This window comes from Grampus griseus, assembly GCF_964374135.1.
Source record: "Grampus griseus genome assembly, chromosome: 17".
NCBI lineage: Eukaryota > Metazoa > Chordata > Mammalia > Artiodactyla > Delphinidae > Grampus > Grampus griseus.
This window is the reverse complement of record NC_139011.1, coordinates 71,846,658-71,918,746: the sequence shown is the minus strand read 5'-3', so window position 1 is coordinate 71,918,746 and position 72,089 is coordinate 71,846,658.

Here is a 72,089-nt window from a genome sequence, read left to right as displayed (position 1 = left end):
AGTTGATATGCAAAAAAAGACCGAAATTTCAAAAACGCTATTTGAAAACACACACATATGTGCATGATTTCATGAGTACGGGTCTGAATTCTGCCCCAACCAACACTGAGTTAGTTTAGAACAAGGATTTTATAACTTGCCGTGTGTGTTTTTGTATCTGAACAAACTACTCAGAAGAAGACCCACTGATAAGGAAAGTACTTATTATTGTTTGGTTTGGGTTTTGTTTAGTTTTGTCTTGTCTCACTGCCTCTAGGTTATGGACTTCCTATGGGAAGGATCAATGCCACTCATCTTCATACCGGCTATATAGGTCTAGCTCAGTGTTTGTGCCTAATAGGGTAGAATAATTGTTAGCTGAATAAAACTTGAAGCATATTTTAAGTGCTTCAACTTCAGTAAAAACAGTATTTCAGAGTTGTGGAGTGGAAAGGGAAGACGGCAAGGTAAACTAAAAGTGTGCTTAGTCCAATAATAAATTTAATTCCAAATTTTTACCACTTGTTCTCTTAATTTATTATTATTTAGAAGAGAAGAGAGATGAAATCACAAAATAAGCAAAATCAAGCTAGGAAACTAAAAGACTCCTTAAGAAACACAAGGGAACAAGGGTTCTCATCAGGCAAATACTGAAAGAATCAGCATCTTCAAGTGTATAAAGGAGTAGGGGAATTTCTGCTTTACAAGTACAAAAAGAGAAGAGGAAAGAAAATTGATAAACCTCTTGGTCTTATAAGCTTTGGAAATGATACACAGCCCATTTATTTACCTAGCATTTATTTTTCACAACAATAGAAAATCCAGTGACCAAAAGAACAAGAAAAGAAAAAAAAAAACCCACCACAATGAACAAGACGCTGAAAATTAAGGCCTGAGAAGGCGGCACACTGAAGAAATGGGGTAATGACATAGTGAGATGAAAACATACCCTGTGGCCCTTGGCACTGGCTTTACACCCAGTGTGGCTGGCAGAGCTCATTGCCTGCAGAGGCAAGGCCTCCTTAACCTTGACTAAGTGCGTGAAGTGTTGACATATTTTATTAAGGATTCTATGGCAGCGCCTCTGCCTTCGTTCCTAAGTAGTGTTTTCCTTCTTGCTTTCACTTCTGATCTATTCCTTGCCAATCCATGTCTGTGACCGCTTTAAGATATGAATAAAGTCTGCTCAATGTGAAGGGACCCAGTGCAAACTTGTCCATTGAATAGGACGTCAGGTAAATGCTCTGAGCTTTAGTTGCCTTCTCGTTAGCAATTTGATTATGATATGCCTTGATGTAGTTTTCTTCATGTCTTTTATGCTTGGGTCTCAAGAAGCTTCTTGGGACTGTGGGTTTATAATTGTCCTCAAGTTTGGCAAAACTTTGGCCATTATCTCTTCAAATATTTTTTCTGCTCCCTGCTGTCTTTGCTCTCTTTTGAGAACTCCAATTACACATACATGAGGCCATTCAAAAGTGTTCCACAGCTCACTGGTACTCTGTTCATATTTTTGTCAGGCTTTTTTTCTCTGTGTGTCCCATTTTGGGTTGTTTCTATTACTGTGTCTTCAAATTCTTGAAAATATTTTTTCCTCCGTTTTCAAATCTGCTGTTAATCCCACCCATTCCATTCTTTATCTCAGTCACTGTAGTTTCCATCTCTAGAAATTTGACTTGGATCTTTTTCTGTCCATCCCTCTCTATTCCTCTGTAGCTGCTTGAACATACGGAATGCTGTTGTAACTGATTTCGCGTCCTTGTCTGCTATTCTGACATGTGTCAGTTCTGGGTCACTTTAGGTTATTGATTTTTCTCCTCATTATGAGTTCTGTTTTCTGGGTTTTTTTGCATGCCTGTTCAATTCTGATGGGATGTGAATTTTGGCTTTTGGGGGCTCCAGGTCTTTTATTCCTCCACACCCTGAGCTTTGTTCTGGGACACCTTTAAGTTATTTGGATGCAGTTTGATCCTTTCAGGTCTTGCTTTTAAGCTTTGTTAGGTGAGTCCACAGCGGTATTTTGTCTCATTACTGAGGCAAAACCCTTCTGAGTGTTCTACCTGATGTCCTGAGAATCGGGAGGATTTCCAGTCGGACTGGGGGAGGGGGTGGGGAAGGGAGACAGGCACTGTTCTTGGCTCTATTCAAGTTCTGGGTACTTTTCCCTCTAATTTTCTCGACTGGTTCTTTCCCTGGCCTGGAGTAGTTTCCTTACATGCATGAGCTGAGCAGTGCTCTGATGAATAATCAAGGGGACCCTGCCTCTGCAGATCACTGGAATTTTCTCTCTGGGCAACTCTTTCCTCGCCTGTGCTCTGTTCTGCGAATTCTAGCCATTTTGTCCTCTAGACCTTCATCTCCATCTCCTCAACTCAGGGAGTTTGCTGGGTTCTGCCTGATTCCCTTTCCCTTCTCCATGGTCTGGACATTTCTCTCAAGGAAGTAACCTCAAGCAGTGGTGGGGCTCCCCTCATTAATTTCTAGTCTTCCAGGGGTCACTGCCCTTCACTGCCTGATAGCCAATGCCTTAAAGACTGTTGTTTCATATTTTTTCTCCAGTATTTTTGGTGTTTAGGGTAGGAGGCATTTCAAGTAAATCCAGTCCTTGTTAATACCTTTTTGGCCAGAATCACAAGTCCTTAATTTTCTTATCTTTAAAATGATACGTTAATTTCGGATTTACCTACAGAGTTACATAAGAAAGGAAGTTGTATTTTTAAATGTAATTATCTTCTTTATAGCTCATCTCCTTTCAAAGATTTATAGAGATAAAAATACAAACATCAGGTAAGAAAATCATGTTGGAAGGTAAGATGAAACCAAGGCTAATAGCCCCAAAGTTTATTTTGATATTCAACTAAAATTGTCAAGTGCCTGCTTTATGCCAAGTCCCAGGCAAGGTACTGAACAGAGCACGCCAGTAATGTTCTGTACTGTTGACAGAGAGCATGCAGACTTTGTCATGTTCCCAAGATGACGTCACTCAGTAGCTCAGGAGAGGTATAACTGCCTGATGTTAGGGTTGAAATTCTTCCTGAGGATTCTCATAAGGGGCAACCATGTGATGCAGTGACTGGTTCTCTCATCCTTGACCTCTCTCGTCCTCATTTACACCTGTAACAGCCATTTGGTATAACTGCTTTATACTTTTCTAGGATCTGTACTTTCACTCTTCTGGTTCCTTCTGTCTGAGTTTCCTTCCATGCTGCTCTCCCTTCCTCCAGGAAGCCTTCCTTGATCCCCTCATCCAGGCTTGGTGCCTGTCTTAAGAGATGACAGAGTCCTCAGAACTGAAGCCTGGCATAGCTCTTGTGACATTGGGTGATAATACGTTGCTTGTCTGACTTCACGCCAAACTATAAGCTCCTTAAAGGAATGTATGATACTTTAATTCTCCATTCCCAGGGCCTTGGATAAAATGTTTGGCATGTAATCAATGTCAACAATGTCCAATGAATGCATGGAATGAACGAATTAATCCTAAAAGAAATAGAAGAGCCAGATTCAAAGTCCTGTTTCTCGTAAGTTCTCTCAATATTTGTTTATGGAATGATGCTAAAGCACAGTTCAGGTGAGGCGTGTAGTAGTTCAGGTACTCACTTAACTGATGGTCTGGCCAAAGATGATATATTTGAAATGTAAGACATTATTATTCCACTACTTCTAAGTTTTGTTTAGGCCTAACTCTCTTAGTTTATGTGGTCCTTTTATAGTTTCTCATGCTCATTTTATTATGTTACTAATAATACTTTCTGTGAGCTGAATGTTTTTGTCCTCCACAGATTCGTATGTTGAGGCCTAAATCCCCAATGTGATAGTATTTGGAGATGGAGTCTTTAGGAGGTAATTAGGTCATGAGGGTGCAGGCCTCATGAATGAGATTAGTGCCTTTATAAGAAGAGACATGAGAAATGATTGCAGTTTCTCTCTCCACCATGTGAGGATACAATGAGAAGATGACCATCTGCAAACGAGGAGGAATATCCTCACAAGACACTGGATCTGCCAAGGCCTTGTTCTTGGACTTCCAGCCTCCAGAACCATGAGAAAGAAATTTCTACTGTTAAGGCCACCCCATCTATGGTATTCTTTTATGGCAGCCCAAACTAACTAAGACAACACCAATGTATCTCATTTTAGTAATAATAATTATCTCATTAATAATACATTCCCTGAAAGTAGCTCCTCCCTCACTAGCACCCATTCTTTCTAGTATCTGACAATGGTACTGGTTATACAGAAGCCTTCAAGTTGAATAAATGAACATTTTAAACCTTATAGAGCTCTGCGATCTTGCCTTCCTCTTTCATTCTGCCACACTTGTGTGCTTGTATTATCTGATATGATGATAGCAATTCGTCTGACAGGAAAATTTAGGGATTATTTTATTTGAATGACTAATAGCATAATGTTTAAAGAAAATACTTGTGGATGATAGAAAATGATCAATTTTACCTTAAGTTATAGATTAAAGGAATTTTGGTTTGCTGTGAAAGGAGGTGGATGTCTTTTTCCCCATATAATTAAAAGTAATGGGATGAAAGGGTAAACATTAAGAACTCTTCTGGGAAGTGTAATTGTTTCCTCTCTGTTTTAGAGAAAGGAATGAGGGACCTTCCCCCACACTGGCGAATGCGGTGTCATATGCTGGCATAGAATCTGGTGGGCTGGGCCTGGCCAACACCTATTCTCTCTGAATCAAATTCTGGCAATGAGGCGGACATTCAGCAAGTCCTGCATGCAGGACATTCAGGGGCACTCAGGTAAATAAGACATGACCTCTAACCTCAAGGAGAGGGGGGTCGAACCACTGGGTCCCTGAGATGGGGGCCTAGTTTGTCTCATTTAGTGTTTTAACTCCAGTGCCTATAACAGGACCAGATCTAGGGTACAGATTTTAATAAGTATTTACCAAATGAGTGAACGGGTTCTGTTAACAGCCTAGCAGAGCTGTAACTGGAAGGGCGACCAAATTAAGAAATTACAGAGCACGTATGATCAGTTCTGCCTGTGTTGGAATGTGAGGTGGAGGTTTTTGAGCACGAATCCATGGAGGAGGTGACATGTGAGTTGGGACTTGAAGGCTGAGTAGAATTTTTTCAAATGAGAAAAGGGCATTTCAGTGGTTGTCGAGACTGGTGGTGGGAAGATCTGCTAAGGTGCTGGTCTTGTAACCAAGACTAGAGAGAATATAGACCTGGCTGAGGAAAGTGTCGGTGGAATTGAAGAGGAGGGGGTGATTGAGGATTTATAGGAAAGAAACAAGTCAACGGCAGTTTGATGCTGACTGACACACGCAGTGGAGACACGGAGAACTCAGGGAAGGTTCCAAGGAGGCTGTTAGGAGGATGAAGGGCGCTGTGTCACTCCCCGCTCCTTTCAACTCCACCCATTTTTCTCTCCCAACCAGAACATCAGCTTCGCGAGACAGCCTTGTCTTTTTGTTTACTGCCGAGTCTTCAGTACCTAGAACACTTAGTGGCGCATTTAATTTTTGCTGAATGAGTGATTCAGATTTTGCAAAAGTCGTCCTCAAGGACGATGGCACTGTCTTGACTCTACCTGCTTTGGTGAACTCTCCCTGCTTTGTGTGTGGTCTACATTCTGGTAGGGAGGACTTTTATGTCCAAACTTTACTCAGTTCTCTGTACTTGTCCATACTGTTCATGTTAGTGTTTTACTGCAAGCCTAGAGGTCAGAAGGCTATTGTGCCAGAGTAAGACATTAAGAGGTAATAAGTCTCCTTAGACTTTTACAGTAGGGTTTCCATATTGCATCTGAGTAGTCACAGAACGTCGAGACTGGAAGGGGCCTTTAACAATAATGACTAATAACTAATATTTTTTGACAGCCTAGTACATGTCTGCTGAGCACTTTTTGGATTATTCATTTAATCTTCATAATAATTCTGTTTTATATAATCTTTACAGCAACCATTATTTTTATTTTCAATTTACAGATGCAAACACTGATTCTCAGAGGTATTGTACAACCTAAAAAGGTTCCCCAGCTAGGAAACCCACCTGCTGATTTCTAATTACAATGAAAGAGCTGAACATGAATGTAAAGATGTGATGGTCTAAAAGCCAGTACAGGAGATGAAGACCTAAGGAAATCCCTTCTCCTGTGGTACTGTCCTCATTTTCAGGCTCCTGCTTGTACCGGCTCAGTTGCTTGCTGGACACAAAGATAATAGCAGATCTCAATGCATAGGCACAGGGTGAGATTCCTTTGCTTGAGGTTATAAATTCATCAGCCAGAGGGGAAGTGTTTCAATAATCACTCTGAGTTAAAGGTAGGTGATCAGTCATGCAGCTCATGTCTCTTGGCATGAGAAAGTCAACTTCCTTTGACATTCTCGGTTCTCAGGCATGAGCCCAAAATGTTGGTGCCAGAAACATGGATTCCTAGTTGAGATCAAACTCACACTTCCAGAGAGCAGAAGGTCAGAGCACTAAAATGGAAGCGTTAGAATTAAGCTGGCTTCCATCATAAAGCTTCATATAAATATTACACCCAGCTGTATAAGACACTCAGTGTTTGGTTTCTGAACCTATTAATACATAACGAGGCTACAATGTAATTAATATCGTTTGTTTTGATTTTCCGTTAAATCTGCTTTAGTAATAAGAATGCAAGGTAATTATCCAGAAAGCCTTTTCAACAAATGTCAGTTTTCATTGATTAAAAATCATCAGTGCTTCATTTGAAATGATATTTACAAGCATGCTTTAAGCCGAAATGAATAATTATCAGGTTATTGAACTGCGAGTTATCTGCAAAGAATTGTTTACTTTTTCTTTGTTTTGGTTTCGCGCTCAGGCTTGATCTCAAATAATAGAGGACAAAAAAACAGAGGGTGTTGAGAAGAAATGCCATGCTTTTGCTTTGAGGGATTTCATTTTCTTTATTTAATGTTGAAGCCACAGTTTCCCTCCTGTGTTGGCTGTGGAATCTCCAAAGCTGAAGTTTGGGGAGGTGAGAGCCAGACATTGTTGCTTGGGAGGGACTGGAAGCTGTTGTCACCAGCCATCTAGAGTTCCTCTGTTTTCCTGGGATCCTGCTGCACTTAATGGTAGCTGTGCTGAGCAGACTCGGGCGTTCCTTTTCACTCTATGATGGCTTTTTCTCCTACATATTTCTCTTTTATTCTTTCACATAAAACAGTGGGAAAGTAGTCTGTCATATGTTATTCAGAGTCGTGTGAATTCAGAGCCCTTTGGTTTTTTCAGGGCCTAAAGAATGGGCACCACGACAACCCACCAATGTAGACTGCGGTGCATTCACGTTTACAAACAGACACGTGTGTACAAATCAAGTGACCCAAATTATGCACTGCATGGACTTAAAAATAATGTCCTTGTGTGACTAACTCTTATTTGTTGTCCTCCAACAAAATGACAAAAATCCGTGACTATATGCTTTCTCCATTCACTTACCCACTGTCCTTTGCCCCAAACACTCTTGGAGGTGTTTGAGATACTGCAGCAAAAAAGCTGCCCAGGGCCCCTACCTTGTGGACCTCGCCTTTGAGCCCCGGAGACTGACAATAATGAACAACGTGTAAAGTATGGAGGGTGTCAGATGGTGATAGATGCCATCCAGAAGATTGAACAGGGCAGTGGATGGGGGGTGGGCCTGGGCAGGGAAGGAGTTTCGTTTGCTATTAGGTCATCGGAAGAGCCTTGCTGAGACAGTTGAGCAAAGCCTTGTAGAGTGTGAGAGTGAGCCATGTGGGAATCTGGGGGAAGAGCATCTTAGCCCCGGGAACAGGACGTGCGAAGACCCTACTGTGGTGGGAGGCTGGCTGTGGAAGCAGAAGAAGGAGGCCAGTGTAGATGAGACAGGGCGCCAGAGGAGGAGAATAGTAGGAGAGACAGTAGACGGAATTGGAGAGTAAAATGAAACACCCACTTCCTGACAGCTCACATCTGTCATAAAAGATGTACTGTAATGACTTGAGGCTAAGAGACTGTTGATCTGATGGGCAACTTATGGCCTTTTTTCTGAGTCTTTCTGTGTAAGCAGTATAGGAACTAAGCCACTAAATCAGTGACCATCACAACGGGACTACTCTGGGTTCTGGGATCCGGTCAGAATTCATCCCTGGCCGTGGTAATTAGGCAACTTGGTAATTTTTTTTTTTTGCGGTACGCGGGCCTCTCACTGTTGTGGCCTCTCCCGTTGCGGAGCACAGGCTCTGGACGCGCAGGCTCAGAGGCCATGGCTCACGGGCCCAGCCGCTCCGCGGCATGTGGGATCTTCCCGGACCGGGGCACGAACCCGTGTCCCCTGCATCGGCAGGCGGACTCTCAACCGCTGCGCCACCAGGGAAGCCCGATAATTTTTTTTTTAAGAGAGAAGGTAACAAAGAGAAACAATATTAGAGATGAAAAGAATGACCATTTTGTTGTAATTGAAAGCAGTGTTGGACATAGGTACGGGTGTATGCGTTAAAGGTGACAGGGTTTTCAGATGAGATTCTGAGTTTTCTTCTACATTATGGTATTTTGGTAACTGTCTTCATAGGAAAAATGGACCAAATTTTTGAATATCGTATTCTTGATTCCTGACACTCAGGGTGTTCTGTCTCTCCTTTTAGTTTTTCTTGGGTTCTCCTTAAACAGCAGGAGAAAACCGAGTAGCAGGTTTGGTTGAATGATTAGATTAAGGTGGTGGGGAGAGAGGAAGGGAACTCGGATTGTTTTGGGGTTTACTTTGGCTAGGCACTGTACTAGGAATTGCACGTTACCTTCTTTTTTTTTTTTTTTTTTTCCGATATGTGGGCCTCTCACTGTTGTGGCCTCTCCCATTGCGGAGCACAGGCTCTGGACGCGCAGGTTCAGTGGCCATGGCTAACCGGCCCAGCCGCTCCACGGCATGTGGGATCCTCCCGGACCGGGGCACGAACCCGTGTCTCCTGCATCGGCAGGCGGACTCTCAAACACTGCACCACCAGGGAAGCCCACGTTACCTTCTTTTGTCCTCACGACTCTCTGAGGTGGGTGGGCAAACTGCTCAGCCCTCTAAGCAACCCTCTCTGTGCTTCTGACTCCATCACACCTCCATGGAAGGAAGATTCCATTAAGAGATAAGGTAGAGAGTGCGAAGGTGTGAAAAATCAGGATCCACATCTATTAATGGTGGCTACCAGGAAATGAAATGCTAATTCAAGGTACTTTCTTACCTCATTAGAGAGAACACCCTCTCCAGGCGCCTTTAGGGCTTGGAACCTCCCTCCAGCATCAGGGAGCACTGCTTGCTTTGGTTACAGTTGTTGTCTGTCAGAAGCACAAATCTTGAAAATACCCAAGGACCCAACCAGTAAATGATCAAAAAGTTTGCACTTAGGGTGGATGGAAATCTGGGAAATGTGAAGACCCTTAGTAATTCTATGGCATCAGAAAATTAAATTTCTGTAATAACAAATTACGATATAATGAGGTCACATTAGTGGAATAAGAGGCCCAGATGCCTCAATGATTTAATCTCTCTCTTCATATAAGCTTGCACCGAATTTTAATGAGTATTTTGATTGATAACATGTTTAGTTCAAAATAGGTCTTTGAAGACAGCTGTAAGAGTATTAACATTTAAAAGATGCTATGATAGAAATTCATTTCATTAAGTAGCTGATAAGAAAAAAATTACTGTATAAACCTGCTAGTGTCAGACATCCTGTTATGACCCATCTACCCCTACTGAGCAAAGAGGCAGTAATATATCTTTATTGGACTATTTTTGAACACTATAGGAGCTCATTTTCCTGATTTAAGATAAAGCCAAGTGACACCAATGAACCAGGTACAGTAAATGCAGTAAATTCAAGAAAAGAGAATTTCAAGTCAAAGCTGCCTAAATATGAAATGGCTTTGGTGCTTCAGCTCTTGGTAAAATTGCAATGGCTTTGAGGGCTTAGGGATTATCCTGGTGGGGCTGAAAGCTTAGACCAGTGCTATCCAATAGTAACATAACATGGGCCACAAATGCAAGCTATATATATACTGTTAGAAATTCTAGTGGCCAAATTAAAGTAGTAAAAAGACACAGGTGAAAATAATACATGTGATTTAACCCCAGCTGTTTAAAATATTACCATTTCAACATGTAATCAACATAAACATTATTCATGAGATATTCTATATGTATTTTTTGCACTAAGTCTCCAAACCACACCCTAGTCCTTCTTCTGCTCCAGAGAATGTAGAGCAAGTTCAATTCCTCATCCGTATGACAGCCCCTTTCACATTCTGCCAAAGGTCTTTCCTCCCTAAGTCATCTCTGACATACTAAATACCCAAATTCTAATAACTCTTCTTCTTTTTTTTTTTTTAATGCGGTACGCGGGCCTTTCACTGTCGTGGCCTTTCCCGTTGCGGAGCACAGGTTCCGGACGTGCAGGCTCAGCGGCCATGGCTCACGGGCCCAGCCGCTCCGCGGCATGTGGGATCCTCCCGGACCGGGGCACGAACCCGCGTCCCCTGCATCGGCAGGCAGACTCTCAACCACTGCACCACCAGGGAAGCCCTCTTCTTCTTTTGAGTCTTTATATTTTCCTGGTCACTGTCCTTTGGATGTCTTCCAGGTTAAACAAGTAACCTTCAAAAGTTTGATTCTCAGAATTGGTCTTAATGAGTGTAATGGGACTGTCACCCACCTTGAGCTGAATTAATGCCCCTAATAGTGCAACAGGCTATTATACCAAGTTGATAGTTTACTAGATCGGACAGTAGACTCAATTAAAGGGTTCAGAGTGAAACTGTCAATTTCTTCTGCCAAGAGATGCCCTGAAGCCAGGGGTGTGTATATTAAATAAAGCTTTAATTTCAAGGCCCTCTCTTGCATGGGCCCCTCCAAGGCCCTGGGAGGGCCTTAGCAGTATATTCAAATGGTCATATCACGTTGTAATTTTACAAAAGTGAGATATTTTACTGTCTTTTTCCACTTTGACTTAACCTTCGTGTTTCTCCTCATGTTTGGAATGGCTGTGGATGTTTCTGGAACTGAGCTAAGGAGGAACTGAGTTGGGAATGTACTTAGTTTGGATTCAGTGAGACAATTACGTGGTTTAAAGTCATTTCATGCATTACAACTGGACACATAGATGTATAGTTGTTTCAAGCTGACCAATGTAGAAATGTGTTCCAGAAATCGTTCTCCTTTCCCCTGGGCCTACTCAACCTGCATTAAAACACAATTGTAAGGTCAGAGATTGTATATCAATATGACATATACTATAGATCCTAGACCGAGAAGCTACACTGTGGAAGTTTCTTTCAATCATCCATGTATATCTGCAGTAATGATTTTGTTCTTATTGACACAGTTAAAACAGAAACTGTTGGGACTTCCCTGGTGGCACAGTGGTTAAGAATCTGCCTGCCAATGCAGGGGACATGGGTTCGATCCCTGGTTTGGGAAGATCCCACATGCCGCGGAGCAACTAAGCCCGTGTGCCACAACTACTGAGCCTGTGCTCTAGAGCCCGCGAGCTACAAGTACTGAGCCCACGTGCCCAGAGCCCGTGCTCCGTAACAAGAGAAGCCACCGCAGTGAGGAGCCTGTGCACTGCAATGAAGAGTAGCCCCCGGTCGCCGCAACTAGGGAAAGCCCACGTGCAGCAACGGAGACCCAACGCAGCCAAAAACAAATAAATAAATTTATTTAAAAAAAAAAACAGAAACTGTTGTCAGATATATACTTGATAATAGGATATATACAGTTATGACAACATATATATTTTGTCTTTTTTGATGGACTTACGCAAAATAGAATTTATCAGACTTCCTGTGTTTTTAGGATACAAACTTGTAGTTGTACTATAGTGAGTAGGTCTTCCGTAAGAAAATAAGTTGAAAGATATTTCCCCAAGTTTGGCAGTAGTACTGAAAATGTATGTGACATAAAGAGTAATGATGTCAAAGGAATTATGAAATCAAAGGAAACTTTCTACATGAGAAATTATGAAAAACAAATTTCAATCAACGAAATCAATAGAAGATTGAAATATCTTTCTGTTCTCTCTAGAAAAATATTGCAAAATTAGTATCATATGAAGAAGTGATTCAAGAGTACATAGACAAAAACCTGTAGGAAAATCGTATTACACAGCTATGTCAGGTAGTAAATTAATATAAATATTATGTTATTTTTCTGGTTGTTGTGATATTTTTGGTAGTTACCGTTTTTTTTAAGTTTATTGTGATTTCTTTTTTCATTCTTGTTAAATATGTTTACTTAGTAAATAATAATTATTATTTAATGAATAATGAATACGTAATTTTGTGTTGTAACTTTGCACTCTGGAAGAGTCTTTTCTTCTGTTATTTCTAAAGGTTTCAGGTCCCATGAAATCTGGATCCACTCCTATCTGCAGCAATCTTGTTGGTAAAAACCATCCATCACTCAAAACCATCAAATGTCACAAAGAACTTTGACCAGTGTTCCTTTTACTTATTTAATCAAGGAATTAAGTAAAATTTTCAGAAAAAAAGACCAAGGACAAATTTTCCTAAGCCTGTTAAATTATTTGGACAGTGTTGTGAGGATTAAATAAAAGGATATTTAAATAATTTTTGGAATATGGAGGCCCTCAATTAATGTTAGTTTTATAACTGTTATAGATTTTATTTTGATTTTTAATTTTTAAAACTTCTTATTTGGAAACAATTTGAAGCTCACAGAAAAATTACAACAATAGAAATAGTACACAGAATACTAGTATACCCTTTAGTAAGATTGACCTATTTTTACTCTTGTACCCCATTTGCTTTCATTTGCTTTGTTATTTAATCATCAATCCCTCTCTCTCTCTTTCTCTCTGTTTCTTGGACACTATCAATTTTAGTAAAAATAATGTTGATACCATTATTTTACTGTCATTATTCCAGTTTTGTTAAGTGTTCCAATAATGTCCTTTACTGAATTGTTTTTCCTTTTATTAAAGAATCCAATCTAGGATCAGCTATTGTAGTTATATTTCTTTAACCTACTTTAATCTGGAAAAATTTCCACAGATTTTATTTTTTATGACACTGGCGCTTTTAAAAGAATTCTACATCCTTTCCTCTCTTTTAATACAACTGTCTCTTATTTTGGGATTGCCCAAAGTTTCCTCATGATTAAAATTAGGTTACATTTTCCAAGATGGAACAGAAGAGATGTTTGTGTCCTTCTGAGAGTGTTGCTTCTAGACATACACAATGTCCATGTGCCCCTCATTGGTGATGTTAATTTTGATTACTGGGTAAAGGTGTTACTTACTTTGTCACTGTATAGTTACTACTTTTTCTCTTGCAACTACTAGACATCCATAGGGAGGCTGTAAGGTTATGCACGTATTGTGGTTGGTCCTCATCAAAAATTTCCCCTATATTTAGCATCCATTGATAATTCTTGCTTGAAACAGTCTTTATTCCAATGGTGCTAAACTGTAATTTTCTTTCTTTTTTTTTTTTTTAAACTGTAATTTTCTAACTACACCTTTCCAATCACATTTACCTATTGGCTCTTGAAATTGTACTGTAAGCAAGAGCTTTGTCTTCTCCATTATTTATTTGTTTAGATGCTTAGTTATCTATTTGTTATCAATAGACTCATGAATTTCTGTTTTTGCAGTGGTCTATAATTAATTACTGTCCTTAATTATTTTGATGTTTAAATTGTCCAAGATTTGCCAGTGGGCGCTCCTTCATATCCTCATGACCTACAACTACTGTTTTGTTGTTGGTGGTGATTGTTGTTTTTTTTTTTTTTTTTTTTGCGGTACGCGGGCCTCTCACTGTTGTGGCCTCTCCTATTGCGGAGCACAGGCTCCGGACGCGCAGGCTCAGCGGCCATGGCTCATGGACCCAGCCGCTCCACGGCATGTGGGATCTTCCCGGACCAGGGCACGAACCCGGGTCCCCTGCATTGGCAGGCGGACTCTCAACCACTGCACCACCAGGGAAGCCCATGGTGATTGTTTTAACATTTAACATCTGGGGACTCACAGGGTACCCAGGTTGATTTTGTTCCCAGCTTGCAACAGGCCTGGTGTTAGCCATTTCTCTGAAGAGAACTGTTTCCATTTGGTAAAGAATGGTATTAGGGACCAAGATGTTTTTGATTTTTGATAGAGATCAATATCACTTTTCTAAATGAATTATTCCTGGATTCTACCTTTTTTCCTTTTGAAAATCAGAATCTCTCCCTTATTCAAGTCTTCTACAACTTCTTCATAATTACTATCATTCTGCAAGTTTATATTAACAGACCCTTTATTAGTTTAAGATGTATTTTACTTTGACCCAGTGACTTGAATTCATTTTCCATTGTGGGATACTCTTTATTAGCTCATCTTTTTAAAAATTCTGTATCTTCATTGCAGTGTAGTTTTCTGTCTTTCCTGTTTTAAATGCATTGTGTTTAATGGAATAGAAATAAAATATGATTTAATTAGCTATTTATTTTTATCACCCTTTTAAAATGGAACATAACATACACACAATAAAGTGCCCAAATCTTAAGTGTACAGCTCAATGAATTTTTACAAATTAAATACACCTGTGTCTACTATTTATATCACAGTATAAAAACTTACAAACAGCCCAGAAGTTGCCCTAGTGCACTGTATCACTCATTACCTTCCTCAAAATATCCATTTTTTCCAACAATGTTTTGTAGTTTTCATTGTACAAACCTTGTACATCTTTAGTTAAATTTATTCCTGAGTATTTTATTTTTTATATTTTATAAATGGAATTTTCCTTTTTATTTACTTATTTTTAAAACTTATTTATTTATTTTTGGTGGCATTGGGTCTTTGTTGCAGTGCGCGGGCTTCTCATTGCATCAGCTTCTCTTGTTGCGGAGCACGGGCTCTAGGCACGTGGGCTTCAGTAGTTGTGGCTCACGGGCTCTAGAGCACAGGCTCAGTAGCTGTGGCGCACGGGCTTAGTTGCTCTGCGGCATGTGGGATCTTCCCCGACCAGAGCTCGAACCCGTGTCCCTTGCATTGGCAGGTGATTCTTAACCACTGTGCCACCAGAGAAGCCCTAAATGGAATTTTCTTAACATCATTTTAATTGTTTAGTGCTAGAATATAGAAATGCCGTTGATTTTTTTTTGTATATTGATCTTGTATCCTGAAACCTGCTAAACAAATTTATTACTTCTTCTGTTTTCTTTCTTTTTTCTGTAGAATTTTTAGGATATGTACGTATATTTCATCAGCAGGTAGAGAAAATTTTATTTTTTTCTTTCCAATTTGGATGTTTTTATTTCCATTATACTTTTAATTGCCTTGGCTAGAACTAATACAATGATGAATAGATATGGCAAGCTAGCCTTGTCTTGTTTCTGATCTTAGTGGGAAACTTTTTATTCTTTCACTATTAAATATGATGTTATCTGTGGATTTTTTTGTAGATCCCTTTTTATCACATCAAGAAAGTTCTCTTCTAATCCTAGTTTTTTGAGTGTTTTTAGCGTGAAAGGGACTTGGATTTTGTCACATGCTTGCCCTGTGTCTATCAAGATGATCATGTGGTTTTTGTCCATTAATCTGTTAATGTGGTGTATTACATTGCTTGATATTCATATGTTTAAACAGCTTTGCATTCCTGGGATAAATTGCACTTGGTCATGGCATATAATCCTGTTTATAGTTTGCTGGATTTAGATTTTGTTGAGGATTTTTTACATTTATATTTGTAAAGGATATTGTTCTATAGTTCTCTTTTCTTGTGATGTCTTTGTCTGGTTTGAGTGTCAAGGTCATACTGGCCTCATAAAATGAATTAGGAAGTGTTCCCCCCCCATCTGTATTTTGGAGGTTTATTAAAGAATGGTATTAATTCTTTAAATGTTTGGTAGAATTCACCAGTGAAGACTTCTTATCTTGTACTTTTCTTTGTAGGAAGGTTTTTTTGTTGTTGTTTTCTGTTTTTTTGTTTGTGTGTTTTTTTGGTTACTGATTTAATCTCTTTAGTTGTTACAAGTTAATTCAGATTTTCTATTTCTGTTCTCAATTTCAGTAGTTTCCATCTTTCTAGGATTATTAACATTTCATCTAGATTATCTAATTTATTGGCATAGAGTTGTTTATAATAATCTCATATAATCCTTTTTATTTCTGTGGTTGGTAGTAATGTCCCTCTTTCATTCCAGTTTTTGGTTTTTTTCATCCTCTTTCTTTTTTGCTTGATCAACCTTTTTAGTGTTTTATCAAATTTGTTGATAATTTTTAAGAATCAACTTTTGGATTCATTAATTGTCTCAATTGTTTTCATATTATATATTACATCAGTTTTCACAATTTTTTTTCTTTTATTTGATTTGGATTTAATTTGCTCTTCTTTTTCTAATTTCTTTAGGTGAAAATTAGGTTATTGAATTAGGATTTTATCTTTTTTAAATGTGTACATTTAAAGCTATAGATTTTCCTCTGACCACAACTTCACCTGCATATCATGAGTTTCGGCATGTTGTGTTTTTGTTTTCATTCATATCGAAGTATTTTCTAATTTTCCTTGTCATCTCTTCTTTGATCCATTGATTATTTAGGAGTATGCTGTTTAAGTGTCATATATTTGTGGATTTCCCAAATTTTCTACTGTTTTTAATAGTTAATTTCATTCCATTGTGGTCAGAGATGTACTTTGTATAATTTCAATTCTTTTAAATTTATTTAGGCTTGTTTATTGGCCTAAAGTATGTTCTACTCTGGAATATGCTCCATGTGCACTTGAGAAGAATGTGTATTCTGATATTATTGGATGTAATGTTCTATAGAAGTTTATTAGCTCAAACTGGATTGAAGTGTTAAGGTCTTTTATTTCATTATTAATCTTCTGTTTAGTTATTCTGTTCATTATTCAAAGTGGGATATTAAAGTCTTCTACTTTTGTTGTCGAAATGTCTATTTCTCCCTTCAATTCTATTAGTTTTTGTTACATGTGATTTGGGGATATCTCATTAAGTGCATATTCATTTATAATTGTATCTTCTTAATGGGCTGATCTTTTCATCATCATATAATATTCTTCTTTGTCTCATATAATTTTTTGCATAAAATCTATTTTGTCTGATATTAATACAGCCATACCAACTCTCTTTTGGTTTACTGTTTAGATGAAATATCTTTATTTATCCTTTCACTTTCAATCTGTTTGAGTCTTTAAAGTGAGTCTCTTATAGACAGCATATAGTTAGATCATTTTAAAAAATCCATCTTGCCAGTCTCTGCTTTTTGATTGGAGAGTTTAATCCATTTACATTTAAAATAGTTACTGATGAAAAAGAACTTAATTCTGCTGCTTTGCTGTTTGAATTCTATGTCTCATATCTTTTTTCCGTGTCCTTTATTTCCCCATTACTACCTTCTTTTGTGTTAAATATTTTCTAGCCTGTTATAGTATACCTCTTTAATTACCTTGTCATTCATTTACTATACATTTTTGAATTATTTTCTTAGTGGCTGCCCAGGAGATGACAATTAGCATCTTAATTTATAATAATCTAATTTGGATTAATACCATTTAGTTTTAAAAGTATATAAAGAAATTTGTTCTTGTAGAAGTTTGTTCCCACCTTTGTGTTGTTATTGTTACAAGTTCATCTTTGTACATTGTGTGCCTTTCAACACAGATTTATAATATTGCTTTATGCAATAATCTTTTAAGTAAGAAAGGAGAAGAAAAGTGTTAGAATAATAAATTTATACTGACTCCTGTATTTACCTATTTAGATACCTTTATTGGTGTGCTTTATTTCTTCATGTGATTTTGAATTACCTTTAGTCTTTCCATTTCAACCTGAAAACTCCCTTTTAAATTTCTTATATTGGAGATCTTATAGTGATGAATTATTTCACTTTTTATTTATCTGAGTATGTCTAAATTTCTCCTTCATTTTTGAAATATAGATTTGCTAGTTATAAAAGTTTTGGTTGACAGTCCTTTCCTTTTAGCACTTGAGTATGTCATCATCACAGTCCTCTGGCCTCTGTGGTTTCTCATGAGATATCAGCTGTTAAATTTAATGAGAATCCCTTGTGTATGATAAATCACTTCTTTCTTGCTACTTTCAAGATTCTTTCTTTGCCTTCCAGTTGTTTGATTATAATGTGTCTAGGTATGGATTTGTTTGTGTTTATCCTACTTGGGCTTGTTGAGCTTTTTTGATATGTAGATTTATATATTTTTTAATCAAATTTGGGAAGTTTGAGGTTATTATTATCAAGTATTCTTTTTTTTTTTTTTTTTTTTTTTGCGGTACGCGGGCTTCTCACTGTTGTGGCCTCTCCCATCAAGTATTCTTTCTTTCCTTTTTCTCTCTCCTTTCCTCCTGTGACTCCCATTAAGCATATGTTGATATGCTTGATGGTGCACCATAGGTATCTGAGACTATTTATTTTTCTTTCTTCTTTTTTCTTTTTGTTTCCCAGATTTGAAAATCTTAATTGACCTATTTTAAAGTTCAATGATTCTTTCTTTTGCCCACTCAAATCTGTTGTTGAGCCGCTCTAATGAATTTTTCATTTTGGTTATTCCGCTTTTCAACTTCAGAATTTCTATTTGGTTACTTAAAAAATTATTTCTAGCTCCTTACTGATATTCTCCATTTGGTGATATATTATTTGTATACTTTCCTTTTGTTGTTTAGACATGGTTTCCATTAGTTTTTTTGGTTTTTTTTTTTGGCGGTGCGCGGGCCTCTCACTGTTGTGGCCTCTCTCATTGTGGAGCACAGGCTCCAGACGTGCAGGCTCAGTGGCCATGGCTCATGGGCCCAGCTGCTCCGCGGCATGTGGGATCCTCCCGGACCGGGGCACGAACCCGTGTCCCCTGCATCAGCAGGCAGACTCTCAACCACTGTGCCACCAGGGAAGCCCCCATTAGTTTTTTGATAATATTTAAAATGACTGATTTAAAGTCTTAAGTTGTCCAGTAAGTACAACAGCTAGTCTTCTTGGATAAAGTTGCTATTGACAACTTTTTTCCACATATGGACCATATTTTCTTATTTATTTGCATGTCATATAATTATTTCTTTATAACTGGATATTTAAAATGATATAATATGGCAACTCTGGAAATAAGATTCTCTCCCCTCCCCAGGGATTATTGTGGCTATTGGCTGTTCTTGTTGTTGTTGCTATCTGTATATTCATTTGGATATTCTAAATATATAATAATATGTTTTTCAACAATTAGTGTTTTATTACTCCTTTAAAGATTTTTATATGTGTATTTCTTCTTCTTGTATTGCACTAGTTAATTCCTCCATTGAATGTACTGAAGTGACAGAAGATATCATTGTCTCATTTTTGATTGCATAGAGAATGCTTTCGTTTTATCATTATTATGATCTTTGCTTTTTTGGAAATGTACTTTTCACATTATATTATCATATTATAATTAGTTGCTAAGACTTCTTTTGATTTTACTCAATTAAATTTTTAAATTTAATGTAACTGTTGGGAAGTTTAATTTTGTCAAGTGTTTTACACAGGTGTTCAGAAGAGAGATTGGTCTATGATATTTCTTTCTTTTAATGTCTTTGTTAGATTGCAGTATCCAATTTATGCTTGCCTTGTAAAATATAATGAATAAGGTTTTCTCATTTTTACTTCCTAAATCAGTGTAAAACTAGGGCATTTTCCCCCTTATGTTGAAGAATGCACCAGTTAATCCATCTAGTCATGGAATTTTCTTTGTAGAAAGATTTCAAGTTAAAGACTTTTCTTTCCCTTTTTGACTTATTTCACTAATATAATATAATTCACTAGTATAATAATTCACTAATAATTCACTAGTATAATAATAATTCACTAATTATTATTCACTAATAATTATTCACTAATTTTTTTCACTAAAAATTTTTCACTAAAAATTATTCACTAATAATTCACTAGTATAATAATAATTCACTAATAATTCACTAGTATAATATTCTCTAGGTCCATCCATGTTGCTGAAAATGGCAGAATTTTATTCTTTTTTATGACTGAGTAATATTCCAGTGTGTGTGTGTGTGTGTGTGTGTGTGTGTGTGTGACATCTTTTTTATCCATTTGTCTGTTGATGGGCACTTGGGTTGCTTCCATATCTTGGCTATTGTAAATAGTGCTGCTATGAACATTGGGGTGAATGTATCTTTTCAAATTAGTGTTTTCATTTTCTTCAGATGTATGCACAGGAGCAGAATTGCTGGATCATATGGTAGTTCTATTTTTAGTTTTTTGAGGAAACTCTGTACTGTTTTCCATAGTGGCTGCACCAATTTACATTCCCACCAACAGTGTACGAGGGTTTCCTTTTCTCTGCATCCTTGCTGTTATTTGTTGTTTGTTGACTTTTTGATGATAGCCATTTTGACAGGTGTGAGGTGATGTGTCATTATTTTGATTTGCATTTTTCTAATAATTAGCCGTGCTGAGCATCTTTTCATGTGCTTATAAGAAAAATATCTTCTCAAGAAGAGAAGAAAGATATCTTCTCAAGAAAAATATCTCTTGTTTGTTCTTTTTCTAATTCTATTTTAGGTTGGTTATTTGAGATTTTTCTTTTTTCTTAAGGAAGGCATGTATTGCTATAAACTTCCCTCTTAGAACTGTCTTTTTTGTATCCATAGATTTTGGAGTGTTGTGTGTCCATTTTCATTTGTCTCAAGTTATTTTCTGGTTTCCTCTTTGATTTCTTCATTGACCCATTGGTTTTTACTAGCATGTTGTTTAGTTTCCACGTGTTTGCTCTTTTTTCATTTTTCTTTCTGTAATTGATTTCTAGTTTCATACTGTCGTGGTCAGAAAAAATTCTTGATATAATTTCTGTCATCTTAAATTTGTTGAGACTTGTTTTGTAGCCTAGTATGTGATTTATCCTCGAGGATGGTCCATGTGCACTTGTAAAGAATGTGTATTCTGCTGTTTTTGGATGGAATGTCCTATAGATATTTATTAAGTGCAGCTGGTCTGTTGTGTCATTTAAGACCACCATTGCCTTATTGATTTTCTGTCTAGAGGATCTGTCTATAGATGTAAGTGGGGTGCTAAAGTCCCCTACTGTTATTGTATTATTGTCAGTTTCTCCCTTTGTGTCTGTTAGTATTTGCTTTACATATTTACGTACCGCCTTAGTGGGTGCATATATGTTAACAAGTGTAATATCTTTTTCTTATATTGATCCCTTTATTATTATATAATGCCCATCTTTGTCTTTTGTTGTAAAGTCTATTTTGTCTGATATGAGTATTGTTACCCTTGCTTTCTTATGATTTCTGTTTGCATGAACTATCCCTCCCTTAACTTTCAGTCTGTGTCTGTCTTTAGCTCTAAAGTGAGTCTCTTGTAGGCAGATTAGAGACCTGACTCATGGTTATTTAAAGTGTTTAAAATTTTAATTGTTTTTATAATTTTCTAAATATACTTTGTTACTGATTTCTCATGTATATTTCTTCTGTTGTTAGAGGAAACATAGTCTATTTAACTTCAGTTCTTTCAGTTGATGCTTCTCAAATTTATTTCTTAAGCCTTTTACTTCCCTTGAGCCTTAGACTTTATCACATACAACACAGCACATACACCCACACACACACCCATACACACACACACACACACACACACACACACTTTTAGATATGATTATAGAAGGATAGAGCATCGAGTGAGAAGCCCACTTCCCTGTGGTTACAATCTTAGAAACACTAATATTCAGGAGGAAGAAGAGGATCTAACTAAGGACACAATGAAAGACTAGAAGAAAGCACTTTTCATTTTCAGAAAGCTAAGGGATTAGTGCTTCAAAAAATCAGCACAGGTGTTTGCCCAAATAGATACTTATTATCTGGTTATAATATCACTTTTTCCCAAAATAATGGCATGTAAAAAATGTGGCTGAGGCAGCAATTCTCACCCTAATAGAAGCCTTTTCAAAAATCACATCTTATATCGTAGTGTCCCAAACCATTACGATCCTAATAGGTAGAGCGTTAGAGCGTAGGGAAAGGTGACTATGGAGACACGTTCTCTCTTTTTCAAAAGACAAAGGTAAAAAAACGTACTGCAGGGAAGCTAATACAAAGCTTGGCTTACAGGAACAGTCTAGTTCATGTGAGAGACGAAAATGAACTTTTTTCTTAGGCTAAAGATGTAATGAGCTTTTCCCAAAGTCTAGAAACTCACACACTTCCTAGTTTGAAGTCATTAGCATATCATGGCACACCCCTTTTCTAGTTTGTTAAATTGTGATAACATTTCAATAGAAGAAGTGGGAGCCTGACCTGCTGTTTTTCACTTCTTGCCTGAGTTACATACTAGAGGGTTCAGGAAATAAATGTAAGAAGCACATGACCTTTTAATTTCCCTTTCCAGATTTCCAACATTTTCTGGTTGCTTAGGTATATTTTCTTGGAGAAATTGCATTGGAATGCTTATAAAAGACACACGTGGAGAACATGTCCAGTGCTTTTTATAAAGACTAACTTCTTCTTGCTAGATTTTCACTCTGGGGATCTGTTACCTTTTAGGAGAGAGGATTTGACCTGGAGTGAGGTGTGTAACCACAGAACTCTGGCGTACTGTTATGGCAAAAGTCTACTTGTGACGAACATGTTACCTCTAGCTTATCTGCCTTCTGGGGAGAATGGGCCCTGTTGGTGCTCAGGCCTTGGTTCTGCTAAGGGCCTCAATGACTTTGTGTAAGAAAGTTTGGGAGAAGCAGAATACCATCCTTTTTTGGTGCTAGGATTTCGGAAGAAAAGGGAGTCTGCTCTGCCTGGAAGAACTTGGAGGGTGAGAGTTACGGTCCAGCATATGCTCCAGAGAGGAGAGGAAGCAAGAGAGTGGAAGGAGGGAGATGATGGCTGGAGACTGTGACACATCCCAACAACCACATGTATCTTGAATAATTTTTTTAAAAAAACTGACAAAGGACTTGGAATAGTGGAAACCGGTGACAGGGCAGAGCTGCATGCCCAGAGTGATGCGTGGAAGGAAACAAGACAGACTGTAAGAATGATGCAAGTAGACCTTCTGCTATAGTCTCTGGAGATTGGCAGGAATGTGGGGCAATCATCAGACTTTCAGCAGCTGAAGAGTGGGCTGGGGTCCAGGCCAAGTAAGCCTCAGTCTCCAAAGGGCTTCTTCTGACGTCTCTACATTGATGTGGTATCTCCTCTTTTCTTTCCTATCCCTCCTATCGCTTCACCTTCTCCATCAGTCTTCAAAATGTAGAAAAAAAAAAACCCAAAAAACAAAAACTCCAGACCTTTAAAATTTGTAGAGAGAAAGTTATTTGGAGGAAAATTCAAAGATGACAGAGAAATTAGACTTGAAATTTTTGGAAAATTTAGACAACTAATAGAGTATAAACAATTAGAGGGAGGGAAATGGCTGCAGTGTCCTGTGTGTATGACATTGGACCTGATGTAGTAATCTACATAGTCAATAAAAGCAGTTAACTGATCCTAAGCCACTTTATTTTCCCTTATATGTACTGTGCGTTGCTTAACATATAGTAGAAACATTATTTTCTTAGGGGTCATATGTTGATATCCTAGTAAATCATCCTAGTAAAACGTGAGAGCAATAGCTATGAGAATAACAGTTTTATTGATTTGAAAATGATATATTTCCCAAATATTTTTCTTCCTTTACTTATGCTTATCTAATTATTTCTCACAGTTATATATTTATGTTTGGTACCTATGTGTATGCCTTGTGCCTGTCTCATATATATGTGTGTATGTATGTATGTATTTTTAAGCTGGCCATTTTTAAACTTACTGTTTACTTTGACATTATGAGCTGTCTTAAATTATTAGTAGTCCTGTTCGACATGGAGTCATCTATGGATATAATGAACACATTTTAAATAATATTTAGTCAGGACTTCCCTGGTGGTCCAGTGGCTAAGACTTCACCTTCCAATGCAGAAGGTGCAGGTTCTCTCCCTGGTTGGGGAGCTAGGCCAAAAAACCAAAACATAAAACAGAAGCAATACTGTAACAAATTCAATAAAGACTTTAAAAATGGTCCACATCAAAAAAACTTTTTAAAAATAAATATTTTTTAGTCAAATAACACTAGCTGCAGCAGCCTCTTGGAGGACATTATTTTGTACCTTTGTACATCACCCTCTACATTATCAAATTCAGTAATTTCTTTTCCACTTGATCTATCACATTTGACAGAGGTGATTAACTTCTTAAAACACTCTTTTTTGGGACTTCCAGTGGTTAAGATTCAGTGCTGCCAATGCAGGGGTGTGGGTTTGATCCCTGGTTGGGAAACTAAGATCCCATATGCCCCGTGGTGTGGCCCCCCCAAAAAAAACAAACACTCTTTTTCCTTGAATTTCCAGATTTCCCTCTTTTCTGGTTCTCTTAAGGCTTTTCTCCTTGCCTTTTCTCTATTACAGTTTACTCTGCTTTTTTGGCCAGACTGATACAGTGGTACTGGAGGCTCTCATGTTTAATACCAAGCAGGGTCCTCTGGCTCTTGTAGCCAGTGTTGCCTTCAATAGAAATTCATGGCTCCAGCCCCAGCTTCTTGGGATCCAACTCCGACTTTAGCCCCTTGATAGTATCCTGGCTGGGGTTGCCCACTTCCAATAAGAGATTCAGACATTTTAAAGTTATAAACCTTTAACTAAGAAAGGATCCTAGAACTTGAAGCCGTATATCTGCAAGTTCCACTCAGTTGCCTATCACCTTTCTTTCACTCACTCACTCATTCATTTATTCTTTATAAACTCCACAAAGGAACTAGTTCTGCCTTGTTGCTCCTTCTGTTTCCAGAGCTACCAAAGTTATGGCTTTACCACCGTAGGCACTTGAGAACTCTTTGTTAAATGGGTGAGTGAAGAAATGGATGAATGAATGACGCTTCTCCAAGTTGTTTTTCATTACTGTATGTTTCCTAGGCCTGTGTTGGTGTGGTAACTTATTTATAAAGATGGCTACAAAGCTTCCTCTCATCCCGGATGCTGCCCCTCGGCCGGCTAACTGCCAGTCCTCCCACCACAAGGTGGCATCTATTTCCTCTCATCCGTACCTGGGCCCTCTGACTTCCTTTGACCAATAAAAATTGGTGGAAGTGATGCTGTGTGACCTCTGAGGGAAGGCAGTAAGAAGCTTTGCATCCTTGCCCTCAGATAGCGTGTAAGGAAGCCTGCCTGGCCAACTGGAGACCAAGAGGCCATGAGGAAGAGGACCAAGGAAGCCCACCTGACAGCCAGCACTTACTGCCAGACCTATGAGTGAAGCCGGAAGTGTTGAGCCCGGCCAGCCATCCCAGATTAATGGAGCCATATGAGCAAACCCAGGTGATGGCATGAGAGGAATCACCCAGACAACCTGCAGAGTCACATGAGACGACACATTGCTGCTTCTTTAGGCACACGACTTAAAAGATGGCATGACTTTAAAGAGGAACAAGTCAATGTCGTTCCCTTTAAGGAGCTTATAATCTGCTGGGAAAGACATGTCACATACACTAAGTAATTTCTGGTTCTCATGTGAGTAGATTATGGGTCCAGTTGTAAAATCTTTCTCCTACAGTTGTGAATAATTCTTGGCAGCTAGGAAAAGGACATCTAACAAAAACAAAATGAAGACAGAGAGACCTTGAAAAATATCACATTTAGCCTAATAAACATGAAATATTGGAAACAGGGGAAGATACACATGCATAAAGCTAGGAAATTGGAACCATTTATTTTATGCATTATTTGGAAAGGAAGTATGAATTTAGTACTGTCCTAACCATCTCAGCTTTTCTCCATGGAGCATGCAGGAAGAATATATTTACACTGGGTTCTGTACAGATATTACATATATTTTACATACAGGCTCTGACAGACTCAATTCGGAACGAAGAGTAATCTTTCAGATACTTTTCATTGCATTTATATTATAAACTCCATTTGGCGGGTGAATATCACTGTAAGCCTCACCATTCATATGCTAATGTTGTAAGTTGGAGTTGTCAAGAGAATTATGCACAGGCTTGAGTACATGTGTGTGTGAGTGAGTGATATTTGTGTTTGCCAAAGCGGCATGTGCTCCTGAAGGGAGAGTGTGTCTTATCTTACTAGCTGTCTGGTCTCAGTTTCTCTCTCTAATGTGCCAGGAAGAAAATGTCTTTATCACTGAATATTTTGGTGATGCATAGATTCCAGGATGCCCTCCAGTGTTATAAGACATCTGTGTGTGTGTGTGTCTGTGCATGTATGTATGTGTACATATTAGGCTGGGAGATTAGCATGCTTTTTGTTTCTGTGTTCATCATTATTACTTCATTGCATAGAATGTATCATCATTTCATGGGATATTTTCTAACATTCTCTCAGAATTTTGAACTCTTTTGGTTTACTTCTATTTATGAGACCATTTAACATTTCCACAGATGGAAGGAAAGTGCTCTGGTATTCCACTCTTAACACTTGAATTGATCCTATGTTTCTGTAAGAACAATAATCTTACTTAATTGAATAGCTTCAGTAGAAAGCCTTTTCTATATGTTTTAAATTTTAGTAATTTTGTAACAATTATAAAAAGCAGCAGAAGGTGTGGAGTTTAATGTAATTATAAGGTGGAGTTTGATCAATGAGGCCAGAGGCAAGGCCAGGGAGGAAGGTCAATTCATGTGAGGCCAGGGATGCTCCACTAAAACTGTGGGTATTCCTCTCTGGGCAGTGGTCTGTCACTGCAGGATTATAAGCTGGGAGGTAACATGGTCAGATTCATATTTTGGACAGATCACTTGGGTAGGGGTGTGGAGGAAAGACCTGTCCACACAAGAGTCTTGTCCTCTCTCACCAAGCCAAATGATGCATTTTACCCACTATCAAATATTTCTGAGTAAGTTCTTCAAGAAATAGAATGTGGAATGATTTTTTTCAAAGTACGGTTCTGGATCTACCTCCATCAGAATTACTCAGGGAATGCTTGTTAAATAAGCTAATATCCAGGACTACCTCATGCTTACTAATTTAGTATCTTTGTAGATTGTTAACATTTCATCCTGACTTTGCTCAAACTGCCCCTTTGGTTCGGAAAATTTTCCCTTTTTCTTCCTCCATCTTACTCATTTTTTTCAAAACCCAGTGAAGTCATCGCTTCCTCAAGGAAGTCAGTCTTGAATCAGGAACCATCAACCAATCAGAATTGTGCACGAGCTGATCACACACACTGCAACTCCCCTCTCTCACCTTGCCTTTAAACACCCATCCCTGAAATCCACTGGGGAATTCAGGTCTTTTGAGCATGAGCTGCCCATGCTCCTTGTGTAGCCTTGCAATAAACACTGCGTTTTCCTGCACCAGAACCTGGTGTCAGTAGATTGGCTTTCCTGCACACAGGTAAGCAGACCCGTTTCATTAGGTAACAAATGGACAAGTCCACTGTACCCATTTTAGCTGTTTCCATGGTTCACAGTGACTTAGAAAATGTGGGACCTGTCCTTTAGGCTGTACCAGAGCTTCCAATCTCAGGGGTTTTTCCAGCAGAACAACTCTGTGGGGAGGCACACCTTAGTGATGGGGAGCTAGTGGAGTCTATTTTGTCATGTGAGCCATGTCACCATGGCTCGTGGTGACATCAGGAACTTATTAAAAAGGTGGAGAACGATGCCTAACCTGGGTCCTGACCCCAGATCATCAGGCATGGCAGAACTCTTATTATGTCTAGGAGTTTCCTGACAAATATGCTACTTTTATTATTTGTATATAAATTTCTGTATCTGTGAGCCTCATTTGGTGATTGCATTCGCTTTGGCCTTTGCAAGTGAGAATTTTGACTCCAAGAATGAGGTATATAATTTCTTCCCTATCTGTAGCTTTTATCTCTTCACACTTTGTAATGATAGAGCCATCCTATCTGTGAAGTAGTCTGGGAATGTCTGCTTTAGTACTTGCACAGAGAAGACATAAAGTCAGTAGATACCAAAGGGCCAGAAGGATTGCGCAAGAAAGAAAATACCGAGGCAGGTGTGCTTGGCTAGTCAAGGCCTAAAATCCAAGGCAAGTTGAAGTGTGTATGACTAAGATATCACAACAAAAATGACACATATAAACTTTGAGAAAGAAATGTTGAACAAACAGGGTTTTACAGTTTGTGAATTATGGGACTAGATAAATGAGAACTAAATCGTCAGGACAACTTGGGAGATTTCTGCCTCATGAAAGTTCCCAAATATTCATTTATATTTCATTTCTCTGCAATGGATGGCTCCATAAATTTTGGGCAAAGGCAGGAGGAGAAAGACTCACACCTGCAGTCGAGGAGTTCCAGCCCACCTTGAAGGGTGCTGATTCTGCCAGTTACAACGTGGCAGGTGGTGTATGTTTGGGGTTAGGAAGGCGATTCTTGCAAAGTGGCCACAATTTGATCTGGGAGGGTGAGCGTTCAACCCGACACAGCACCATTTGCAGTGGGTGCTTCCTTAGATGACCTTAGTTAATATTCATTCTTCTCTAAAACTGGATTTGTCTGACAGACTACATGAGCTACTGCATCTTTTTATTTGTGTGCCGTAGAGACTGGAAATTTATGGAATAGGAAGTGATAAATCAAGAGATGGGAATGAATAAGAAATGGTTCTCTCAAACTTTTGTATTTGTTGATGCACTGGCAAAAATAAACAGCCTAGAAAAGTGAAGACAGTCAAATACTTTTGAGTTCCTTCTAGAACGTGTGATATAAATGCAATGCATTATATTCATTTATGCTCCTAGGAGGCACATTTTTTGTTTTGGAATGCTCAAAAGAAAGGATGATTTGATACATGGCAAAAAAGTGCTAAAAGAAACTTTGAAAACATTTGCCACTGGAACATCATTTCAAACCTGTCAGAGATGTGGGGAGGAAATAGAAAAACTTCTGCCTTGACAAAGTTTGGGGGAAAATGGGCCAACTAAACAAATATCATTTGAAGGCAGTAAGGAGTAAACTGTTCAGAAACACAATTTTATTTCCTTTTACAAATTCTTCCTCCAGAGATTTTAGTCACTCGCAAAACAGATGTCATTTTTGAAAATGCAGAATTGCAAAACACAAAAAAATCAGCATCCTTCAAGAATACTGTTGTGCGTTCTTCTTATTTGCTGGTAGAAAACATGTGTGTCTTGAATACCAATTATCTTTCCAGTTCAGTATTTCCTTCAGAGAACAAAAACTTTCTGGTACAGCTGCAGAGGACAAATAAAATGGTATCACAGAAGAGCAACTAGCACCTTGGAACCAGCTGTTCATGCTATTTTGTCATCTTCTCTTTAACCCTCTGAGTCCTGAGTGAGAACAGGGAACATTCTGGAATATGATCATGTCTCTCTGTGTGTGCATGTGATTAAGGATTTCTCAGCTTGCACTGGAGGGCAGTGTGAAAACAGACAGACCTTTATTCTAGTCCCAGCACTGCCAGTTATCAGTTGTGTGACTTTGGGAAATGTATATTTAACTTTTCTAAGCTTTCTTTTCCTCACCTGCAAAAAGGGTGTAATAATGTTTGCCTCATAGAGTTGTTATGAGAACTAAGTAAGACAATGTATGTTAAAATACTTAGCCTGTGGCACCTAACAGGCGCTCTTTTGAGATTGCAATCTATTTGAGGTCAAAGTCTTGCTTTTGAGCCCTGCTCTGCAGGTCTGTTGTGGCGATAGGCACAAAAAATATTTTATATTCAGGTCATCGTTTATCTGAAGCATTGCGTAAATATCTAAGCACCTACTGTGTGTCAGCGCTTTCACCTGTGCCATTGTGAGTCTCCAATAAACTTGTATAATTGTGTTATGATTGCCATTTTCTAGATAGGAAACTGGCATGCAGAGAGGCTCAGGAAATTGCTCAAATTCAAGGCAATTAGTGGCAGAACTGGATGCAGGTCTTCACATTTTAAGTTCAGAATTCTTTCCAGAGAGACTTCCTAAGACAAAACAAAATCAAACAAAAAACACAGAATTAAACCCTTGGGGGGAGATAATGTTGATGTATCACTGCAGGTGCTCAGTAGAAAAGTCAGTCTGCAAAAGCAGGGGAAGGCAGGCAGCCTCTGTGGCTCTGAGTCAACCAAGAAGCTTCAGAGACTGCTTCCCACTAGCTATCTATTTTATGTTCGGTAGTGCATATATGTCCATGCCACTCTCTCACTTTGTCACAGCGTAGGGAGATCAGCTCAGTGCTTTGTGACCATCTAGAGGGGTGGGATAGGGAGGGTGGGAGGGAGGGAGCCGCAAGAGGGAAGGGATATGGGAACATATGTATATGTATAGCTGATTCACTTTGTTATAAAGCAGAAACTAACACACCATTGTAAAGCAATTATACTCCAGTAAAGATGTTAAAAAAAAAAAAAAAAAGAAGCTTCAGAGATGCGAGTATTCAGATGGGAGATTGACAATGATCTGGAGCGGGATGGAACCAGAGGCTTCCCATTGAAATTTTACTATCTTTCCAATTCACAGAAAGTGCATTAGCTGTAATTCATGTTATTTTGAGCCAGGCTGATCCACGCTTTGGTGTTTTGCCCACTCCCGTGGACTTTCAAAAAAGGACATTTAAAGGAAGCTATATGATGTGCTGCACCTTCACTGAATCATTGCCAGGAATCACAAACTTTTCTGAGAAGCAACCTTTAGGTAGAAGGCTTGATTCCATACCCTTTAGCTTCATGTAGACTCAGTAAAAGAGGTTTTTTTTTTTTTTTAAAAAAAGTAAAAAAGTAAAGGAAAAAGTAAGATATCATGGTTCCTTTAGTATGAATGGAATTGATTCAAAAAATTCTTTTTTGCATAAGCTCCTTCAAAACAAAATCAAAGGGGAAAAGGGGGAAAGAAAAAACAACCTCTCCATTTCCCTACAGGAGGAAGGTCTCTGTGTCAGGTGGTGAATCCAGGGACAAGCATGACGTGCTATTCCCCTCTCTGTCTGTCTTCTCGGGAGGCATTTCTTTTTGACAAACTCAGGGCAGCTTAAGCTGAAATTAAAATTCCTCCCACCCTCCACACGAGGGTTGGAAGTGGATGCTCAGATCCTTGGAGTTGCCTGCGACGCAGCTGTAGGGTCTGCATCTCTGGTGGAAGCCGTGACTTTGAGGCAGAGCTGGGCTGCCAGGGACAGTGCCGGCCAGCATGACTTAGAGGAGGGGCAGAGCCAGACCAGCACTGAGCGGCCTGAAAGGCCTTCAGGGTGGAAATCACAGTCCTCTGCTCCAGTCTTTTGCTGCTGGGTGATAGGAGCCTGCTCTTCCAGGTGTCCTCTGTGCCTTTTCCCCAGGAAAGCAGATGGCCGTGCAGTTTGCTTTCCAGTGTGCTCCAACTGGAGTGTTCAAGAGGGCTTACTTTTTGCTTCTGGGTGACTTTGGAGGGAAGCAGACAGTTGAGTTTCTCTAAAGTCTGTACGTTTGTTTGCCTGATCTTTTTAGACCAGTCCACGCTTTTCTGGAGTAATGGGCTGGGGTAGGGGAGCAAAATATTGTCTTGTAACCAATCCCACTCTGTTTTTACCTTTTGAAATATTTTTCTAGATGTAGTTGGTGTTGGGAAAAGCAGACCCTCCGTAAATTTTACCAGTGATCTGGTAGCCCCAAAAGGATAGGGATGGGGGGCCGTTGATAGCATAACCTGGGACTAACAGCAGGTATTCCAGCCACAAGTGAGACTGGAAATGAAGAGGTTCTTCCACCTCCTTTCTACCATGATGACATAAAGTCACCACTCTTTCTTCTACCACGATGACATAAAGTCACCACTCTTTCTTCTCCCACGATGACATAAAGTCACCACTCTTAATTCTGGAACTGTTTTGGACAAGCTATTGCTATTCAAGAATTTTGGTAAGATGAGTGATGAAAACTACTCTTGAAATTCTAGGAATATGAATAATAATTCATACCTCCATTAAGGTGACCAACCATCCTGGTTTGCCTGGGACTGATGGGTTTCCTGGGACATGAGATTTTCAATTTTAAAACCAGGATAGTCCCAGACAAATAGGGACGTTTGGTTATCCTATCAAGGAGGATAGCAGGGTGTAGAACACTGAACTGAGAATTAGAAACCCTGATATTAAGTATTGGTTGCTTAACTGACCAGCTGTGTGGCCTTGGGTAACCTTTCTGAACTGCAGTTTTCTCAGCTGCCAAACGAAATTTCTAGCTGTATGGTCCATGGGGTTCCTTCCTGCTTCAATAGCCCATGATTTCAGGACTATTTACAGTGACTGAAATGGGAGCAAATTATAAAGATTTATATAATGTCCTAAAAAGGTTGTATTTCCAGCTTGAATAGAGACTGCCCCCCTCCTAGAAATCTGGAATGACTCCATCTCAGTTCCAACCAGCCTGTGCTATTGCATCTTCCTGCCATCGCCTTCCGGAGTTCAGAGCAAGGTCACTCAGCCTCCTGCATGCAGGTGCCCTCCTCTGTTTATTGAATCTCTCCTCTGCACTCAGCCCTCCTTCCCACCGCATGCCCTGCATCCCTCCCACTTGGACTCACTTGGCTTCTGCTTTCATGATTTTTCAAATAATACGACTACGTTATTTATGTGTTCTATAGTTTAAACTTTCCATTCATTACTTTAGCCTTTCTCCACAACTCCCAGTTAATTTGACCTACTGAGAATGTACTATACCTAACTACAAATGGAAAATTATAGTTACACACTGAATTTGGACCAATATTCTCATTGTGGTAGGAAAATTAACATCCTCCTTAATCTCAGCCTTACTTCTACTTCCGTCATCAGCACTAATTTGTAAGTTTTAAATACATGATTGAAGTCACCAATTATTGGGATCACATTACTGGATTCACAAATACCATTATTGGAATCAGAAATACTGTGTTGAATTCCTACTTGTTTTAAAAATTTTAATTTGAACTTACACTTTCTCTATTTTGAGGTGGCTGATACAATGAAATAATACAAAACAGGATAATCAGGTATAAAATTAGAACAGAGACCATCTATAGCAAGTAGGAAATGTCACCTGGCACTTAAAATAAGATTATAATGATTAATAATAGCTAATAATAGAAGGTGGATGTCACGGAGTGTTTACTATGCCCAGCACTGGCACTCTTCATGAATTAAGTCACTGTTTCCCAATGATCAGGGCACCCAGGGAAACACTTGAGGCACATGGCTCTCATTGTCTGATCAAAGAAAATATGTACATGGATTTGTAGAAAGCAACTTTTTCCTGAGCTAAATTCAAGGGAGAGTATTATTTTGTGTGTACTTTCCTGAAGCACTCTGGATGAAGTGCAGAAGGCTTTTTTCAATTATAATTTTGCAAAGCCCCAGACACTTTTCAAAAGAATGCTCCTTGTTTTGACCTACAAAAGCTTTGGTGGTAACATAAAATTGTAACTTAGCAGAATATTTGAATTCATCATCAAGGGCTGAGTAATTTTCTCTTGTGATCATGTACGTTAATATAGGGATAGAATTTAGGGAATATTGATTAGAGAGTTGGATGCCCATTTGAACATTCTCTTTAGTACCAGATGACTTGAGTAAGCCATTGGGCAGTCCTGACTTACAGTTAGATCATGATCAATTTCTTTAAGTGTAGAGCAGGTGTTCTGTACTTCTGTGCTTAACCAAGGGCCATATATTTTATGTACTGGATGTGTAGGCAGCAAAGTGGATATTCTCATCTAGTCGCTTAAGAATCCAGTTCTTATTTTCTCCTAAGCCCCTTGAGCCTACCCCAGTGGCTGCAGAGACACCTGCAGTAAGGGTAGTGATTTCCCCAAGAAGAGCCGTAAATCTTCTCCAGCCTTTGCACAACCACTCGGTTGGGATCTTAGAGTCCTGTACTGTAGAGCATGAGGGAATTCCTTTTAGCATGAAACAATTTTAAAGACATTTGTTACCAACAGACCATCTTGTCCAAGAAGGAACTACATCCTGATAAGATAGACAGAATAAAATTAACTGTAAAAGGCATTTTCTTAAAGTTGAAAGAATTAATGCGCTGTGTGGAGTCACTTAAAATTGATGGAGTTAATTGAAATGTAATTAATGTTAGGAAATGCCTTTCACTTCAGTGAGTTTGCTTTTACCTTTGATGTTTGGTACTGATTTGCATTTCCTGAAAGTAAGTAGGAAGTGGATCGCTTTTGTAGGATGATTAAAACATATCACCAGAATTTTTTAAAAAGAACTTGTAGGGGAGGAAAACTTTTCCCTTCTTCCCTTCTAGGTTCTTTGGCTGGCCTAATAATCAAATTAACATAGACTAACAGGAGAAAAACAAATTTAATTATGTACATTCAGGGGCCCCATAGAATATGAGATCCAAAGGCAGTCAGACAATAGAGGCTTATATGCCATCCCGAGCTCAGGAGGAGGGGATGGGGGTCTGGGACTTCAAAAGGGAGGAGGGCAATTTGTGGGAAGATGGGAAGAGCACATGTTTTGTAAACAAATGTTTGCCATGCTATTCAGAGACAGTGGGACACAGAGAGGACTGGTCTCCAGGCCCTGCCAGGCTTCCCCCAGCTCACCACTCCTAGTCCATATTTTTTGTAGTTATCTCTGGTGGTAGCTCTCTTCCTGGACCAGTCCCTCTGTCTAAATTCTTTTAGGCAGTTATGGGGGAGGTAAAAGCTCTTCCTCAGGTTTCTGGGCCTTGACTGTCTTCAGCTCAAAATAATCCACATGTCAAAGTGGCACATTCTGGGGTGGCCTACCCTGAACCCCATCAAAGTATACTCTCCTGTAGCATATGTGTATGTGGGGAACAGTAAGTCATATATTCAGTATATCTGTTAGCTGTACCAAGTTGTTGGATATAAATTAACAAGACAGGGAGGGAATCAGACATAACCATGGTTAATATCATTTCCATTAACATTTACATGTATTTGAAAACATTCTTGTGGATCCTGACTTTGGCTTTAATATCAAGATAGAGTAGCCTCTAATATCATGACTGTCCCAGACTGTATACCCATTGACATTATTATTCACAATAATAATCATGATTAACTCTGAATAGTACTCACAACTTGCTAGACACTGTGTTAAGGACTTTATACATATAAACTCATTTGATCTTATGTACCCGAAACCTAAAAGATACATATTTTTTATTATTATTCTCCTTTCAAAGATGGGAAACTGAAGAATGGAGACATTAACACAGCTAGTAACTGCAGAATTCTGGATTCAAAGCAGGGCAGTCAGGCTCCTGAGCCTCTGCCCATAACCACCAGGTAATATTGCTGCTGTCATAGATTGGTGAATTTCATAAATTGTCTTAAATTGCTTTGATCTGATATTTCATGGAGATAAAACACTCTATAAAACTGATCACAGTGAGAAAATTGTGTCTAAAACCCTCTTCCTCCTCATAAAGTTACTCCTTTTGGAAAATAAAATGTCCTAACATTTGTTTAGAATTAATCTGCCATGTTATTTGAAAAGAATGTCTAGTAGTCTAATAGGCCTATTGTTTTGAACAGATAAAGCATTTTTCTTTTGGAAGACAAGGCAAACTCTATTTCACACTCTTCCTAAGGGGATTATGCCTCTGGAGCTAATTACAATACATAATTTTTCAAAATTGTGTTTACTTAAGATAAATTCTTAAGAGATTCCTTGATAAGAGACCTTCTCCTGGGCTCATCTTTTCTAACAGTTAATGATTGATCAGGTATTTTAAAGTGGATTGAGTTCCAGGCTCCCAGCTGGGCCAGTTCCTGGAACCTGCAAAATGCAGAGACCATGATGGCTGAATGGAGTGACTTGTCCAGTCATGGACAGAGACAGGCACTTCCACATTCCTTTCACAAAAGTCACGCAGTATCTCAGAACCTTCACTTAATTGCTCCTTCCAGCTGAGCCCCACACCTCCCACTGGGGTCTATTGTAATTATTGCACTCTAGAATTTTTTTTTTCTTTTTACTGAAAGAAATTGTTGGTTAAAGGATCTTTTGGTGATATCAAATAAAATGTACATTTGCTAGGTTTTAGGCAATCATATTTATTAAATCTGGACATACACTGGCAAATTCTCTTTTCCCCTCTTCCAAGTAGTGGTATAATAAAGCCAATTTAAGCCTATCTAAGATGAAGATTATATACAAAGAAGAAACTTCTCCCAAAAGACAGGATGAGTTAAGTACTATCAAATCGAGTAGAGTAGATTAATTAAAGAGTTGGAAAATTCTCACTTGACTTAGCCTTCGTATTTTTGTAATAAATAATAAGATAATTTAAAATGAAGAGGCAGGTAAAGGCATTCTGATAGTCCAGGGAGCTCAGAGTGGTATTTTTAAAACAGAAAGAAAGGTTGTCTTAAGTGTTGGGACCCAGACTGTTTATGGTATGGCACCTAAGGAAGCTGGATGCTTGCTTCCATCATTGTCTTGGAATGAGACTCACTTATGTCTTCTTTCCACAATGCATCTTGAGTCCCTACTGTGTGTGGTCAGGCACTTTATATAAGATTGTCTGTTTTGAAAGTGCCATGGGTAGCAGCAATTAATAGATAATAAGATAATTAAAAATGTAAATTATTAGGTAGTCCTTCTGACACCAATAATTGACTTACATAACGTGCTTTCTTTCCTGTCTGTGTTCAGTTGCAAAGAAAATAAAACACATTTGGCTACTTAGGTTTCTTTTTTTTTTTTCCCATCATTCTCAGCATATTTATTTACTAGAAAAATCCAACACATTAAAACTTTGTGACTTAGTTTTTAAAGTTTGTGACTGAAGACAATAAAGCAGCGTACCTGAGAAGTTCATAGATGTCATTATATCCTCTATTGTGGAAGTACCCAGATGATACACAAATCTGGCTTTTTTTCCTACTTAAGTTTTTCATGTCAAGGTGATCTTTTGACATGTCTCTAAAGGTCTCTCAGACCTTTAAAAATAGTTAGTATTTTCTAAACCATAATTCAAAAAGAGTCATGTACCACAATGTTCTGTTTACTGTTTACACTGTTTACAACAGCCAGGACATGGAAGCAACCTAAGTGTCCATCGACAGATGAATGGATAAAGAAGATGTGGCACATATATACAATGGAATATTACTCAGCCATAAAAGAAACGAAATTGAGTTATTTGCAGTGAGGTGGATGGACCTAGAGTCTGTCATACGTAGTGAAGTAAGTCAGAAAGAGTAAAACAAATACCATATGCTAACACATATATATGGAATCTAAAAAATAAAAATGGTTCTGAACAACCTAGGGGCAGGACAGGAATAAAGACACAGACGTAGAGAATGGACTTGAGGACACGGGGAGGGGAATGGGTAAGCTGTGACAAAGTGAGAGAGTGGCATGGATATACATACACTACCAAACGTAAAATAGATAGCTAGTGGGAAGCAGCCACATAGCACAGGGAGATCAGCTCGGTGCTTTGTGACCACCTAGAGCGGTGGATAGGGAGGGTGGGAGGGAGACGCAAGAGGGAGGGGACATGGGGATATATGTATACGTATAGCTGATTCACTTTGTTATACAGCAGCAACTAACACAACAATGTAAAGCAATTTTACTCCAATAAACATTAAAAAAATAGTATTTTCTAAATACCTCACTGAAAGATTATGGTATATAAAATTACTTACTGTTCTCAGATTTATTCAATTGAATATATCGCGTACTTATTTTATATCACCATTGTCTTAGGCACAGAGCGTAAAATGATGAAAAGGGACATTGTGGCTTTCAAGGGATTCACAATTCATCTAGGCACAATCAAGCTGAGAGTCAGATGTGAAAATGAGCAACCGTGTTCTATAGTGATGAAGTGCTATCATAACAGAAGTAGTAGTGACATGTTACTGAATCTCAATTATCGATATGATATGGAAAAAAATCCTCACATTTCCAATTAAGTAGCCCAAACATTTGGGATAAATTATTTGTGCCATAGCCCAAGACAGTTCAGCTTTTATTAATTCTGGACTTTGGAATTTATAATCATCAAGCTTTACTTAGAGTAAGAAAAAAAGCAACGAAGTAATCTGCTATTGGCTTCTCTATCTTGGTCTCTGACTTCAAGGACTTTGTGGGGAGGGTGTGTGAATGTGTAATGCAATGTCCATGTATTATGCTTTTCAACTTTTGAAATCAAAGTACTCAATCAACATTAATTAGGAGATATTGTGCTGTAATTTCCAAGTGCATGTACAATGGGTAGTCTTCTAAATTGTGTGCAATTTTCCTTTTCTTTCGAATTTCCACATGGAGCTTTCCCTATTATATATTAAATTGAGAGGCAGTTAGTTTCACATTCTGGGCATCCAAACATTAGGTTTTTTATATTTCCATGTGTCACGTGCAAAGTATGCCTACTTCTGGAAAGCTTCATCCTTGTCCTTTTCCTCATAGCCTACCCTTTATGGGCCTCTGGTAACAAACTTGGAACTGTTCCTTTTGGTTTTATAAATCATGTCTAAGGGATTCTAAACCACATTTAATTACACATGACAGAAAAGCTTCATGTGCTAATGTTCTTCTGGTTGACCCACCACGAATTCCTGCTAAAATTTTTATAAGCCTTGGAGACAGTTCTCCAGAGTATCCCCCAGAGCATTTCCTGGACACCAATGATGCAAGAGTTTACCATCCCATTGATGGTTGTCCCAGAGCACCCCAGGATGAATACTCCCATTCCCTGAAAGCTGCTCGTGGACCACGACGCTACTGTAAATGGCTGAAATGTGATGCAGCTTCCTCCAGCTCAGCCTAATGGAGATTAAGATCCATTAAGAGCTCTCTGCTGCATGTGCAATTTCGATCGATCAGACTGACTCATTTCATTTTAGCCAATGATCCTATTACAGAAGTTGCCTCCTTCCAGTGTTTTACTGGCACAGGGAAACCTGCAAATGCTCTGTACTGTAACAGGCAGTGCAGAGAAGGGCATGGGCTCGAGTTGTGTTTTCCAGCCCCTGCGAGACATCATTTGCAGTGTGTGATTCTTACAAGTTTTGGGGAGTTATTATCATTCATGCTCTTACTTAGGATTGCTTAGAGGTTAGAAGTCTATGTGATTCATTTTAAAAATAAACATTTGATTGGGAAACTGTGTTAGCCACAGTATGGCTGTAGACAGAGTTCAGTATGAGCAATACTGTGGTTTGGAAACGAGGTTTCCCTGAATTGGAAACCTGTGAGGGAAGCAGCTAGAGAAAGGAAATGTTTGCTTATAATGATAGACTGTATGAAATTAATAGTCATCTTTATTTGTAAAAGGAGTGTTAAGCTCATGACAGACATTATTGTTTTAGCGGTCAACGCTAAGTGGAATCATGGAGTTTTACAAAATGTAACAAGTGGACCTTCTAGAAAGAGTTTATGGGGAAGGATAAGAATAGAAGTGCATGTAGCTGTGCAGCTATACTGACTGAAGTCCTTCTTCGACTAATTACATGAATGTGTTATGTGATATTAAGGATTTGCATATGCAGATGCCTTCATATTCCCCAAGCACTTTCACATAGATGAGTCATAAATTCAACGGCCATTTATTGAACATCTGTTATGTACTGCATCTTTAACATATATTGTGACATTTAATCCCTTTAAGAACCCTGTAAACTTTAAATTACTTCCAGATCCAATTTTTAGATGAGATAAAGACACAGGGAGGAAATGATTTGCCCAAGGTCTTGACCTGGAAGAGGCACAGCCTGGTTTCAAACTCAAGTCTGACTGGTTCCCAGGGCGGATTCTGTTTTGTTTTTGTCTTTTAATTGAAGTGTAGTTGATTTACAGTGCTGTGCCCATCTCTGCTGTACAGCAAAGTGATTCAGTTATACACATAGAGACATTCTTTTTTTATATTCTTTTCCCTTATGGTTTATCACAGGATATTGAGTATAGTTCCCTGTGCTCTACAGTAGGACCTTGTTGTTTGGGCGGGTTCTGTTTTATTTTGATTTTAAGGACCGCACACTTTCTTAACTGGCCAGATTCTCTCAACAGCTTTGCTCAGTGGGTAAGCCATTATTGTTGTTAACTCTAAAGCCTCTGTGGAGATAGACAACCTATTCTGGGTTCACGAGTGGATGATGGCAGAGTGAGGATTAGAACCCAAGTTGCCTGACATACTATATCATCTCTCGTGTAATGTTACAATCTACATTTACAGTTCTGGAGTATTTATACTTTTTTTTTTTTTTTTTGCTATTCAGTAACTTTGGAAGTGAATTCCTGGAAGTGAAATTCATTATCAGTGACTGGAATTCTAGTTTTAATTCTACTACTTTTCTCTCTGTAACCCTTACTCTTGTTCTTTATAATGTAGGAGGCTGTGATATTTATTGTGCTTAAACAGTGAGGTAGATATAGACCATTTTATTAGGCCCAAGTTAAGGAGAAAGGATGAGGATGGACAGCCCCTTTAAAGAAATAGTTCTTACTTATTTTGAGGCAATAGGAATTTCTTGAATTTTTTTCCTGGACAGATAACTCCTAATGTGGAGTTGGGATGGGCTCTACAGGTGATAAAGTGTTTATTAAAACTATTTGCCAAAATCACACATTGAGTTTAGGAATCACTCTGTGTGTGTGTGTGTGTGTGTGTGTGTGTGTGTGTGTGTGTGTGTGTGAATTTCATTGGACTGCTTTTGGAAGTCCAGTGAATTGCTTTTCATTGGAAAAACAATTATTTCAATTATGAAGCTAGATAAAAATGCTATGTCTTATACGAATGTATCTTAGTTTAGAGGTGAATTAAAGCTACAATGGATGCTTTTTTGTTAGAAACAACAAATAGCACTTGATTTTTAATAAAAATTTTCTGAGAAAATTTTGGAGTGTTTTCAAGCAGGAAATAATGTAGCAACCAAGCCCTAAGAATATCCTCACTGTAAAATATTCAGTGTGCCCGAATACTGGCTTCTCGTAACTTAGTCCTTCACGATACTACCTACACCATGTCACTGATGGACATGAAAAATGGTTTAAAAGCATAAGGAGAATATAAACCTTGCTCCGTATATTGACAAGTTCAGATGTTTTCTGGCAGCTGTGCATCTCCTAGGATTGCGAATAGGAACATTAGTGACTTGGGTTGGAAAAACAAGCCAATAGCAGCAAAACATTTTTCTTAAAAACGGTAGTTGATTGATCTAGAATAAGCTAAGTTTCTTAGAGGCTTTTTAGAAAGTACTTTTTATATTTATTGACTATAAACAGTACATGTTTTGCTTGTCTGCATAATATTTCAAATAGCCACTGAAGGATACGTATTTTTAAGGTTTATATTTGGGCTTCTGAGAGCTGCTCCAAATGATCATGTCTCTCTTCTTTGAAAGTGGCATTAAAATAAAGATATTTTCTCATCTGGCATATGTTGAGAGGAAGCACAGTCTCAGAACCAAGAAGTATGCTTCAGTGACATGGGATGTGCAGGTGTATGCATGTACGTGGTTCATTAAAAGACCAGAACTTTAAGGGTGCAACTCAGAAGCAGCCTATTTTTCATCCCCATTGTCCCATCAAACATGCTGTGAGAGCTAGTCCCTTTCCTGCCCCTGGATGAAATTCTGCGCAAGTCTATTAGTTTTCTAGACTCGTTCAAATCACAAGTCTCTCAGGACTTCTAATTATAAAAGAAGTCTTACTTTAATAGTGAAATTACCTAATCTATTGTAATGATGACGACTCAGAACTTTATCAGAGGTTACAGCTGTTTCCTCCTCCAGTTTGAGGTGTGGCTTATGGGAAGCTGCATGATGAAGTGGAAGTTGGGTGTCTCCTCCCTTTCTCTGTCTGGTACTCCTATTCTCCGTGGTAACCAGCCCCTCTTGGGACTGATTCTGGTTCTTCCAGGGTTGGAGCCAGAGGACGCAAGGTAAGAACCCTGGAAAGGCTTCCTTGACTTGTACCATCTGGAGGTGATGGTCTCTCAGTTTGGTGACTACTTCAAGAGGCAAAGTACGGGAATGCGTACATAGATCACTTCCTGGAATCCACAGAGACATCCCACAGCCATCTGTACTCTTGGTCTTTCAACTCAAGGCTTTTAACACCTTGAAAGGGGTTGCTGTGCAGGGTCAGCCTGAAGGAGTGCTTGGTCATCTCCTTTACAAGTTCCGAGTAGTTAATCCAGCACCCCACTTTGTAATGAGAAGAGGGGGTCCTTGGCATCTATCATCCTGTGCTCCGTTTTCTGGGCTTGAATCAAACCTGAGAGAGGAAGAACATCCTATTAATATTCTGTTATACACAAAAACTGAGGTCGGCAGCTTGGCGCTCTGGAGAGCACTGGAATGATCTAGAAGTGGCCATGCCAGGCTCTGCACTCTTTAATCCTCCCAAGGCAGGCTAAGTAGGTACACACTGTCTTCATCCCTGTTTTACAGACAAGGAAACAAGACTGAAAGAAGTGACATAACTCTTTGGGGTCCACCAGCTGTAAGTGGGGGTGGATTAGGAACCACGGCACTGGTTGGAGTGTGGGAACTTTTAGAAATGTAAAATCTTGTGCCCCGTCCCAGACCTACTTTACCCGAAACTCCAGGGAGGGATCCTGTGATGTGAATTTAACAAGTACCCCACGTGATGCTGGTCACGGGGCTCACATTTGAGAACCACGACAGTGCAGTATAGTCAGGGAAAACTGAATTCGAATCTTTGCTTTGGCACTGGTTATATACAGAGCTCATGGAAGTTGTATCAAGGCTATTGTTGAAATCCCTTAGCTTTCATCATAAGGAAGACTCATACTTGTGGAGTGTTACAGCTGTTGTACGTGGTCCACACACAGTAGCTTAGCCTTTATGCGCTGCTGTCCCCAGTTTACAACTGAGGAACAGTGGCAGAGGGCTTGGTGAGGCTGTCTGCTCTTGTTACAGTTCTAGTGAGGAGCAGATCAAAGGCAGTTTGCAGAGCACCTGCTCGTACCACTAAGAGCACTGTCTTCTTAGAAGGAGAAGTCACCCCAGCTCTGATGACCTGACTGTATTTGGATCTATGCTGAAAGTAGCAACAGAGAATAGTTGGACTACAGGTTCTTTTTTGGAGGTAAAACTTCAAACCGCCTCTCTCTTAAGACTTCTGAAAGGAGAAACATGTTTCTTGTGAGAGAAACATTTATGGAGGTTTTCCATAACAAGAACTATTAATCCATTCTCTTAGATATTCTAAAATCTCTTCTGGGATTAAGCCAACACATCATGTGAATTTGCATGCTTGTAGATATACTTTCACTAAATTGCATTTTAGCATTGTGCCACTGACCTACGTTGAAGACTGTTACAAGAAACAGTGCTATGAAATGCATTGTATTTACTCTAAGAATATTGCTAAGGAAATTTCCCACCTGTTACTCAGAAACCTCTTTCTGAGAATCTACAGGAGATATATTTTCAGTCATTAGTAGGAGGAGCACATTTGCTTTTCCTGAGCATCTGATTCGTTTTTGTCTTGTAGACACAGAGACCCGTATAATGAGTCATACTTCTGCCTTTGCATTATGGGCTCAGTTGTGTCCCCCCCGACAAGTCGTATGTTGAAGTCTTAACACCCAGTACTTCAGAATGTGACTGTATTTGGAGAGAGGATCTTTATAGAGCTTATTAAGCGAAAATGACATCATTAACATGGACCCTAATCCAATATGACTAATGTCTTTATACGAAGAGGAAATCAGGATACACAAAAGCACAGAGGGAAGAAGACAGCCATCTACAGGTCAAAGAAAGAGGCTTCAGGAAAAAAACCAGTCCTGGTGACACCTTGATCTTGGACTTCTGGCCACCAGAATTATAAGAAAATTGATTTCTGTTGTTTAAGCCACTGAGTTTGTGGTACTTTGGACTAGTTTTTTCACCAACCCATACTTGCTTCATCAAAGTAAAGTATGAGAGAGACCCTTAAGGTCCTGCCAGATATAAGTGACGTTCACGGAGACCGTGGATTCTTGCATCTGTCTTAAGTCCCATCTGACCAAGGTGACATACACAAAGGAAAAACATTCTACCCCCCAAATATTGAAGAACATGGTAAATTTCTTCTTGAGGGGCTGTAAGATAGATTATACTTTTCAACACAATACCAAAGTTTCTTCAGTATCCTTTTTAGATGTCTCTACTGCTATAATCTCATTCACTATGCATCCCCTCCTCCTACCCTCCTCTTACATCATGCCCTTTCTTGTTTAGTCGGTGAAGGTCCTCTCAGTTTGTTTTTTCCTTCTCCCAACTTGTTACACTGGCACAGCAGCACAAACAGAATCTCTTTCAGGAGGTGAGAAAGGGGAAAGGTTTTGGGAGCTTATACTTGAATACATTTGTTTCTGTCAGGCAAGATGCTATACTTCCATATAGGCATATAATACAACCTATGGGCTTTGTCCAAAGTGCGTTTTCAATGGGAAGTGTGCAAGGGGGCAGGAACAAATGGAGCTTCCTCTGCTGCCCTGGGGCCAATTTGTACGAAGAGGCATTTAGAGTCTGTCTAATGATCTTGCTCTCAGAATCCAACAGAGCTGAGACTTACTGATTCACAACTCGAGACATCCGATTCTTGGTGTGATCTAGATGGGTGTCCCTGTTGACATGTGAGGACAGTTAACTCACCTGCTGGCCGTCATCGTGACATAAAATTCTTGGAGTTGAAGTGTAAAGTAATAGTTAAGAGCATGGACTTGGGGTATCACGGTCCTGGCTCCCCATTTACTGGATTAGAGACCTAGGGCAATTGACTTAATTTTGATGAGGCTCAGCTTCTTCATTTATAACAAAGGGATGATAATGATACCTCCTGAAAGTGTTACAGAAACATGAAATAAGGTGTGTACGGAAAGAACTGTTGAGATCACTTTCCTTGGATCCGCAAATGCCTTAACAGGGCCTCTAGGGTCTTGCAAGACCTGAATTCTGGTGGAGTCCAACCTTCTCCTAACCCCCAATGCCCAACATGTTCTCTGCACACACTAGTTACATTTAATAATGTGTTGTGCATGGTGTCTGTATTATTCTCTGGGGATGCAGAGATGAAGAGACATAGTTCCTGGCGTGGAGGCACTCACATTTTATTAGGGAGCAAGAAACTCATAAACAAATTACCAATCCTAGTTGTTAAGCATTAAATCAGTGGTTAAACTGTTAGGAAAAGGGAAAGGAGATAGCTTTCAATTTTGCTTGGATTGAAGGTGGGTGGGAATAAATACAGTCCATCTGGACAACTTACTGTTTGTCACAAGGTCATTAATACAATTCCAAAAATCTCTGCAAAGCGAGATTTATTCTACAGAAAGGGGTACGAGAAGATTGAGGAGAAGCAGCGTCACAGCCAAGCTGGGGACCCAACGCAGAGCTGCTCCTTTTTACCTTCAGCAAATAAATTTCCCTCAGTGTCCCAACAAGGGGTTTCCCAGAGTAGGTGGAAGACATTCCCCATATCCCAGCTGTGCAGTCCCAATTTTATTTTATTAAATAATCGATATCAAAGGTCATGTCAAGTAGTTTTGAGCACTAGATCACCATGACTCAACTCTGAGCAAGTGCTCTGCATTCTTTTTATGTAAGGTTTTCTTGTCACTGTGTTGCTGTGTACCAGCACTGTGGCAAAGCTAGGTGTTCTCAGATGGAAGCAAGTGTTCTGTATCTCTAGTGGGTGACGTTGGGCTTCATGGCTACACTGTTTACAATGATGGCCCATCTTTCCTGCCTTAATACTTTAGCTCACTTTGTACCTTTCCCCTGGAATTCCCTTTCCACTTTCCCTCTCTTGAAGATCCAGTTCAAAAAATATTTGAGTACACACTCCCTTTCTCTGCAGTCTATTATAGGCACGAGGCAATGACTGTGTCTTGTGATCTTTGTGTCCCTAAAGTCCCTCATGTTCATTTGAGACTCTGCGAGTGTTTGCAGAATAAATGATCTAGCACATGGATACAAGAGCTCTGAGACCCTGGTCACACCCAGCTGGGATGCTTTCAGAGTTCTTTAGCATGGCATGCTAAAGGTTTGGACCAGAGTGGTTGCAGTGAGAAGGAAGAAATAATTGCTCACTTTTAATTCACGGAAGTTTCAGATAGTTGGTCACTAAACCAAACCTGAATTTTGGTTCTGATTTGATTCTTGAACATACGAAGGAAAAGCTGTTCGTCCACAAAGGCAGATCACCAGTTCCCTAGTTAATCAGACCCAATGCTATTGCTCAAGCAGATACGAATCAGATTGGATTTCCAGGCAGTCTGGGAGCGGGGCGGTGGGGGGAAATTTAAGTAAGTGATTTTGGATTAGTTGGGCTACATGTATTTGAACAAGCATATCTTTAGATTCAATCCCAAAGAGAATATATAACATTTTAATCTCAGTTTAAAAGTAAGAAAGACACCATCACCACAAGATCCCAGTCTTAAAAAAGAAAGTATGTTCTCACCTGGCAGAGCTGACATGAATAATTCCTGCCATCGGTACAGTGCAATGCTTCAAAAGCCACAGCATCTCACCTAAGGTTCCAAATTTTTACTCTGTTGGTAAACCATATTGTCTCTTTTGGATGTTCATTAAAAAATCCTGGTTGTTCCAGTGCAGTGAATACAGTAAAATAATACTAATTTGGTAAGTGAGTCCTGAAGCTTCTAAACAATTAGTTGGTAACACAGAAATAGGAGATTTGAGGTTCATCTTTCTTTCCTGTAGTTGTAACCTGAGGAGACGGAGTACAGAGAAAACAAAAATTGTTTGTTATGGAGCTATAAAAATGCTCCAAGTAAAATGTATACTTATCAAAATCATTTCAGTGAAGTCTCCACAATGAGGAAAGGTTTTTTTCCTTTTCTTTTTTTCCATACCCTGCAGTTTCAGTCTTAAAACAAGAGGCAAAATACTATAAAGTTGATAAAAGGGGTTTATTCTCAAAAGAAAGTTTAGTGTACATTCTGGGATCAAAACAAAATCAACCCAAATTCTTATTTATTCTGTTGCACAAAAAAGCCAATATTCAAGTTGACAATATTCAGGCACTGTAAGATTTTCAAACACAAAATACTTCATTATATTTATAGCATAATTTCCTTAAAGAATTGGGAAAAATAAATTCAAATTCAAATCAGGCAGATCTCAATAAAGCTTGAAATTAACAATTCTTACTGTTTAGTTATTGTTAAGAAAACCTTCCAGTTACTGTGACACTTTATGCCGTGAACCTTTTAGTTAATAAAAGTGTTTTTATTTCTAAGTACCAAATCATATATATGAGAATATATAAAACATATATATGACTATATATAAAACAAATATAAATATTATATGCAACATTTATCAAGCAGATTGGTCACTGTGCTCTTGCTTTGGAAACCCTGAATTTTGGCAGAGTTGAGATGTTATATATACAACAGCTCTGAGAAGAGCCATAGAATGGTGCTTACAAAAAATATTTGACCTTTAGAGATGGTCATACCAATGGCGTTAGTTAAAAGCATTAATGAATTGATTTGGAAGAGTTTGATTGTCTTCTCTGTGCCAGGCTCTATTGTACATGCTGGAGGCAGCAGTGCACAAAATAAGGAACTTATGCTCTACTGCTTATTCGTTTGGTTGTTTGATACCTAACATAAACACAGTAAGTCCCCTCCATACAAACCTTCAAGTTGCGAACTTTCAAAATGTGAACGTGCGTTTGCATGTGCAGTCACATAAGTTCACGTGTCTGGCGTACGTTGTCACGTGCGTGCATCCTATACAAGTGGTTGTGCTTTTGTGTACTTTATGGTACTGTGTAGAGCACAGTAGTACAGTATCTTTATTTCAAGCCCAGGATGTCCGGAAGCAAGCGTGAAAGCAGCGGTGATATAGCTGGTCCTGCACTGTACTTCTCAAGTACTGTACTGTAAGATTTTAAATGTTTTCTTTATTTTTTGTGTTTGCTTTTTATGTATTATTTGTGTGAAAAGTATTATAAACCTATTACAATACAGTGCTGTATAGCCGATTGTGTTAGTTGGGTACCTAGGCTAACTTTGTTGGACTTACTAACAAATTGGACTTACGAACGCACTCTAGGAACGGAACTCATTCGTGTGCAGGGGACTTACTGTACTGTTACATCGGAGGGAGTCTGGATGACGTTCCATCTATTTCCCAAGCCTATACTTTACAGCTCTGAGTCTGTCTTGCAGAGCATGTGAAGAAACATTGAGCAATGTTCATACAGAGTGTGAAGAATGGGGATGTGCATAAATTTTCACGTCTAGAGATTTCCAGAAAAAAACCACTTCCTAGTGTGCCTTTTACAAAGCAACAGTAACAATTGCAAGTTGATGCCAACAGGCACAAAAACATCTCTTACCATGATCTTCCATTAATAATACATTGTAATTGTGACTAGATAGGGCTTTACTGTTTACGAAGGGCATTTAGATGCATTCCTCCTTCTGTGAAGCAGTCAGGAAAGATGTTATCTCTATTATACAAATCTGGAAACTGAAGTTTCAGTGAATTTTCAAAGGTTACACAGTAAGTTGTATAACTAAGAATAGGACTCAAATCTTAGGGCAATTAAGCCACCTTCATTTCCTGGGCACCTTGATCTTACTCCTTTCATAGGCTTTGCTTGTTTAGCATGGGACTGTGATCCCTGGCGATTTTACTTTCTGAAATTATTATGGTTAAAGTAGCATGTGCTGGTTTGATAGATATTCTCATGTCCCGATGTTGAGAATTCTAGAAGCAGAGTCCTGAGCAATAATATAAAGAATTAGCTGAGTTACTGGAAGTTCTGGCATTTGAATTTGCGCTAATGCTCAGGTTCTGACCTATTTTATTCATTAACAAAATAGGTGTCAGATTTCATAAGAGTGGGACGATGAATTGTGAAAACTATTACCCTGGCCAAATTCCCGAGTGAGCATTCCTATCATGGCAATTTTCAAATGGACAAAGTCAATTCCTTAGAAAGGGAAATCAATACTTAGACAGTAGTTTCTTTGGCTCTCAAAACATTTGGATGGGTAACTCCATTCCCCTGGTGTGGGCCCTACATAGGAGAGTGCGTGTGGGGCAGTGCAACATAACATTTTACCTGAAAGTTTTGCAGAAAGAATTAATGCTCAACTATTGATTGCCGTCATCAGATTTGAGAACATTTGACACACAAATACACACACACACACACACACAAGGCCTTTGAATTTTTAAGAACATGCCAAACAAACAGTCTAGACTGAAGTTTCTCAACAATGACTTTTCTCATTCTGATATGATCATCTGGAATCGTGTGTGTGTGTGTGTGTGTGTGTGTGATTTTAACCCATGTTTAAAGGAATGCATATGCAGTACATGTGCAGTTTGGTTATTTGTGAATTTCTTCTATCCTATCATGATTTTACAGGATAAAAAAATTTTTTTAAGTCCTTAGGAAATAAGATTGAACCAGCCTTGATGGTTCTTCTTTTAAAGTGAGGAGATCCATTTAAATCCAATGCCAAGAGCCAGTCTATTGCTAGTCTGAAGTCAGAAAGGGCATGCACAGGTGTCATCGCTTTTGGAGAAGTGCTTCGTATGCCATTCTTGCTTCACTATTTTCAAAATGCTTTCACAATTTTTAACTTGCTTGTTTTTCACAAAAATCCTGTATGTGTGTTGGAAGCGGGGGACTATAATTCTCACTTATAAGCAGAAACTGAAATTCAGAAAAGATAAGTATCAGTCCCAAGGAGGTGTTTGTATCCAAATTCAGTTCTTCTTGTCCCCATAGGCCTATTTTCTTTAGATACAGAAGTCTCCCCTTCCCTCCAGATTTTAGTGTTTTAGGCTAAAACACTAAGCGCGTGTGGAGAGCCATTTTATATATTTTTCAATTTACCAAGATATGCTAAACATATTAAACGAACCCAGTCTTCCTGTTCAAAATGTATGAAATTTCTATTCCATTTTTAGGGTATCTGCACATAACTGACATATCTGTTTAAACTAAAAAATTGTTTCCTGTAATTTCCTTTTCTTCATGCATTTTTTTTCCTGAGCCAGTGTGTTTATTTTGTATTGTAAGTGTATTGTATAATACATACTACACATGGAAAAAAAGTCAATAGACTTAATTATGTTTATCTGAATATTTGATTAAATGAAGCAAAACAAAAAACCTTCAAGATTATCTTTTAAGAATTTTCAAGATTGATTGGAACTATACCTCATTAATATTTTCCCTCACGTGAGAGTTATACAATTTATACAATTTTGCCACTTTGAAATCAGATTTCAATATCTGATTTTTAGGACAGTGCTACCAATAGGTTAATTCTGGAATCCTGGTATCCTACATTTAATCATACACCAGACTCTATCAATTTTTGTCTTAGTAATGACTTTTTAATTTGTTCCCTCACTTCTTACTGCCATGGTTCAAGCTTTCCTTTCTCCGGACTGTTTCTAATAGCTTTCTTCTCTGGGGCCTCTGCACCTCTAAGATTATTTCACTCCAGTCCCCTTCACATTGCTGCCATGATTATCTTTTTGAGAGACAAGTATGGCCATGTTGCATCTCAGCCAAAACCTCTACTGGATCTCTCTTGTCTTCAGCATAAGTTCAAGAATAATAAAAATAATAACAGGAGCTAAATGTTCCACAGAATCCTGTAACAAATTTGTAAAATGGTTATTTGCCATTCTAGTGGGTATAGTAGTATTTTATTTTGTGTTAATTCGTGTTTTCTTGATTACCTGTGATGTTGATAAGCTTTTCATGTGCTTATTTGCCATTCATCTATCTTCTTTGGTGAAATAGTTGTTCAGATCTTCTGACCTTTTAAAAAAGTTCGGTTGGCAGACATCGTTTTTGATGGTACCCAAATAAGAGCATTTCCTTTAAAATCAGGAATAAGGCAAAGATGCTCACCAGCATTGATTCTATTCATCATTGTATTGGAAGAGCTGGTCAGTGCTAGGTATATACATGGCTCCTGGACATGTGATAGAAGCAGAAATAGGAAAAATTTGGACCATTAAATAAATGGTGTGAGATAATCAATTATCCATTTGAAAAAAAAAATAACTTGAATTGCTGCCTCATCCCTTACTCTAAAATCAATACTAGGTAGATTAAAAATTTGGAAAAACATTTTTCTTAATAATGGAAAGGGAAAGGTTTTTCTTTCTAAAAACAATAAAAACTTAAATGCTGTTAGTTTTGAAACATAAAATAACAATTACATAAAATTAAAAACAAATTTATTAAACAAATGCTGTAAACAAAGTCACACTGGGAAATATATTTGTGATATGTAAGATACAGGACTTTTAACTTTCTTAATATGTAATAATCCTTCAAATCAATAATAAAAAACCTAATTTTAAAATGGGCAGAAAATAGTTAATAGAGAGTAATATGGTTATTTTATAAATATAACAGAGACATTACCTCACTCATAATGAAATAAATCTAGGAGATGCTTATTACAAAAAGTTTGCAAGGATCAAATATTTTGATACTACACTGTATAGACACAGGATGGGGCAATAATCACTCATACACTTTTAGTGGAACTGCAAATTGGTATAAAGTTTTTTGAGGATGATTTGGTATTATCTAAATTTTAAATCTATGTGTTTTTGACAAGAAAATTCCGTTTCTAAGAATTTATTATACAGACATATTTTCATGTGTTCCTAAGAATATATGTATAAGTTAGCAGTACTTTTGCAATAACAAAAGAATGGGTACAATGTAATTGTTGATCAATAGGTAATTGATTAAATATGATAAACCCAGTGGAATACTGTGAGGAGATTCAAATCTGTTAAAACAATGAGGGAGATTCAAATATGACGATGAAGAAAAATTCTCCAAGAAATATTATTAAATAAACAAAATAAGATGCAAGGTAATATATAAAATATATCCTTTTGGAAATACTGATATGTGCATTCAAATTTTTCTGAAAGGATGCACAAGAATCTATTACTAGTGATTGAGTCTACATAAGGGGAAGTGGATTGGAGAGGGGAAAATGATTTACTTTTTACAGTGTCTGTAGTACTCCCTAACTTTTTAAAAAGTCATGTTTATGTATTACTGAAATTTCTAGATGAAAAATTAAATATTTTAAAATATATTATAGAAAAATAAGAAAGTATTTGGGCATCTGTTTGATGATGGGACTTAAGAGATGACTTCATGGTTTATCTACCTCCTGGAGATTCTCTGGGTCTCTGCTTCAAACAGGAACTGGCTGAGATTTAGGGACCTCTCCTTTGGTTTACTCATCTTGTTTCCACCCGTAGGACAATGTCCCACATCACCAGCCTTTCTTTGCTCTCAAATTTTTGTGACTTCCTGGCTTTCGGCCTAGATCTTGCCTATCTCGTGACTTCTTGTTTCCAGGTGCTCCTTGCTTTTCCTGCCCATGTGGTTCTTCTCTGGTTTGTTGGTGAGCCATATGAATCACATGCTTTCCTAGACTCCCAACTACTTGCCCAGTTCTTGACCATGTCCTCTGATTGGATTGCACGGGGACTTGAACTGGATATCAGGGCAACCCTCCTGCGTGCTCTCCTGGATTCTTCATGTTGGACTACAGTGGACCATGTCACCCTGCTCTTTGAATGTTAAGGTTATTGTTAGGGGTTGAAGATTCTCTGCTACATCTTTTCCCACGATAATTGATGATAACAGTTAAGAATGAGCATTATTCTTGACAATGTCAAACTTTACCTCAGTCCCTTGCTCCTAGAAAGCAGCAATAGTTAAGAAATCCCAGTTGGGAATCAACATGGTGGTGTGGGAAGACGCCGAGTTAGTGTCTCCCCACAACTAGGGTGTCTGTCGGCCGCTGGTGGGGGACCCTGACGCCCAAGGAGACAGGAGTAACCCCCAGATGAACTGCTGGGGGTCGGACTGAAGCTCCTGCAGTGGGAGCTCTGTGTCAGAACCACTGGACTAACAGAGAACCTCAGACCCCAGGGAATATTCACTGGAGTGAGGTCTCACAGAGGTCTTCATCTCAGCACCAAGACCCAGCTCTACCCAACAGCCTACAAATTCCAGTGTTGGAAGCCTCAGGCCACACAACCAGTAAGACAAGAACACAATCCCACTCATTAAAAAAAAAAAAAAATGAGATGGCAAAAAAAATGTCACAAATGAAGTAGCAAGGTAAAAACCTACAAGACCAAATAAATGAAGAAGAAATAGGCAATCTACCTGAAAAAGAATTCAGAGTGATGATAGTAAAGATGATCCAGAATCTTGGAAATAGAATGGATGCACGGATTGAGAAAATACAAGAAATGTTTAACAAGGATCTAGAAGAACTAAAGAATAAGCAAACAGAGATGAACAACACAATAACTGAAATGCAAAATACACTAGAAGGAATCAATAACAAAATAACTGAGGCAGAAGAATGGATAAGTGAGCTGGAAGACAAAATGGTGGAAATAACTGCCAAGGAGCAGAAAAAAGAATGAAAAGAATTGAGGACAATCTCAGAGATGTCTGGGACGACACTAAATGCACCAACATTCGAATTATAGGGGTCCCAGAAGAAGAAGAGAAAAAGAAAGGGTCTGAGAATATATTTGAAAAGATTATAGTCGAAAACTTCCCTAATGTGGGAAAGGAAATAGTCACCCAAGTCCAGGAAGCACAGAGTCACATACAGGATAAACCCTAGGAAAAACACACCAAGACACACATTAATCAAACTAACAAAAATTAAATTCAAAGAAAAAATATTAAAAGCAGCAAGGGAAAAACAAAAATAACATACAAAGGAATCCCCATAAGTTTATGAGCTGATTTTTCAGCAGAAACTCTGCCGGCCAGAAGGGAGTGGCAGGGTATACTTAAAGTGATGAAAGAGAAAAACCTACAGCCAAGATTACTCTACCCAGAAAGGATTTCATTCAGAGTCAACAGAGAAATCAAAAGCATTTCAGACAAGCAAAAGCTAAGGGAATTCAGCACCACCAAACCAGCTCTATAACAAATGCTAAAGAAACTTTTCTAGGTGGAAAACACAAGAGAAGAAAAAGACCCACAAAAACAAACCCAAAACAATTAAGAAGATGGTAATAGGAACATACATATCGATAATAACCTTGAATGTAAATGGATTAAATGTCCCAATGGAAAGACACAGACTAGCTAAATGGATACAAAAACAAGACCCATATATATGCTGTCTACAAGGGACCCACTTCAGACCTAGGGACACATACAGACTGAAAGTGAAGGGATGGAGAAACATATTACATGCAAATGGAAATCAAAAGAAAGCTGGAGTAGCAATACTCGTATCCGATAAAAGAGACTTTAAAATAAAGACTGTTACAAGAGATAAGGAGGGACACACATAATGATCAAAGGATCAATCGAGGAGAAGATACAGGACTTCCCTGGTGGCGCAGTGGTTGAGAGTCTGCCTGCCGATGCAGGGGACACGGGTTCGTGCCCCAGTCCGGGAAGATCTCACATGCGGCGGAGTGGCTGGGCCCGTGAGCCATGGCCGCTGAGCCTGTGCGTCCGGAGTCTGTACTCCGCAACGGGAGAGGCCACAACAGTGAGAGGCCTGCGTACCGCAAAAAAAAAAAAAAAAAAAAAAGAAGATACAATTATAAATGTTTATGCACCCAACATAGGAGCACCTTAATACATAAGGCAAATGCCAACAACCATGAAAGGAGAAATCAACAGTAACACAATAATAGTAGGGGACTTTAACATGCCACTTACACCAAGGACAGGTCATCCAAACAGAAAATTAATAAGGAAACACAAGCTTTATAAGACACAATAGTCCAGATAGCTTTGGGGTTTTTTAAACATCTTTATTGGAGTATTGCTTTACAATGGTGTGTTAGTTTCTGCTGTATAACAAAGTGAATCTGCTGTACATATACATATATCCCCATGTCCCCTCCCTCCTGCATCTCCCTCCCACCCTCCCTATCCCACCCCTCTAGGTGGACACAAAGCACCGAGCTGATCTCCCTGTGCTATGCGGCTGCTTCCCACTAGCTGTCTATTTTACATCTGGTAGTGTATATATGTCCATGCCGCTCTCTCACTTCGTCCCAGCTTACACTTCCCCCTCCCCATGTCCTCAGACCAGATAGACTTAATTGATATTTACAGGACATTCCATCCGAAAACAGCAGATTACCCTTTCTTCTCAAGTGCACACAGAATATTCTCCAGGATAGATCACCCCTTGGATCACAAATCAGGCCTCAGAAAATTTAAGAAAATTGAAATTGTATCAAGCATCTTTTCTGACCACAACACTATGAGACTGGAAATCAATTATAGGGAGAAAAAAACTGTAAAAAACACAAATACAGGGCTTCCCTGGTGGCACAGTGGTTGAGAGTCTGCCTGCCGATGCAGGGGACACGGGTTCATGCCCTGGTCCGGGAGGATCCCACATGCCGCGGAGCTGCTGGGCCTGTGAGCCATGGCCGCTGAGCCTGCGTGTCCGGAGCCTGTGCTCCGCAACGGGAGAGGCCACAACAGTGAGAGGCCCGCGTACCGCAAAACAAAAAAAGAATGGACTAAGGACTTGAGTAGATATTTCTCCAAAGAAGATATAGAAATAGCCATCAAGCACCAGAAAAGATGCTCAACATCACTGATCATTGGGAAAATGGAAACCTAAACCATGATGAGATACCACCTCACACCCATTAGGATGGCAGCTATCAAAACCCAGAAAATAACAAGTGTTGGTGAAGATGTGGAGAAATTGGAACTGACAAAGAGCCTCTCTTTGACTGAAATCAGCCTCCTCTGAAGCCTCTACTCAACTAGGCTCCAGCTTTTGAGTTTCTGTGTTTATCTCTACACTGTCCAGTTTTAGCAAGAATCCTGTTAAATCAGTTAAGTTGGAATTTCCCACCCTTGATATCTGATCACCCTCAATATCTGATCAAATTTCTTAACCCCCGTGATTTCCCAGGTGATATCTGAAAACCCTGGCCAGCTTTCAGCAAGAACCGTGTCGAGTCAGTTTGGCCAGAATCTCCCTTTGTCCTGCTGTTTCCTCTTAGTAATTTTCCATTTACTGACCCCACCCTGCTCCTTGGCTGTGAACCCCCGCCTGTACATACTGTATTTAGAATTAAGCCCAGTTCTGTACTGAGGTCTCTTTTCCCCCTATTGTGATAGCTCCCAAATAAAATATATTTTTACCACTTTAACTGTTAGCAGGCTCTGTTTTTCTTTAATAGAACCCTGGTGCACTGCTGGTGAGAAAGTAAAATGGTGCAGCCATTATGAGAAATGGTGTGGCAGTTCCTCAAAAAGTTAAAAATAGAATTACCGTATGATTCAGGAATTTCACTTCTGGGTATACATCCAAGAGAATTGAAAGTACAGTCTCTAAGAAATATTTATTGTATACACCCATGTTCATAGCAGCATTATTCACCGTAGTCAAAAGGGGGATGCAACTCAAATGTCCATTAATGGATGAAGGTATAAACAGAAAGTGGTATATACGTATAATGGATCATTATTCAAGATTTAACTAGTAAGGATTTGTGACACATGCTACATCATGGATAAATCTTGAGAACATCATGCTAGGTTAAATAAGCCAGTTATAAAAAAACAAATATCGTATAATTCCACTTATTCAAGTACCTATAGTAGTCAAATTTATAGACAGAAAGTAGAATGATGGCTTCCAGGGGCTGGGGGAGGGAGGTACTGGGAGTTATTGTTCAGTGGGTATAAAATTTCAGTTTCAACAGATGAAAAGAGTTTTGGAAATTGGTTGCACAATAATTTGAATGTACTTAACATGACTGAACTGTACACATAAAAATGGTTAAGATGGTAAATTTCATGTTATGTGTATTTACCACAATGAAAAAATTAAAAAAAAAAAAAAGAAGAAAAAGAAATGTCTCTATCTTTTTGCATTCCTGAGGTTGCTGCAAAGAATCCTCCTCCTTCATAAGACTTAGATAAGCTAAGGGATGATCTCATTGTTTATCTATGACAAAGACCAACGTAGATCTTCCAAATACCTATTCTTTATCTTATAAATGATTAGCTAAGGATTTGTCCCCACTGGTCAATCTGGACAAAATACTTGTCAACTTGACCAAACTTTAGCCTGGCTTCTCCCATCTCTACAAGCCCCTAGAGCTTGGCCTGCCCTTGAGCTTAAACAAGCATTGGAAATGCAGAGCAGCCCCTCCTAATGACCCATCCTGAAAATTGGCTGATCACAGAGACATTACCTGCTCAATTCTCTAATCATGCCACCTACTTATCCCACTTCCTGACACCCAGTTCTTTCTGGCCTTATTTACTCCTCATAAAAAAAAAAAACCCTTTCTGCCTAACTTTGAGAAGCCTGTAGGTCCTAAGGTTGGAGAATTCTCCCTGTTGCAGTAGTCCCCCAACCTCCCCCCACACCCACTGCAATAGACTTTCGAGTCATCTCTCCTTACATAAGTCCAGATTTGTTTTCACTTGACACTCTCAAATTCTGAGAATAACGTTCGTCCCATTTAACATACGGAATATAGTGAAAAGATAGTTAATGTGTTGTTCATATACATTAGGTATATAAACATTAGGTGTATAGGTAACACACATACAATTGGAATATGTAAGCTTTATTGTGTAGTATATATGTGTACATTTTTAAGTGTGTTAGCTAAATTTCATTATAATATTGTCCTAGTGCGTTATAATTTTTATTTACAAGTATGTTATTTGGAAAACTGTTAAAATACTCTGTGTTACAGGCTGTCAGGTAACACTTTTAAATTAGCAGTTTAGGTCAGGAAAACAAATTTTGGACATTTATACACCTGTATAGAAGATAAAAATTACACTCAGCTGTTTTGGTTTTCTATATGAGATTTTATTCTAGTATCTTCTAAAATTGCCACTTCTTTGCTTTAACTCTTTAAAAATTATGAATTAAGAGTAAAAATAGGTGTTCTTTGTAGTAAAAATGAACACTTTTAACTATAACCAGTACATCTTACAAGTGCTCTGATTTTAAATTCACAGTGTTTTTAAACTCTTTCCTTTTGATTTTTAAATTGCAGTTGTGTGTCAGGATTCCACACAGGGAAATTATGAGGACTCAGTAACTATGATAATTAACCGAGCCAAAGATCTTACCAAGACATCACCACCAATCTAGCTAAAAAGAGTATTAACACAGCAGCAAACTTTCAAGGTCAAATCTAAATATTTTCCTTTCTTGATGTCAAGATTGGCCCACTTTGGATTTTTCCTTTCTCTTGGCTTTTCCCAAACATCTTTCTACTTTTAACTGGTAATTTTGTGAGGAAGAGTTGGTACTCTGCTATCATGAAGTTTGGTATCTAGAAAGATAGAAGGTTCGTGTTTTAATGGGCTCTGTGTTTCTCCCACTCACATTTCCGTACATTCACTCACTGATTTATTGAGCCCTGTGTGGCAGATGGTAGAGTATGAGGTGGCTTTACAGAGGAATACCCTGTGCTCTAGCACTGCGCCCATTTCTCCTTTTTGCCTCCACTCCAGTCCTACCTCAGCCAAAGGGTGCCAGTTCTACAACCGTCCACTCCCACTGCCCGTGCGTTTGCCTAACTTGGTCCATTTATGAACTTTCTGGACCCTTTATGCTTTTATGTGAGATGCACATGAATCCCAGGGGGATGGGATGGTTTTTATTCTTTTCATTTTCTTTTGTTCCTAGTTCCCAAATCACCCAAACTCATCCACGTATTGAGTTGATTATATTCAGAAGGAGCTGCTGGAACGTTCTGGAAGAACAGCAGAAACCTTTTCTCTGCTGTGGACTTGGAAGTGTTTGGCCAAAACAGAACTAGTTTTGACCTTTGACAGTATCACATCTAATCTCCTCACTCCGCAGCTGGGGGAATTGAACCAAGAGAAATTTAGTAATTTCCTGGTATCTCATGCTAGCTGAGTGACAGAGCAGGACCGCAGACCCCTCGGTCGCAGGCACAGGCCCACCTGATGGCATTGGCTCAGGTTTGAGCCATATAAAAGTTGGGTACCTTTCATAAAAATTAAATTATCCATCTTTCTAGTTTGGACACGTGACAGAAGGGAGAGATTGAATTTTAGACCAACATAGCTAGGTATTTGGAGTCTTTTGACTGTTACAGACTCTGGAACTGCCTTGGTTTGGTGTCATTTAGGCAGGTGGTACCTAAAGCAATAAGATCTTTTACCCAAACCAGAACTTTCTATTTTCTACTAAATTTTTTTTTTTTTTGCTTCATGGCTTGGGCCGTCTTGATTACAGTTTCTGAACTTAAAATAAAGCATCCTGATTGGCTGTCATGACTTTTGTGGCTCCCTGGCGTCAGGCAGACAGAATGCACCAAGGAGAGAAACGCTTTGCGTGGCCAAATTATGCAGAACCCGCTTCCCGAATTATGAAACAGAACTCTCACGAACAGTAGCATGGCAAACTCCACGCGTGCCGGCATGCTTTTCAGAGGAGATTTAAATAATCAAAATAATCAAATGAAGAAGATTTTCCTTTTGGTAATGAAAGCTGAATGATCAAAGAGGAAGCTGGGATGACGCATGACTCTGGAAAGCAGGACAGCACGGGGGCTGTTTGGCCGTCACCTCTTCAGCTTCGGGGGTTTGTGAGGCTGGGAGGACCTGGTCACCTCATGATTTTGGCTTCCCCTTCTGTAAAATAAAACAAAAGCACGGGATGCTCTTAAGCATATTTCCAACAGTAAGATCCTGAAGGTTAGGTTCTAAAATTAAGTGTTTTAATGGTCAAAACTATTATCTTAACTCCCGCACCCCCCAACCCCAGGTTTGTCCACGGCCTGAAAAGCCATAGTAATGATCTATTCCTATTTCCTACTCCTTTAAGTCTGGTAAAAGTCCAGCAGAAGATTCCAAGAAATGTCATGCACAGGTGAGAGTTACCTTAACTATCACAGGCAGAGTGTAGCAGCCTTATTTCCGGCCATCGCCAGGGCTCGTGGAATCTATTTGTTTCTTTTTTGCCAGTAGCTCCTTTCTGTTCTTTGCGTCTAACTCAGTGTGTTGTGATAAATAATGCAGCGCCTTCCCAACAGTTGCCTCAGCCATACGAGGAGTACATTTTAAAAAGAGAACAAGCAGACACAGAAATGGAAATTAACCCCAGGCCTGCCAGCCTCCGTCAGGAATAATGGCATCACATAATTCCAGGGTTAAATGAGAAGTAGGTGCCTTTTTACTGAGTTGGGCTTCTTTGTCCTTGCTTTAGTGTGTCATTGTGGCACCTGTCATGTAAGGTTAATGACAGCCCCTCATTACCCTTGTCAAATCTGTAATAATGTGGCCCAACAACGGGCCTGAATGGCTTCTGCTTGTCAGACCCCTATGTTTTGCCTAGCAGATGGTCACTGTGTTTGGAGGGGCCCTTGCTCAGATCCATCACACTGATATCCTGAACACGTGTGTGTGCGGGAAGCATTGCCCCTGATGGGACAGTGTGTGGCTAGAATGCTAATGGAGCACAGCACGGCGACTTCACCCTCCTCCTTCCCCGAAGCCCCGTTAGATTTCTGTTAGGGAGAGAGGGAAGAGGGGCCCTCTCCTGCTTCTCTCCTTCTATTATTTCCGGCGACACGCGACACTTATCAGCTGTGATATGCACCCGTTTTCCCAACCCTTTATTTGGATCACTTAGGATGCAGCACCCATGAAATGTAGACACGTTCTATTCTCGGAGACGTGGAAACAAAGGGGGAAAGAGCCTCCGTGAGGGAAGTGGCAGGGGGCAGGCTTTACTGGAAAAGAGCTCTGGTCCAGGTGGCAGGAAACTCGAATTCTAGCCTGTCCCCTTGGGCACAGGCACTCCCCAGCCTGTTTATTCCCCCAGAAAGATCGCCAGGCTGCAGGAGGTGAGAGACAGGGGACACAAGGTCACACAAGGCGGGGGGTAGGAGGGGAGGATTCTCTCTCCTGTCCCAGGGCTTCCCCAAGGGCCCTTGCTTTTCTCATCCTAGCGGCTTCTTCCACTTCCTTTCTTCCTTCCATCAGTCACTTCCTTTCTCAGAAATCAACCGGGGCTCCGAATCGCTTCAAAAATCAACTACAGCTCGAAATCACACCTGCAGAATTAGTCACTAGGCAAGCCACTCTTTTCCCCTTACTAATGTGTTCCCACAACTTCTCAGGCTGTGCGCATCTCTTCAGACACAAATGTCTCCACATTTTTCTGTGCGTGAGATTTCTTGGCGTCAAGCCTTCGCTCATGCATGACCGCCCACACGAAACTCTCCCTCTAACCAGATCCTCTTTTTCACAAATGGGAAGACCTCCACCAACCCACCTAGCTCTGATAACCCCTGCTTCTCTAAACATTCCTAAGAAATAAGGAATGTCTTTGTTAGTATACATTCAAACTAATAGAAGTTTACAACTCTAAGGGAACTTGGAAATCATTCCATGCAACCACTTCATTTTGAAGTTGAAATAGTTTGTGTTGGTCAAGACCAAGTTCAAAGACCTAACGTGATAGCAAGACCAGCACTCAGTTCTTTTGATTCTTGAGTTTTGACTTTTTTTCCACTGTAGCCCATACCCACTCCCTTTATTTCAGTATCTAAGAGCTTGTTGTTCTCATTTGTTTCCTCCCACAGTGGAGTGCAGACTCACTGAGGGGAGATGCAGCCTGTCTTCCTTTGTGGTTCTGGAAGAACCTGCACAGATCTGTGGGCACAGGGACACGTGGCTGCAGGTCGCACTGCTGATGCTAATCCCCTTTGTAATCTCCACAACATTGAACACTTTGCCAAATTATCCGTTGGCACTAATTTCTTTGTACTAACCTAGCGAATGACATGTTCTGTTTTATCTCTTGAGTGACCCATCTCTGAAGCCAGCCAGTCACTGTGAAGCTATCTTCATGAGCAAAATGTCCTGTTAGGTCTTATGGGGCAGAGAAGCCTGCAGCCTAAGACAGGGAGGAGTTGTCCGCGTTGTACTCCATCAGTGGTGGAGAAAACCCACTTCTGCACAAACCGTCTGACGATCTGGGAAGTGACGCTGAAATAAATCAGAATTATATCCAGCCTTTCCAAGATCGAAAAGGAAATAAATAGGTTTCGCATTTGCTGAGTGTCCCGTTTTTCCTCTTTCATCAAATACGTGGAAATTTCCACTTAGGTGTTAAAGAACTTTGCTTCTCAAACCAGGTCTTAGGTGACCATAGAATACTTCGTTTTACTTCCAGATATTCTTCCCTCAGAAGTTATTCTCATGCTGTTTCACTTAGATGCGTTGTTGCTCAAAATCATGCAGTACATATGCACTGTCTGCATAGCTTTTCTCAGCCATAGGATTATTTCCTCTGAACAGCATCAAAGTTATACTCTGTAATTGCCATTTAGCAATCATGCCTTACTCTCTCAGCAGACATTTCCTGAGCACCCGATATTTCGAGTATTATTCTAAAATATAGAAAGAAATAAGACAAAGTCCTTGGTCTTCAAACACTCACTCTCTAGTGGGGAAGGAAGTATATAAACAGAAAAACCTCATCATTCAGTCATATCCTTTGTCTTCCTCTGGTCTAATCCAATCCTCTCTCCCTTCTTATCCCCAAGGCTTACCATCTGCCTTCAGGAGTTCTTGTCCACACTCAGGAATCTTCCCTATATTCCCAAACTCTTATCTGAATGCTGCTTCCACCGCCTGGATCCTTAATTGGCACCCAGCTGTTCCATAAAGATGTGGTTTTCTTACGAGAGGTTCATTGCTTATTTTCTCAAAATACAGTAACTCAGGGCTGAGGTGTGGAGTCAGTGCCCTTCTCGATCCCCACTGCCAACTCTGGCCAGTATTTCTGCTCCACCTTATAAAAATCCAACTCCATCCTATTACTTTGAATCCTATACCATCTGGTAAAACCACCTGTCTCTTCTCAGTGTGTGGTCTGCCAATAATCTCTAGGTAACCAGCTCCTTGTTTATCACGAGCTCTGGATCACACAGACAGCCACAGAGATGACCTTTTCCGCTCACTGAACTCCCAGTTCCTGGACCACCCATCTTTACTGACTCTTTTCTGCTTTCCATCTCCCTCCCATAGTCACATCCTGGATGTTGCCATAATCAGGAAGGACACTACATATAAAATAACAAAACGAAATAGCCCATTTTCTCCCATCAACCTCCTCCTAATTCACTTGTTGAAATATACCCTGATGGCATCGTTCCATAGATTTCTACCGTCTATTTTCCTCCCCATTTTCTCCTTGCCTTCTGATCCTGTGAGGATTCAGTGGTAAATCATTATAATCACTTCCTTGCAAAAGCCCTCAATTGCTTTGCCCCAGTTTTCACCCACCATATTTTCCATCCACAATATTTCTTGGCCAAACCCCAAAGCGGAATAAATCCAACCATCTGTCTCCCCTGTGGCTACATCTGAGCAGTTGATCGTCGCTGGTGAAAATTATAAACTGGGCAGACAGGTTTGCCTTCAAATGTATCAATATCATTTCAAATGAATACTTAACATGGGCCAGAAATCTATATTTCTCTCATAAGCGTGCCCTAAAAGACCATTCCTATCTCTTCCTCTCTCTTCAGTGCGGTCTCCATCTCCTTTCCCCAAACGTTTCTTGTCTGGAATTCTTGCTCCCTTTCTGGATTCCTCCAATCATTGTTCACACAGCATCCAGAGTGAGTTTTTTTTCAAATGCAAAACGGATTACATTTGTCTCCTGCTGGAACCACTAAAATGATGTCCCACTGCATTGGAACAAAGTGCAAACTCCTCCACGAGGTCTGGCTGCAGCTCACGCGTCTGGCTGTGTTTTAGCCAGAAGGCTGTGTCTCAGGCGCTCTCATGCCAGGTCCACTGCTGCTGTCAGTGCCTTGATCACACCAACCTCTGTCCCCGCTTGGCTGCCACACTTGCTTCTTTCCCTTCCCCTGACTAACTCCCCTTGTGCCTCAGGTTAAACATCCCTTTCTCAGAAGAGTGTTTCCTGAGCCCTCCATTCCAACCCTTTCCCCCTCAGCTTCTCCTGTGCACACGGTTCTTCCTACTCACACAGCATCATCATGGCTTATGACCTACTTTTACATATGTGATTCGTTGTTTCATTGCTAGACCTTCCACTTGACTCCCTCAGAGAAGAAATCTTGTCTGTTTTGTTCATCATTGTCTACTCAAAATATAATAGAATTATTGCTCCTTAGCAATAGAAATATTGGTTGAATGAAAAGTGGTAGGAATGAATTACTGTTCAGAGAGGGCTTTGCCTGAGAAAATTGGAGAAAATATTTCCTGAGACAGAGTAATGGCCTCCTCAAAGATGTCCATGTTCTAATCCCTGGAACCTGTGGCGCTGTTAGGTTACATAAGGCAGAGTTAAGGTTGCAAATGGAATTGAGAATTAAGGTTTGCTAATCAGCTGACCTTGAGAGGCAGACATCAGCCTGGACTTTCTAGGTGAATCTCATGTGATCTCAAGAGTCCTCAAATGTGGAAGAGGAGGCAGAAGAGTCAGTATCAGAGTGATGTAATGTGAGAAAGACTTGACCTTGTTGCTGGCTTTGAAGGTGGAAGGGGACCACGAGGCAAGGAGTCTAGGTGGCTTCTAGAAGCTGGAAAAGGCAAGAAAATGGATTCCTGCCTAGAGCCTCCAGGAAGGAACACAGCCCGGCCGATACCTTGATTTTTAACCCAGTGAAACCCATTTCAGGCTTCTGACCTCCAGAACGAATGGCAAGATCATAAATCCGTGTTGTTTCAAGCTGCTAGTTGGTGGTAATTTGTTATAGCAGCAGTAGGAAAGGAATACAGAAATGAAGTTATGGGATGTAAACTGGAACCAGAGTGAAGACCCTATTACGACGCTTAGCAATGTGGCCCCCAAACTTCCAGAAATGGGGAACACCTTTCCCCCCCGGTCAGCTTTGTTTCATGGGACCACCCCTCTGAGTCAATGTGGAGGCATTCTGCGTCGGAGGCGTATTGCTAGCAGAGGGACCATGTGGAGAGTTCGGAAACATTCCACGTTGAGTGATTAGGAACACCTGAAAGATGGCCCTAGAGAGCATTTTTCAGTCATACATTGTTATTTAGCTTTTAAATTTTCATAAATGTGTGTTTTATTTCTTAATCTAGAATAAAAGTTCCTCAAATACAGCGGCTTTAAAAGATACTGGTTTGTGTCTTTCTGATTCCTAATAATAGCTGCTCAATAAACATGTACTGATCTTGTTGTGAGTTATGGCCGGCAGATGTCCTCACTCCTCTGGATCTGTGCCAATTTCTTAGACAAAATAGAAAGGGTGCCAAGAATACCAATTGTCAATCATTGGCTCCACCGTCTAGGACTACGATTTTCCAGTCAGTAAAACAGGCATGAAAATAATTCCTCCTCTCCAAATTTCAAAAATGAATTAGACAAACTTGAAAAGAACATCGATGATTGGGAGAGGCAGGCCTTGTTCTCCGGCTCTAAATTCAAAGCAGAATCCTCAAAACACCGTTGATCAGGCAACATCTGCCTGCCTGACTCGGGCTCAACCGAAATCACTGGGACCTTAATTTTCGCCTGCTTCTGAAGAGAGTGTGAACAGAGGATTATAAAAAGCTGTGTGGGTGTTTAGTTTGTGACTGCCTTCTTTTACCCTTGTCTAAACTACTTGAAAAAAAATAGGACAGCTGTGGAATGAGCCAGTTCAGCAATCTGCTTCTCGCCTATCATTCTGCCCCACTCTCTGTGTGTTCCTCTGGGAAGGAATCCTGGGGAAGAGATGGCAGGAAATCACAGGCAAATTCTAGAACTTCTTGGGGGTAGGAATAGGCAGGGAAAGAACAGTACAAACTGTCAAATGCCACAGTGGAGCCAGCTACCCCCTTGGGGCTGATCGGGGGAAGCCGGCTTTCCTCCTCGGAGACTGAGGCATTTGAAATTAATTGTTTCCATTTTATACAGAGACTTCACCTGAAATGAAAGAAATAACACACTCTAATGTAGCCACAGGCCCCCTTATAAACATGAATACACATACATACATGTATATATGTATATTCCAGAGAAATCAAGCGTTATCAGTTAACATGAAATTAAATGACCAGGTATCTTCACACCATCAGTTTTCTAGGTGGTAACACTGTCCCTAGTGAGTGAACAGTATGATTTTTTTATGTTTTCTCCAGGTCCCAAGTCCTGCAGTGTCTTTACTGCAGCATTTGGACACGTCCCGCCTGCAGGTGTTGGACAAGCTGGTAAGTTCATAGTATCCTGTCTGCTGATGGCAGTTCTTCTCTAGAAGGAAATGAATCCCTGGTGCTTCTTGTCCAGAGTAGAGGGATTTAGCTCTGCAGACCCAGGAGTGGGTTATCCACACAACTGCTCCAAAACTGGCCCAGAAAATAATATGGCAAAATCTGCCCAGAAAATTCCAGTTTCTTCTTACGACTCTCTCTATGGCTTTCTCTATCTTGGGTCTAACATTTGTTCACCTTAATTTCCTTCTTCCTTCTTGTCCCCATCAGATCCCATGTCCCAGTCCCTTTGTTCTTCTCCTTGTTTTAGGGACACAAGCTGTTCTTACACACGTCTATGTACTCAGTCTTTTTCCTCAACCTGGCGTTCTTGTCTATTCCTTTCCCCACTTGAGAAACCTACTCGTTCTTCACATCTCCGCTGAGATGCTGTCTCCTCTGGGAAGGCAGAACCAAGTTTTAATGCCCCATCCTCACTGATCCGTCTGATTAAATCCCTACTATCTCTGAGCCTCCATACTTCATTTGCACTTTTATTTTTAGCACTGATTCCAAATTCTGACTTGCGTAATTTGTGTTTTTGTACATCTCTCCCACTAGAGTCTGTGAGACCCTTGGGCTTGGGGTTCTATCAGCTTCATTTTGGCACATTCCACAGAGACTAGAAACATTGCCAGACACACAGTCAGTGTTCAACGACCATATGGGGCAGTGAAGTGAATCCAAGGCAGTTCCCGGGCCTGTCAGGTCAACCCTTTCCTCTCCTCCAAGCATCTCTCTTTGGAGTGTGTTTCTCAGAGGAAAGGTGGGTGTGGCAGACCTCTTAGGAAACCAACACACAGAAAGCGCTCAGATGGGGAGCAAGGTGGGGCTCACATGAAACTTGGAGGTGACGGGCTGCTGGTGTGTTGATTTCTCAGTTATCCAAACGCTGCTTGAAGAAAGGACAACGCAGATGTCCACTCATGTAAGACAGAGTGCAGCATTCGTGGAAAGCAGAAACTATCACTAAAAAGGTATTGCTTCTACTCTTCATCCCTGAAGGTATATCAGCTTTTGAATTTATAAACTGATGTCAAGTTAGTTTCCGGTCTTTCTTTGCAGGCGTTCGTTTTTAACTGCTCTCTCCTATCTGGAAAGCGGGAGACATTATGTCAAAGTTGTACGTGTGTTCGTTTTTGTCTTCCTCCTAAGGAGAGAAACACCAACTTGGGGACGAGGGTTAAAAAGAGCTAGATAATAACAACAAGCAGCGGTCGCATAGCAATTTGCAGCCTACAGGCCCTTCAGTCTGCTGTTTCATTTAATCCTCAAGACAGTCTTGTGAGGCTGGTATTATTGCTCCCACTTTGCAGAGGAGGAAACTTGGGCTAATGATGTTTAAGTGACTTGTCTAAGGTTATATAAAAGCCCCGAGACTGACAGAATGCTCTTTATTCAGAGTAACATAGAGTGAATTGAACTCCAGGATGATTATACTGGAATTTTCGCTGTAATAATATGCAACCCTGACTGACTGCTTACGATGGAGCAGACACTGTTCTAAGTGCTTTACATGTATTAACTTATTTAATCCTCAAACCACCACGTGAGGTAGGAACGATTATTATTACCCTCATTTTACAGATGGGAAACTGCATCCCAAAGAGGTTAATTATCTCGCTGTTGCTCACATAACTGATAAATGACAGAGTGAAAATTGGAAGCGAGGCAGTCTGGCTCCCAAGTCCGTATTCATAACCACTAGAGGTGCCTGCCTCTTGGGGGATATGGTGTCCCTGTGAGTCGGTGACTCTAATGCATAGTAATGGAATGCTTTCATCCTTGTATAAATGCTTAATGTTTTTAATTTGACTTCCAAAATCAACAGGAAACATTTTAGAGACAGAATCTTGGGTCCCATCTCCTCCTCTCGCTTCTATGCACACCCACTGCCCAGAACTGTGCTCGGTACATCAAGGGTTCAGGAAAATATCTGTTGAATGAATGCAAATAATGTCTTCAATATTCAGTTATCAGTAGTTAGGGAAAATAATTCTATTGACCAGTTGGATCACCAAACCATGAATTGATTTCAAACTGTTTCTCTGCATTCACGTTGAAACTGTCTTCTCTTTTTCTCTGTTTCTATTCACCCACTGGTCTCAGTTTATATGTCATTTGCGTTGAGAAGTCTCTCCTCTCCCCCTGTCCTATTCCACCACCACCACCAAGTCAGGCTGGCGCTCCTCTGAGGGATTAATTAGCTTCCATATTTTCCCTTTATACAGTATTTGTAATGCTTATGTCAATTTCCTCTCTAAGATTCTGTAGTATGCGTTCGCACACGCGCACACAGGCGGACACACACAGAGTGATTTCCATGGAGGTAAGGATGGTGTGTTTCATTCATGCTGTTTCTCAGGGGATTAGAATTGTAAATGTTCAAACTGTAGCTATTTGTCGGAGGAGTAAATGAATGAGGGAATCAACTTTAGCAGCAGTCACCCAGAAGTGTTCTTCGATTAACAGCAATGTATAAACAAAATGTATTGCCTCAGCTAGAAAGCGAGTTAGGTCTTTTGGACACAGTTTTTCTGGCTCTTGAGGGCCATGTGTCAAACGCTGGGTCCCTTCCCATTTTCTTCCTTCGCTTAGAGGGGCTCAGAAAGTGATTACTGTGGCTTCTGGTTCTTGCTTGTTCGCTCCTATTCTGAAAGTGTTTTGCAGGAACTTGACGTGCACTAACCCTGACTTGGCTTGAGTTTGGATATTCCTGGTGCTGCCGTGAATGTTGTTTTCTCCTCTTTGAAGTGGAGAAATCCGAAGTGATCACACACACGAGAAAAGTTATTTCTTCTTGATCAAAATTTCCAGATTAACTCCTTCCATGAGTTTTAAAATTTTTATGTCTAAGAGCATTCATTTGTTGGATTGAAGATTAGGGATGTAGAAGGGAGGCTAGGAGAGGTCATATCTTAGTGGGACATCGACTGGAAATAAATCAAGTTTGGAATATTCAGTGGAAATTTTGTCTTGAAAGAGCCTAACCTTAGAGGGTATTAATATTTCAGCCACATTAATGTCTTAATATTTATTTGCTCTGGCTTATAATTTGGTGTGTTTTGCTCTCTGGCTTTTAAACTCTGAATTTGAGAACATACCTGGATTGGCAAAGTAATTTTCTCCTGAACCGTCAGCACTATCCATCTTACCTACATCGTATGCCATAAAGATTTCTGCTGAAGTGATTTACTTCTGATGAGACTTTTTTTTAATGAAGCCAAACTGCAAGGCTGGAAAAAAATGCAGTTTTTGGTCACTGTGTAAATTCAGTGTTGCTGTCTGCCCCAGATCTTAAGTTGATCGCCGAACAGATAAAATTAAAATATACTTATTTTCACAGAAATGTAATTTCTAATATTAAGCAACAGTTCAATAAAGAACTTGTAGAAATGTCTTGCTCTTGGTTAGAGCATTAGCTGTGGTTGGGTCTTTTCTAATGGGACATAATTTATAATTTCCTGGGAATACAATTTTTAGAAATCCATCCTACTCACATATACTCAGTGGGGTTTTGCTCTTGACGGATTATTTTTTTTTTTCATAAAGCATCTGTCATAATAAATTTTTACAGACTTTTTTGTTTATTTAAATATAATTTCACAGTGTATCATGATGCTCAAATGAGAAAACTGAAATCATTGTATTTATGATCTTTCTCCATGTTTATCTTTTCTACATTGGCTATTGATATCTGATTGTGTAATAGCACCCTCCCTTTAACTTTTTAAATTCTAAAGCATTTTAGAAGAGAGGAAAGAGACAGAGACTGCTATTCATTCCTCAGTATTAACTCTTTTCTTTTAATTTAGCAATAGAATCCCCTGATTTTCCTTGGCTATCTTCAACAGAGACTACATTTCCAAGGCTTCCTTGGTAGACGTGGCCAAATGATTATGTTTTGGCCGGTAAGATGTAAGCAGAAGTGTCATATATATAACTCCCATAAAGTATCCTTGTGAGTAAGGGTCAAACTTTGTTTTAAACTCTCTTCTTTCTTCCTGGCTAGAATGTGGATAGGAGAGCTGGATCTGCAGCAGCGCTTTTGGACTGTGAGGTAAAGTCATGTGCTGGAAATAAGTAGCTAAAAGATAGAAGGGGGATCCACCTACCAGTCTTTTTTTTTTAATGTTTATTTTTTTGTTGTTATTGGGTTTAAGTTCTTTTTTTGAAATATCTTTTCAGAATTCAGACTTTATTTATTTATGGCCGGGCCACACAGCTTGCAGGACCTTAGTGTTCTGACTAGGGATTGAACCCAGGCCCACAGCAGTGAAAGTGCGGAGTCCTAACCACCAGACCACCAGGGAATTCCCCACCTACCCAGTCTTGAACTGCCCACTGCTGGACTTTGTTTGCCTAAGATAGTAATAGACTTTTGTCTTGTTTAAGACCTGTTATGCTGCATTTTCTATCATTAGTTAAACTCTATAAGGAGCAAGACTGGCTTTCATGAGACTGTCATAGGCAGGTGTTCAGAGTTGTGCTGTGAAGTCATTTGTCCTTGTGGAATTTTGGGGGATAGATTCATGGGTGGCTTGGGACCTGTGAGGTCCTGTGTGTGGCTTCAGGAGTGGGAGGTGTTGTCAGTCGCTCTCCTAAGGTCCACTGTGTACTGGCAGACCGTGTGTAGCAGCAGCCCAACAGGTAGTGTAATTTCTGCCGTCTCTGGCAGGGACAGTGAGGTTTTTTCAAAAGAGAACTTACTTGCAGATTCCTAGCCATCACCATTTCATATTCATATTTTGAGCTTAAATATGTCTCTGTTTGACCTAAGAGCAAAGATAAACCTTCCTTCAAATCCTAATAATTACCTAAGAACATCCAAGTATTCTTAAACACTTAAGCGCATTATTAAAATTTAGTGGAGATTTGAAAATGGTTCTGATGGCATATGTTTTAGAAGAGGATTTAAAAATTGTTTAGAAAGAAAGCTTATCAATGTGGAACAATTTTATGACAACTACTTAGACTCTAGTCCTCTCTTTGATGGAAGTATTTTTTTACCACCTCTTTAAATCTAATGGATTCGTTTCATTTTGCCTTGTCTTTCTATATATTTTTATCTTAAAGAATAAAGAAAAATAAATAATAAAAAGTGTCTGAAACATAGTAGTGGAACTAGGACCATGGTGTGTTATACCAGCCCATAGAATATACGTGACCTTAAAAGTGATATTTACCTGTCCTCTATAGTTGAAGGATAACAAAATGTTTTCTGGATTTGCGAGAGTGTGTTTCTTGTGAATAGATAAGGGTCTTAAATTTCTATCCTGAATAATCTTCTTGGTTACTGAGAATGTCTCAACTTTTGATAGTGCAGCTCTTTATCATGTGAAATAGTGTCAGTTTCTGGTACAAATGAATATGTTATGCATGCTGATATTTTTGTTGTCTCCCTCAAAGTAAATCTGCTCTTTCTGGTCATTTTCGTGTCGTGCTTGGAAGGAAGAGTTGGGAGTTTGTTAAGGGGCGATTTTACCCCGGAAAATCATCTGAACCGGTTTAAAGGCCTCTTCTCTAGTGTACTGGGAATAAGTCAATAGACGTGGCAGAAGAGGGACTTAGTGAAAGGCTCCCTTTCAAAACCATGAAGCAACAGACACATTATTTTTTTTTTAATATGAATCATTAAACCTTGACAATTATAACACATATTATAATTAAACATTTTAGAGTTACGTGTCTCTAGGTTCCTTTAATATGTCTAACTCTTGAAGGCTATAGCAAACCACAGCCATTATTGGTAAAATTAAATTGTATTTTGATTGCCCTACTTAGCATTAGAGAGTTGGGGGTTAGAATGATTTAACTCTATGTAAAATAATTTAACTCTGAACAACTATTTTTTTTATGTTGCTTCATTTGATAGAAAAGGCAGAGGCACAAGCATATTGTTGAATTAT